General features: G+C 41.0%; 2 protein-coding genes across 3 annotated transcripts; one reads left to right on the top strand and one right to left on the bottom strand.

Moving 5' to 3' along the window:
- Positions 1–1,097: 1,097 nt before the first annotated feature.
- dap1b (death associated protein 1b) lies at positions 1,098–9,412 on the bottom strand. 2 transcript variants are annotated; one of them, XM_060930339.1, is made up of 4 exons: positions 9,246–9,412; positions 3,769–3,856; positions 3,379–3,478; positions 1,098–1,549 (listed from the first exon to the last, which is right to left on the bottom strand). In XM_060930339.1, the coding sequence occupies exons 1-4, from the start codon at positions 9,310–9,312 to the stop codon at positions 1,433–1,435; spliced, it is 372 nt and encodes a 123-aa protein (XP_060786322.1). In that variant the 5' UTR covers positions 9,313–9,412; the 3' UTR covers positions 1,098–1,432. The 2 variants fall into 2 exon arrangements, with proteins under 2 accessions (XP_060786322.1, XP_060786323.1); XM_060930340.1 differs by having other exon boundaries at positions 3,379–3,442; positions 9,246–9,406.
- A 26,293-nt stretch (positions 9,413–35,705) lies between these two features.
- Positions 35,706–62,555, top strand: nme9 (NME/NM23 family member 9). The gene is given in 17 exon segments (XM_060930338.1): positions 35,706–35,735; positions 35,816–35,873; positions 38,573–38,676; positions 38,827–38,898; positions 39,593–39,709; positions 43,712–43,784; positions 43,787–43,872; positions 45,532–45,583; positions 45,586–45,623; positions 46,055–46,224; positions 51,590–51,771; positions 53,836–53,980; positions 55,071–55,178; positions 61,376–61,432; positions 61,434–61,461; positions 61,463–61,519; positions 62,283–62,555. Coding segments are annotated over 17 exon segments (1,629 nt in total). The 3' UTR covers positions 62,535–62,555.
- Positions 62,556–72,089: the final 9,534 nt, after the last annotated feature.

Below are 72,089 nucleotides of genomic sequence, written 5' to 3'. Positions count from 1 at the left end.
CAACAAAAACTTGCCGTCCAACCTGCAGAAGAATACCGAGGTATGTAAATGTTTTATTCCAAGAGAAAGCTTGCAATGAAGTTGTCTGTGCATTTAGAGCTAGCGGTAACGTTGCATTAGATATGCAGTCTGGTGAGTCAAATGACTTTCTATGGATTTTCCCGCCAAGTTGCCATAGTCTTGTCCATGGCTAACGTTTACACATAGCTAGTTAACTTGGACACTGTTAGTTAGAATGTAAAAATGGAGTTATGCTAACGTGAATAACGTTAACTTATCTAAAGTCCCTTCAGAAATATGTTTTAGCATAATCTTGCCAAACAAGCAATGTAGAAATCTCTCTTTTCTAGTAACGTTAGCTACCCAATATGGTTTTGAAAAGAGTTTGCTAGCATGTCGGGTGGAGCTTCACTGACTAGCTAGCTTAATGTAAAACCACCATGATGGCACAGCATGAGTTCATTTTGTGAATTCACAAAATAATCCAGTAAGCTGTTTCAGAGGCATGAGGTATTATAAGCATTGTGGCAATAATACAACAACGTGTTGACAGAAAATGTAATTTTAATACTTAAGTATTGTTAAAAGCAAGTACTTCAGTACTTTAACTTAAGTAAAAATTTGACTATACAACGTTCACTTGCATCGGAGTAACATTTGACCAGTGGGATTTGTACTTTGACTTAAGTAATGAAGTTGGGTACTTTGTCCACCTCTGCCTGTTTCAAATCACATTATTAGCTCTGAATTGCCCCATCTAAACTTTTGGGCTGTGTTGCAGGCCTGAGACGCAGGAATGGATGTGTACTAACCAAATGAAGTTAATCAGACAAGACATGAACTATCTTGGGTTCATACTGTCTGAAATGAAATACAAGTCAAAGTAAATTTAAAAATAATTGCCTTATTTTTTCAATACCATCCCAACTGTTTCTCATTTGGGGTTGTACATGCACACACAGGTACAAATGTGCCTTTTGTGTGCCCCCCCCCCTTTTTTTTCTTTGGAGATTAACACCACAGCTTCACCATTAGAAATGAAGCAGTCAGATTTCTGGTCAAATGGAGGGAAAGAAAGAAAAAAAAAATCCCCTCACTTTTTACTAATGCAATACACATTTTATTCAAAAGGAGTAAACATGAGCTCATGCATTCTTTTCTGCAAGGTAATAAAACTGCCAGCTGGGTTTTGTCTCAGTTAAAACAGCTTACATGCATTAAACAAAAAGAATTTACACAGAGGAGTTTTGCAAAGCCGTAAGAATAGATAATCCTCTGGAAGCTTAGAAGTCATCAAGCAAGGAGTCAAGGATTTCAAACATGAAGTGCGTCAGGTCCTTGATATGCACTGTTCAGCTCAAGCACGTACACTTCCTGTTCATGCTGCACACACACCTACACATCTTGGTTATTCAGCTGTTTGTGTTTTGGCTCAACACTTGCGAGGCTGCTGAATGAAGAAGCAACGCTGCATGTGCAGCTTCTCTGTGCTCGGTCTAACCTTCCCATGCCGTACTGAAACCGGAGTCTCGGGGAAATCACGGCCCAACTGCAGAAGCAAACACATTTGTGGAGGAAGTTACACATCACTCTGTAGTGAGAGTCAACTCCAGCCACAAAACATTTTTTTTAATGCAAAAACAAATCAAAGTTAATTATTCTGAAGAATTTAGTTCACACAATTTGTCATTATTACAAATTAAGATAACAAAAAGGAGGTTAATTGGTAAATAAATACTCAATTGTTTCAAGAGTTCAAAGTTCCATGTGCTCTTTATGGTACTCAAACTTTTTTTTTTTTCATTTAAAAAAAAAAAAAAACCACAACTTTCAATTTAGCTGCAGTCTTGCCTGCATAAAGAGTTCACATGGCATGTTCATGCTATAGAGGCTTTGCACCGTCACGTGATCCCATAGCAACAGTAACTACACTGCCATGACAGGGGGAACGTTTGTAGTGCTTCATTCAGCAGAGTTGGTTGTTATTGATCAGTAAGAGAAGGTTTTGCTGCGTTTTTTGGACGTCCAAATTGTTTTGAATGAAACAAAGACATCAGATTTTTTTTTTTTTTTTTATCTACCAAAAGTAATTTATCATCAGGGGGTCGTCTAACCATAGAAGGGGAAAGAAGAAGAAGAGAGAGGGAGAAAAAAAAACCCATTCAACAGGACTTGGTGTCAAATGATTAGATAAAATTTTATTGATCCCTTTGGGCAGGTTCCCTCAGAATTAAGATTCCAGCAGCATCATTACAGGATAAACAGAGAATAGAAATAGAGAAAAACTTCTAGATAAATTAAAATGAATTAAGTATTTACATATACAAATATAAAAATAAGATATGGGGAAAGAGAGGAAGGGGGGAAAAAAAGGAAGGTGGGGCAGCAGGGGAGATATTGCACTTTATATTGCACATTGGAGAGGTCAGTAACCCTATGGTATGCTCACTTCATTTCCACAAAGGTGATTTTTTTTTTTTTTATTTCACAACTACAGCAAGGTGCTCATTCTTATCCAAAACGTGAACATGAGCAACACAGCAGCTCTGCAGAGCTGCTTTCACCAAGGTGCATTTATATTCAGGGACCCAATCATTATGGGAAACACTGGATACTGATTTGAGCGCAATCAGCGCATGCATATAAGGACACCGAGGCTTTGTGAAGTATTATCACGATCACATTTATTTCTAGCCATGTTTATGACTCCACTTTCAGTTTCACTTGTGTTTTGTTTTTGGAACTAATCACACCTGCTAATAAACGCTCTTACTGCTCTTAGACCCGTCTACCGCCGCATACCTGATAGAATACTTGCAAAGTCTCTGTGAAAACAGCATGACGATTGCGCTCAAATCAGCATCAGGCGTTTCCCATAACGACTGGGTCCCAAGCGCGCACCCGAAGGATCCCTGAATATAAACGCACCTCAGTGAAAGCAGCTCTGCAGAGCCACTGTGTTGTTTATTACTCATGTTCACTTCACTGTATAAGAATGAGCATCTTGCTGTAGTTCTAAAATTATTGTTTTTTATTCTTACCTTCGTGGAAATGAATGAGCATACCATAAGGTTTTTGACCTCTCCTTTCGACACCGAGTCCCACTGAATGCCCCCCATTCTATGTTTAGAAATCCCTTTAGTTTTTACCCTGATGATGAATTACTTTCGGCAAATAAAAAAATAAAGAAAGAAATGTTTCATTCAGAACAATTTGTACATCCAAAAACGCAGCAAAACCTTCCTATACTCATCAATAACAATTAAATCAGCTGAAACAACACTGCAAGCACTCCCCCTGTCATGGCACCCTAGTTACCGTTGCTATGGGGTCACATAACGGTGCAAAGCCTCTATAACAGGGTAAAAACAAACTGACCTTCTCTAGGGGGCCTGCTATTAGAATACCCATTTGCTGCATCCGGGAGGAGGTAGTCATAGACCTGCAACACACCACACCCACCTGGTGAAGAAATGCACTGACAGGAAAATTTTATGCATCACTAATAATGCATGCACGACCAATTTCACACAAGCTATTCCTGTTCCTACCCAGTACAAAACACATCACGTGTAACAGGATTTAAACTGTTGTGCATCAGCAAACACTTCAGCATTTCTTTACAGATTTTCACTGAAATTTCTGAAAATACACTTTGCGCAATGAAGTCTGGTGGATTGTGGGGTTTTTTTTATAAATAAATAAATAAATAAATAAATAAATAAAAGAAAGAAAGAAAGAAAGAAAGAAAGAAAGAAAGCTCTGTACTTGGGTTTATCTGCTCTCTTGCTGTCCTTCTCCAGGGTTCCATTATCCTCACTGTTTTTCTTAACAACTCGTTTTCCTCCTGCTTTTACTACAAAAGAAACATGCTGGTTACTCAAAACAGTCACAAAGTGCAATTTCATGCATCAGATCCATTTTTCCACTTGTAATGGGACAAGATTTATAAAATACTCTCCAACCACGTTTGGCTCAGCATCTGCGTTCGAATAAAATGAAGTGTTCCACTTTGTTAGTCATGCTGCACCAACTATGAAACAAGCCTTGTTGATTATTCTGCTTTAGAAAGTGTTTACTAGCATTTAAAAAAAAAAAAGGAAGATAAGATCATTTTGTGGACCTAGGGTTTGTGGCAGTCGGTAGTGGAAAAATCCACCCTGGGACCAACTCAAGGGCAGAGTTTTTCTAATTAAAAAAAGCTAGCTTGTATTGTAGAATAAACTTAACAAAAAACACCCACAAAAAAAAAAATCTTTAAAATGCACACATGATTAATTTCTCAGTTCCTGGAAAAGAGGCATGCAGGTTTTAAAACTCAGGTTTTATACCTTGAACAACTAAAACATACCTAGCACATGTACTAAATAAATAAATCCGTACAGTCATACAGTGTCGTCAACAGTTGTCCAAAAAAATGCTTAAATGCCCATGATATTCTCAAATCTAAGCAAAGACATTCATGGGTTAATTTAATAAAAAGTCATTTCTCGTAGGTCCATCCCAATAAGTTAGTGTACACAATAAAGCCAGTCTCTGAACCAGATGGGTGACTCCCTAAACACCCTGGGGCACTAGGATTGGCACAATAATCCCAGCTAAATATCTCCCTCCAGTTAACTCTTTCACAGCCAGCTACAGAACCAATAGAGCAAAAAAGGCCGACCATGTTACACACCCAAGAGTTCAATAGACGCCAAACCACAGCCAGTCAAAGGAGACACCTGTGCCATGTGCTAAAGCTGAGGATTCAACAGAATACAGGAAAGGAATCTCAGCATTGGTTTGGCTTTGTTTTTATCATGTTACATGGAGAGTCCTGCTAAGCTTTGTGAATCCATCCATCCACCCATCCATTATCCGTAACCGCTTATCCTGTGCAGGGTCGCAGACAAGCTGGAGCCTATCCCAGCTGACTATGGGCGAGATGCGGGGTACACCCTGGAAAAGTCGCCAGATCATTGCAAGGCTGAGACACAGAAAAACAACCATTCACACTCCCATTCACACCTACGGTCAATTTAGAGCCACCAATTATCCTAACCTGCATGTCTTTGGACTGTGGGGGAAACCGGAGCACCCAGAGGAAACCCATGCTGACACGGGGAGAACATGCAAACTCCACACAGAAAGGCCCCCGTCAGCCACTGGGCTCGAACCCGGAACCTTCTTGCTGTGAGGCGACAGTGCTAACCACCCAGTCTTTTGAGTTTCTGTTGATATTCAAAATCACTAAATACTGGGTGATACTGTGTCCCTTGATAATTGAAATATTAATTTGCTTTCTGAAATATTTTGATCCAACTGATTTTTAATGAAGTTCTCAGGGGTATAAAAGTTACATGCAAAAATTTAGGCAGTCGCCTTATCACGAATTTCTCCTTCCGAGTCACTATTGCAGTGCATTGACCAAGTTAAAGGATCACGAATGGAAACGATGATTTCTTTATCTGTTTTGGAAATGAAGGTTACTGGTGTATCGTTTATGTCCACCGACTTGCTATGTTTTCTCAATCTTCACCATTCAGTTCATTCATTCATGTGTGACAAATCACCGATGAGGTCATACTGCAGGGCTGGGGGTATAAAAACACCACCGTATGCTTTAATTAGTTGTTAAATTCAGCAGTCATTTCGTCCTTTTCTCATTCCTTTGATTACTGTTCTCAATAATCATTAGTAACCGACAACTAAGCAAGGTTCGTTAAGCCTTTGTTTTGTGTTGTTAACACGCATCATTAACTTGACTGCAGACTTTATTACTTATTGTTTGTCTCTGGTGGGAAGAGGAACGCATGGCTCAGTGCATCATGTAAGCAGGTGAATGACGGATGTAATTGCAGGAGGAGTGTTTATTTGCAAACAAGCAGGCAAACAGTTCAAAAACGCAAGACAAAGGCAGGGTTGTGAAACAGGCAATAGTCACACGAGGCACAAATAGAATGGCGGAGGCAAAAACGAAAGGCAGAATCCAAATACATAAAAATTCAAAACCAGAACAGCGATACATAGATATAAGGCTTGACAATGTGAGACACTAGGCACCAAGTCTGTGTGTTTAGAGTGTCCTGATAAGCACACGCTGCGATTGTGCTCTAATCCGGAACAGGTGCATAGTACTGTAAATAGTCCTAATGGCACTGCACACGTGCACGCCGCACACGCTGAACAGGAATGCATGTGGATTCGTTATAGCAGTGTGTGCATTATATATAATCTTGGTGCATATACAAGTATTATTTTCATTTTCAATGTATCCTGCTCTAATTTTACCCTCTTCAGAGGGTCTTCAGTAGGCCAAATCTACTTCTTGACGTAACGCATTCTGATATACACAACATCATAAGGCACTCAAGCAAGTTTTAACGTCAGCTCTTATCCAATTTAATTTTGGCTATGCCAGGTCCACTTGGTATTCTGGCCTTACCAAGAATTATAAGACTCGTCTTCAGGTTACGCAAAATAAAATTATTCACTTCATACTTGGTGCCTCCCCCAGGACTCCTATAGGGTATACGGAGTTCAAACAGGTCAACATGTTGCCAGTTCATCTCTGAGTCAAACAGCTAAAACTATAATCACATCCACAACATGTTATATGGTAATGCTCTGAGATATCTTACATCTTCTGTAAGTGTTCAGAATGCCCACCATAATACCCGTTCAGGTCCCATGTCCCATTTTGTTCCCTCTGTAAAGTCATTTGGCCATTCTTCATTTAGGTATGGACCCTTTTCACGCGACGTCACGATAAACGCGGCCGCCATTTTGGACATGTACTACCAGTAGTTTACCACAGCCAGCATTGAGGAACGGCAGCAAAGAAAGTGTTTATTTTCAGCAAGACTTCCATCATGCCACTATGTTGTTGTGCACCTGGATGTAGTAACCATCAACAAACAAGGCAAGGGTTATCATTTTCTCGGATCCCGGTAGATGCTGACCGACGGAGAAGATGGATAGCGGCATACCAACGCTTGTGTAGTGACCACTTTGTTGGCGGTAAGACGAATAAAATTAGCCAGAAAAGGCATTACATTGCTGTTAACATTCCATTCTAGTTTACTGTAATTATGATCTGGCAGCTATTTACACCGGATCCAGTGTAAATAGCCGCCGGAGCCAACGTCCGAGGTTCCGGAGCGCGCTCGCTCACGGCCCGGCCGGAGCCGGCGGCCGTGGAGCCAGCACGCGCTCGCTCGCGGCCCGGCCGGACATTGGCTCCAGCAGCTATTTACACTGGATCCGGTGTAAATAGCTGCCAGATCATAATTACAGTAAACTAGTAAATACAGTTTTCTGCATCTCGCTCCTTTTTCTTTTATGTTTGTCGCCTTCCTCGCATTCAAACCGATTTGAGCCAAAGTCCACTACATGTCCAAAATGGCGGTCGCGTTTACGAAGGTCACGTGACTAAAAAGGGTCCATACTGTGATCACTGCCTAGAAAGAACTACCAACCCTGTGTCTGAAATCGCTCACTACTCCCTACATAGGGAATTACTATATAGAGGCCTATATAGTGAGCTCATTGGTAAAATGAAGAAACCGCTTTCGGACACTAGTCCGTCGCGCTGGTATTTACGTCATTACTGTCGCACAATTAAAACGTGCCAGATCAGTTAGCTGGTGGGTTTTCAAAAGAATAAAATACATGCATATATTTTTGTGATAAATCCATATTATGGGCGGCACGGTGGTGTAGTGGTTAGCGCTGCCGCCTCACAGCAAGAAGGTCCGGGTTCGAGCCCCGTGGCCGACGAGGGCCTTTCTGTGTAGAGTTTGCATGTTCTCCCTGTGGGTTTCCTCCGGGTGCTCCGGTTTCCCCCACAGTCCAAAGACATGCAGGTTAGGTTAACTGGTGACTAAAAATTGACCGTAGGTGTGAATGTGAATGGTTGTCTGTGTCTATGTGTCAGCCCTGTGATGACCTGGCGACTTGTCCAGGGTGTACCCCGCCTCTCGCCCGTAGTCAGCTGGGATAGGCTCCAGCTTGCCTGCGACCCTGTAGAACAGGATAAAGCGGCTACAGATAATGAGATGAGAGCCATATTATACTGAGCACATTTCCAACATTAATCAAAGTACCTGCATCTTTCAGGTTTTTTTTTTAAATCAAGGCTGAATACCTTCTTCTTTGCCGCTGCCTTTTATTAAATCAAATTTGATACTTTTAATTTGATTTCTTTCAGCGTGACCACAATGCATGATGGGATATATTGCTTTGGTTAGTGACCATCGTTGTACACTACTTTTCACGATGCATTGTGGGATACTTTGAGTGCACTCTATAGGGTGTAAATAATCCTCACTAAGGTTTCGGAGAGCACTACAAAACGGCGTCCTCACTATATAGTGAGTAGGGAGCAATTTCGGACACAGGGCAAGTCAGTTGCAGTCCGTAAATGTTTTACATTTTATCAGCAATCGCAAAATCCTTTTATGTCGTTCTGGTCTATTTCATGCCATATTTTATTTTGTATGCCTCCTGAATTTGTTGTGTATGTGTTTTTATACCCCCTTTTTTGCCACTTGATGTACTTGGACCACAATGGAAGCAAGTGTTTGGACTTTGTGCTATCCATGTATTTTAACGTGCACTATATTTGTATTTTGTACATTATTTATTAAATAAACTCATCACAAAAACTCGATTAATATGCAAATGAATCTTATCACATCATCTAGCAGCTTGTTGACCTTTTCAGCATACATTAGCTACTTCCCCCTGAAAACAGCTGGCAACTGTGAGGGTCTGCTTATGAGGGTCTCACTCTTGTCTCCTAAAAGTGGCACCAAGTAAACTCCAGATGCACAGCTAAGGGGCAATACTGAAAGGCTGTGGTCATGAATACACAAATTCTCCAGTTATTCACTTTTCTGATGTGAGTCAGGGTACAATTAACCAGCTCTGTCTGAACATCCTGCACATGACAAATACACATCAATAACAGGTAAAGATAAATTAGGAATTTTATTATCATCATCATCACCATTATTTATTTATTTATTTATTTATTTATTTTTAAAACAGTGTATAAACTTAATTTAGTCAACCAGCCCTTAGAATAAGTTTTGGACTTTTATGGTCTACATGCAATTAATTAGACTTTAAATACAATTAACAGGACTTTAAATGCAAGACAAGCACTTTAACTGAAATGAAAGTTCCACACCTAAGCAGAACTGTCAAAGCAAACACACAGCTTTCACTCACTTCCTACACTTTAAAACATGAGATCATACCTGCAGGAGGATGGCCAGCCTTCAGTGATAAACTGCTCCTTGTCCCAGTTTTAGAAAGTTGCACCATGTTCAAGTTTTCCTACTTATACTGTACTTTAAAGAAAGACACATACACCCTCTGTCCTGCCTGCTCTGCTTTAACCTCCTGTAATGAACATAGGGGAGGGAGTGTTCATCAATGTGGAAAGCCAACAGTGTCAGAACACCCTCAAACCAGTTACTTCCTCTTCTTCTTCACCAACTGTTATGAGGTGTGGACCTCATCTCATCTCATCTCATCTCATTATCTCTAGCCACTTTATCCTGTTCTACAGGGTCGCAGGCAAGCTGGAGCCTATCCCAGCTGACTATGGGCGAAAGGCGGGGTACACCCTGGACAAGTCGCCAGGTCATCACAGGGCTGACACATAGACACAGACAACCATTCACATTCACACCTACAGTCAATTTAGAGTCACCAGTTAACCTAACCTGCATGTCTTTGGACTGTGGGGGAAACCGGAGCACCCGGAGGAAACCCATGCGGACACAGGGAGAACATGCAAACTCCACACAGAAAGGCCCTCGCCAGCCACGGGGCTCGAACCCAGACCTTCTTGCTGTGAGGCAACAGCGCTAACCACTACACCACCGTGCCGCCAGGTGTGGACCTATGGAATCAATTTTGTGCCAAAATGTTCATACAATACTTTTGAAATATCAAACAAAAACGACAAATCAAAATACAAAAAAAGAAAAAAAGTCAATTTTTTTAGACTGGCAATTCAATTCAATATCATAGTCACCACTGAAGTCCACTCGATCCTTGTTTACCGTCAATGGATCGGTCACTCATCAAACAGTCCGCTAGAATCCGAGTAGGGAATGGCTGAGCGTAGCTGTCAGTCAAACACAAGTTAGCCAATGGGAATGCATTCCTGGACAGCCCACCCACACGTGAAGTTTGTGCCAAAACTGCAAGCAAAAAGTCAGGGAGCGCAAACGAGAAAGCTGGAATCGCAACCAAAATAAATTACGTCAAACAAAACTGAGAAAAACGTGGAACAAAAATAAAAGGTTTCTGAAGAGTAATAGACTGATATTTTGCATGATTACACGAATAATTTGTTTGCCAGTCTAAAAAAATTGACTTTCTTTTTTTGTATTTTGATTTGTCGTTTTTGTTTGATATTTCAAAAGTATTGTATGAACATTTTGGCACAAAATTGATTCCATATGGACCAGGATACTAACTATATCTTGTCTTTAAAAAATGTAATTAAAACCAAACAAATTAAATTATCCATTGCTAAAAATCTTCTATAGGAATCCCATACAACAAGTTCTAAAGGAATTCTACAGAAAATTTAAAGGAGAACTGAAGTCATTTTTAAACTTGCTTAATTAACGTGTTATTCAATTACATTTTCGGTTTTAGTAACCTTATATCGTGACTCGTATTGGCAACTAATTGCAATTAAATATTATACTCATCGGCCTATTTGGTTTTTGGCCATGTTGAATTTAGTTCGTTTGGTCCACGGCAGGCGTCGCTTATCCACGCGATCTTCACGAAACTTGTGCAAGACTTCAAAACGTGAAGTGTCAGCCAGGTGTCAGTGCCGCCATTTTGAAAACTGTTTTCCAAACGCAATATTGTACAAAAATCAGTTTAAATGACGAGTATGGCCTACTTTTTTCAAACTTTCCTGATTGCTATCAAAACAAACAAAACTATTCTGGCTTGATTACATCAGCATTCGAAAGAGGGCGCGTGCGTCTTTTGACAACGTTGGCAGATGTTGGTCACTTTGATTTCCGCTGTACGTTTTACTTCCGTCCTACGATGTCTCGCACAGGTCTCACCAAATCTCGTTTACGGCCATCGCTTTGACACATGGACTGATATATTACAGAGCATATTTCAAACACTCATAACTTGCTATAGCAGCGACAAAATAGCGATCAAAAATGCATTCTGATATTTAATAAAATGAGAAATAGAATTTTGATAATAAAAAAAATTGCCTTCAGTTCCCCTTTAATAAATCCATATTGTATTTAAAAATAATTCCTACTTCCTCTTCCAAATAATTCTGGTGATCAGGTGAGTTAAGTTGAAACCAATTGGCTGAGGCACTGAAATTTCATGACATGGTCATGACATTTTAGCCATACTTACAACCTAAAGTTCAAAAAGACAAATCATATTGCATGTCAGCAAGCTGTATATGGTCTGGGGTCCTCTGGGCTCTCTCCAGTTTCTTTAGTATGGTTTACCCAACAGTGGTGCCACCACTGTCATATAAAGGAAATATTCTTGAGTAGACACAAAAATACCAAGCCAATAAATAATGTTCAAATATAGATTTTCTCTAGAACTTGAGTTTTGATAGAAATGTTCTGTCCCACACTTGGCAAGTTCTCTAGAATGCTGAGAAAAGTCTACAGAAACTTCTTGTTCTATAGGACACAATTCACAGTCTCCTATAGAACCATGCTGAAATCCTATACAACACCAGAGTTCTATAGAAGGTTCTATAGAGTCCCATTGAGTCCTATAGAACTTCTGTTGGACATTTTTTGCAGGAATTTCACTCTTCTGAGATACTGAAACAAAAATAAACAAGTGCTACCAGGCAAAACAAACCTCGCCCAGTAGCACTTATGATGAATATGAAGGAAGATATCACGAAAAAATAGATACCCTATGGGTACATGTGGCTACTGCTTATAAATAAAATTGTTTTCTGATTCCGTGTCCATACAGTAAATATAGCATATATATATTTACTCTATGAGTCAGTAGCCACAAAAATGAAGCATAATCCAAAAAATGAACAATTTAAAAAGCACAGAAGTAAAATATACCAAGTGTCTGTACTTTATATTATTCTACTCTTACCTCTTACAGTTTTCGAAACTGAAACCTCCGAACTGAGGCTGACATGCACATGCTGTCGCCATGACCCAAACTCTTATTTCCTGGAAATGGCCCAGTGTTAGAGCTCAGTGGAACACATTTTCCCTCTGTAATAAACAAAAACATGTCTGAAAGCGATTTGTTTAGTCTAATCCATTTATTTTGAATGGTGAACTGAATTGTATACACTCACCGGCCATTTTAATCAGAACACGTGTACATGTGCATGCGCAGTGCGCAATTGTTGCACTCTTATGGGTGTATGAGGCAGTAGCCACAAAAACCTTGGCCTTGACCTGATGACCCCCAAAATGTTGGAGGTTCTATTTGAGACCAATGCCCATCTATCCTGAAAGTTTCATGAAGATTGGTCCAGCCATTTTCCCATAATATCGTTAACAAAAAAACAAACAAAGAAACCCCACTGAAAACAATACCTCGCCCCCTAGTGGACTCCGTCCCAGATGAGGTAATAACATTTCTCTCCAGAGCTTCTTTGTAAAAGATCCTCATCTCATTATCTCTAGCCACTTTATCCTGTTCTACAGGGTTGCAGGCAAGCTGGAGCCTATCCCAGCTGACTACGGGCGAAAGGCGGGGTACACCCTGGACAAGTCGCCAGGTCATCACAGGGCTGACACATAGACACAGACAACCATTCACACCTACGGTCAATTTTGAGTCACCAGTTAGCCTAACCTGCATGTCTTTGGACTGTGGGGGAAACCGGAGCACCCGGAGGAAACCCACGCGGACACGGGGAGAACATGCAAACTCCACACAGAAAGGCCCTCGCCGGCCACGGGGCTCGAACCCAGACTTTCTTGCTGTGAGGTGACAGCACTAACCACTACACCACCGTGCCGCCAGAAGCTAGATTACTACCCAGAAAAGATAGAAATAACACCAGATATCACCACCTTACTGGTGTAGTGGTTAGCGCTGTCGCCTCACAGCAAGAAGATCCTGGGTTCGAGCCCCAGGGCCGGCGAGGGCCTTTCTTTGTGGAGTTTGCATGTTCTCCCCGTGTCCGCGTGGGTTTCCTCCGGGTGCTCCGGTTTCCCCCACAGTCCAAAGACATGCAGGTTAGGTTAACTGGTGACTCTAAATTGACCGTAGGTGTGAATGTGAGTGTGAATGGTTGTCTGTGTCTATGTGTCAGCCCTGTGATGACCTGGCGACTTGTCCAGGGTGTACCCCGCCTTTCGCCCATAGTCAGCTGGGATAGGCTCCAGCTTGCCTGCGACCCTGTAGAAGGATAAAGCGGCTAGAGATAATGAGATGAGATGAGATCACCACCTTACAAAAGAGTGCTCTTCTAGGATCATCATCAGAAAGGTGCTGTCTGTTTGAGGTTGTGAAGTCTTGATGGACACGCATAAGAATGACTTCCAGTTTATTAAGACCTTAACTGTGGAAAAATAAGTTTTATAATAATGACTAAAGATGGTTTCTGCTTGATCAGTCTTCTTATCAAGCAAAGAACAAAACTTGCCAAATCTGCTGCAAGACATGATAAATCTAGACACATGCTATAGGAAATAACAGACAGCTACCAACAGTCTATACAAAAACCACGAGTACATGAACAGCAAAAAAGCATGCTGCTGCTTTCATGTGGTTTTTTAATGCTCGTGTTTTGCTTTCATATCAACATGAAAACAGTTTCAGTTATCGCGGCATTGTCTTTTAAAGTGCTCTGCTATATGAATTTCTGAGAGCATTTACTCTTCAAGATGATCTAAAGATTTACGATATAAAAATGTTTATGTATTATACATGTTGATTTACTGTGTGTGTGTGTGTGTGTTTAATTAAGCCGGTACCAGTGTTGTAGTCGAGTCACTAAACCTCAAGTCCAAGTCCAGTCTCGAGTCCTCAGTGTTCAAGTCCGAGTCAAGTCCAAGTCATTAAAGAAAATTTCAAGTCGAGTCCAAGTCAAGTCCACTATTGATCCAAGTTGAGTCCAAGAACAAGACTCCAACTGCACCATTTGACGGTGGCTGTTGCTGCATTTATGTGAAAGCGTCTCTGCTACTGTGTTGGACTAACATTACTGCTCGACTGCCCCATTTTAGTTAATGGGCTACAGATAAAAAGCTTGTTCATCGCTCAGCAAGCCCCGCTCACTATCAACAGGGCAAATAACATGAGAGAGGGTTAACACTAGCTAGGTCATCGCTCAGCAAGCCCCACTATCAACAGAGCAATGAACATAGCGTGTCACTTCCTTCTCTGGGTGGAGTTTTGCCAAATGACGATTGAAGTTCGAGGTGGTCCCCATCGTCTCCTCGATAGTTCTTCTACATATGGAACACATAGCAGTGCATTTTTTTTCTACTGCACGAGAAGTCTGTATAAGCAAAGCGAACAATCCTAGGGGCGTTCTCTCCAGGCATTTTAGCGCCATTAATGTTAGTTTGTTCCTGAACATGACGTATTAACAGATGAATGTGCATTCTCTTGCACAAAATTAGTATAAAAATTAATGTGGATATAAATATCTTATGACAAATTATTATGGCATGTTACAAAAAATAAAGAAAAAATCAGAGTCCTCGTCTCCAGTTTATGAGTCCGAATGCAGTTAATGCATGAGTCCGAGTCATCAGTGCTCAAGACCAAGTCGAGTCACTAGTCCTTAAAATTAAGGCACGAGTCGGACTCGAGTACTACAAGCCTGGCTAGTACCAACTCAAAAGTACATTTATAAAGAGTTCACTGAAGCATATGTCTAAATGACATTTCTTTAGGAAGAAATTTTCAAAAATCAAAGTACTTTAAGCATTAAAATTTTATTAGTGCATTTTTTTTCTGCAGATTCACACGGACATACAAACTTGTGTAAAAAAAAATCATGTATAAAATGACAGACATTTTTATCATTACATTACAGGCATTTGGCAGATGCTGTTATCCAGAGTGATGTACAACAGCAGTAGGCAACCTGGGGAGCAGTTGGGGGTAAGGTGTCTTGCTCAAGGGCACATCAGCCATTCCTGCTGGTTCAGGGAATCAAACTGGCAACCTTTTGTTCCCAGTGCTGCTTCTCTAACCTTTAGGCCATGGCTTTCCCCAAAGGCCTACTTGTATATAAAATAAATTCATTTATTCAACTTCAGCAGCTACTGTGAGGTGGTAATATACCCCAGATCCCAGACACACACCTAAGTGCAGTTAAGAGTAGCCAGTCCACCATGTTTTGGGATGTTCAGCAAGCACATCTGTTTATGATGGGCAAGTGTCCACATACTTTTGGCCAAAGTTCTTAAATTTGGTGGTACCATCCATCCATTATCCGTAACCACTTATCCTGTGCAGGACTGCAGGCAAGCTGGAGCCTATCCCAGGTGACTATGGGTGAGAGGCAGGTACACCCTGGAGAAGTTGCCAGGTCATCACAAGGCTGACACATAGAGGCAAACAACCATTCACACTCCCATTCACACCTAGCCTGGGCCCGCCCATCCTAAGCGTAACGCAACACGAGGGCCTGTTCCGAGCTTAGTCTGGCCAAGCAGGCTATCTACAGCATTTCCAAGCTCCCGAAAAATCGGGAACCGATCAACTTTGAGCATCTCCAACGGCCCTGGGTAGAGGCATGTTCAAGGCAGTGACGTAGTAGAACTGCGACCGGAAGCCATAGATTGTTTACAGAATCTATGCCGGAAGCGCTTCATTCACATCACGAACATGGAGCAGCGGCAAGCCTTTAACACAGCGGTAGATGCTGTATTGAAAGCATTCAACGGGAAGTTCTCATTGAAAACGGAGCAAAGAGCAGCCCTGGAGGTATTTATTGAAAGGAAGGACGTTTTCGCCTTGCTCCCGACCAGCTTCGGTAAGAGTTTAATCTACCAGTTAGCCCCGTCGTGTTGCATACGTCAGAGGAAAGAGTGATGTGATTGGTTTAAGCTTCGTCACAGCCTTTTCTGGCTTCGACCAGTAGCAAACTGAGACATTTCAGGGAGGCGGGTCAACCATGGGCTCTGGGAAACGGTTTGGCTTAATAGCTTGGCCAGACCAAATGCTCGGAGAGCTTTGAAGTTGCGTTAGCCAGGCTAATTCACACCTACAGTCAATGTAGAGCCACCCATCAGCCAAGTCTTTGGACTGTGGGGGAAACCAGAGCACCCAGAGGAAACCCATGCAGACACAGGGAGAACATGCAAACTCCACACAGAAAGACTCCTGTCGGCCACTGGGTTCGAACCCAGAACCTTCTTGCTGTGAGGCGACAGTGCTAACCATTACACCACTGTACCACCTTAGTAGTACCAGGAAAAGCTTTTTCTGAAACACTCATGTACTAGATCAATAAAACTGCTAATATTAATCAAATTAAGGGGTGGTACAGTGGTGCAGTGGTTAGTACTGTCACCTCACAGCAAGAAGGGTTCTGGGTTCAAGCCTTGCAGCCAACTGGGGCCTTTCTGTGCGGAGTCTGAATGTTCTCCTCATGCCTACATGGGTTTCCTCCAGGTGCTCTGGCTACTCTAAATTGCCCAAAGGTGTGAATGTGAGGTGAGAATGGTTGTTTGTCTCTGTGTTAACCCTGTGATAGATTGGTGATCTGCCCAGGGTGTAACCTGCCTCTTATCCAAAGTAAGCTGGGATTGGCTCCAGCTTCACCCGCAACCCTGACTGATAAGCGGTATGGCTAATGGATGGATAATAAAATTAACAGTGAAATGAACGCTAACAGTTTGTGATAAGCGTGCACAGATCTTAATTTTTGAAGCTGTGGGACTGTACTTTTACTGCTGGGGTAAAAGCTTAAACAGACAGACCTCATTCCTGTTATTTGTGTCTGTGGGCTACTTTTCTCATTGACAGAAATGGCATGTAGAATGTCTCATAGGGAAGTTAAGAGTATTTACTGGCTTATGTTATTCGATGATACTTTCTCCCACCCTCCAATCCTCACCACATACTCCGCCTACTGTCTTGTCATTGCTGCACTGTCTTGCAATGTTTGCACTTTTGCACATGTGCACTTTATGTCATCCTGTGTTGTCTTATGTATAGTTCCTGTGTTGTTTTATGCAGCACCATGGTCCTGGAGGAATGTTGTTTTGTTTCACTGTGTACTGTACTAACTGTATATGGCTGAAATGACAATAAAAATCCATTTGACTTGGCTTGACAGAAAAATTTATCTCCTTGTGTCTCCTACCCCCTAGCCCTTACAGCTTGTATTTAAGCAGTTTTGTTTAAATTACAATTTTAAATACTCAAATTTTAATTTATACAAGCAAGGAATATGTATACTGTACATGAATAGAGAATTTTTTTCTAATTAAATTTTTAGTGAATTGAGATATGTTAGACTTTATTTTAGTGGAACCAATTACCTTGTTCCTTGACACGAGGTGTGTACCTTTATCTTTGGAGTCTTAGCAGGTTTACCATCCACGTTCCTCTGACTTTAATGAAACGCTTTTGTGTCCCATTAGTATCTGAGAATGAGCAGATTTAGGTTTCTTTATTTCACTGCAATTCTGTAAGATTGTGTTTGGTTTGTTACAATAATGGTGATTAAATTATAAGAAAACATCATGTATACAAAAAAAAACATACACTGGGAGTATACATCAGTATATCAGATTGTGTTGATGTTGATGCTCCTGGGAGATTTCAACCTCCACCTAGAAGCCTCCCACTCAAAGAAAGAAAGCAATAAGCAATTGTCTAGGGCCCAACCGTCGTAAGGGCCCCCACTGGTGGTGACTTTTTAATAGTTTTTGGTTGATACAAATAATTCCCCCCCCCACAAATAATGACCACATTCTATGTAACCATCAGGTTAAGCGTTCTTCTGTTTAACCCTTCTGTGTAGGACATAAACGAATTTTTTGCATGATGATAAAAAAAAGATACACAGATCAGTCGTAACATTAAAACCGCCTGCTTAATATTGTGTAGGTCCGCCTTGTGACACCAAAACAGCTCCGACCTGTCGAAGCATGGACACCACATGACTTCAGAAGATGTGCTGTGGTATATGGTACCAAGACATTAGCAGAAGATCCTTTAAGTCCTCTAAGTTGCGAGGAGGGGCCTCCATGACTCAGACTTGTTTGTCCAGCACAATCCCACAGATGCTCAATCATATTGAGATCTGGAGAATTTGGAGTCCAAGTCAATACCTGTAGCTCTTTGTCATGTTCTTTAAACCAGTGTTTCTCAACCACTGGGCTGCGGCCCATTAGTGGGCCGCAAAGTGCCATCTAGTGGGCCGTAATTTTTTTTTCAAGTTGAAGCTAATTTTTACTCTTTGTAGTGTACAGTTGCTGGGTTGCATCTGATGTAACATCCACCTCATTGGTCACACTACAGCTCGCGATGCTTTGTGATGGGTTGTCGATGAAAATGAGGCATTTGGGTGGCGATGCTTGGCGATATACACGTGAGCTAAAAGTTGTGGTCACACAGAACGTGAACATTTGACTGTCATGCCTTTGCGTACATGAATCTGGCACAGCTCGAGCGACTGTGCGCACTCACGGAATGCATTGTGCATGCTCTTGGGACCCAGTCATTATGGGAAACACCTGATACTGATTTGAACACTTTGTGAAGTATTATTACTGTCACATTTGTTTCTGGCCATGTTTATAATGCTGTTTAAATACTCTGCTTGATGATTCTGCTTTGCTTTCGTTTGAGTTTTGTTCTTATAAATATCACGCCTGCTAATAAACACTCTTCCTGCACTTAGATCAGTCTACCGCCGTCTATCTTGTAGTGTCTTGATCACCAGATCTTTAACCCAGACACATACAGTATAAAAAGTTATACGCCTCCATGCTCTTCCAGGTTTTAATCTGTGTGTCCATGTAAAACGATGTCTGCAGCACCAGGTAGTTTGAGATGTCGAGGAACTCAACAGATGGATACATTTTCCAACTCATAGGAAAAATCCTCCTTTGTTAGCGTGTAAGGATCTAATCCCACTGAGTGGGTTCTATATCCACTTCTTTTGAGTGTACTTCTTGGTTTTAATAACTTGCTTGTTTCCTGTACACAAACATGTCAATAAGTTCTTGTGTTAATGGACCAGACTCCACTTTTGGGTCATTAATCCCTTTTGACTGAGAATAACCTGCATGCATGGTTTTATGTTGACTTCTGGTACATCCATACAGTTTTAAATACAATACCTACAATTAAAAAGTTTGTTTTTATTGCATTTATTTAATTCCTGGGCTCCCGTCTGTAACAAGGAGTGGTGTTGTATCCAACTAATACACGTCACAATAGATTATTAGAATCTAATAGAATAGATGAGCCAAAATAATTGGGGATCTTTTTTTAATGGGACCCAACTCATTACAAGTATGAATAGGTGGGCCTTAAAGTAGAAAAGGTTGAGAACCCCTGATTTAAACCATTCCTGAACAGTTTTTGCATTGTGGCATGGCACACTGGTTCTTTCTTTGTGGAATGGTTTAAAGAACATGAAAAAGAGCTCCAGGTATTGACTTGGACTCCAAATTCTCCAGATCTCAATTTGATTGAGCATCTGTAGGATTGTGCTGGACAAACAAGTCTGATCCATAGAGGCCCCTCCTCACAACTTACGGGACTTAAAGGATCTCCTGCTAACGTCTTGGTACCATATACCACAGCACATCTTCTGAGGTCATGTAGAGTCCATGCCTTGACAGGTCAGAGCTGTTTTGGTGTCACAAGGCAGTCCTACACAATATTAAGCAGGTGGTTTTAATGTTATGACTCATCTCATCTCATCTCATTATCTGTAGCCGCTTTATCCTTATATAGGGTCGCAGGCAAGCTGGAGCCTATCCCAGCTGACTATGGGCAAAAGGCGGGGTACACCCTGGACAAGTCGCCAGGTCATCACAGGGCTGACACATAGACACAGACAACCATTCACACTCACAGTCAATTTAGAGTCACCAGTTAACCTAACCTGCATGTCTTTGGACTGTGGGGGAAACCGGAGCACCCGGAGGAAACCCACACGGACACAGGGAGAACATGCAAACTCTGCACAGAAAGGCCCTCGCCGGCCACGGGGCTCAAACCCGGACTTTCTTGCTGTGAGGCGACAGCGCTAACCACTACACCACCGTGCCGCCCCTTTTTTTAATCATCATGCAAAAAATTAATTCATGTCTTACAGATATATGACTGGCAGAAGGGTTAAACAGAAAAATGCTCAACCTGATGGTTACATAGAATGTGGGCATGATTTGTAGGGGAAAAATCCTTATCAACCAAAAACTATCAAGAAAGCACCACAAGGTGGCGCCCTTACTACGTTTGGGCCCTTTGCTTATATTACAGTACCGTAAATACTTTGAATCTAGGGTTTACTAATTTTTTACATTTTTAATGTTTGGTGATTGAATAAGCCAATGTGATAATCATCTGAAAACAAGTTACTGGTCTGAGTCATACTTGATAATCCATCAGGATTCATGACACCATCAGATGTTTAAAACAGAGCCAGATTTTAATCAAGATTCACTGGCCTGTAAAAGAAATGGGCAGATATTTTCAAAGAAAGAAAGAAAGAAAAAGAAAGAAAGTGTGAGTGTGATTGAGTGGTCTCTTCAAAACAGTACTTTGTGACAGGAGCACTTTCTCTATACCTGTAATCAATTTCAAGACAGAAAAGCACCCTGTCAATGCTACACAAAGTTAAAGTGCCAAATGTACCTCATCTCACAGATGCTGAGAATCAGGAGATGCTGAGAATACAGATCGTTTCAGGACTGGGACACACTGAAGCCACTGCTAAATGCGTCCCAACACTGTGTGTGGTTACTCTCTGCCTGAGAGACAGAGAGTAACCACACACAGTGGACCATATGCTTTGATATAGGCACTAGGGAGGAACTTCAACCATCAGCATTGTGTAGCACCCATTTGTGATTCAGTGACAACATTGTGCAAGACTGTTTGCTTTAAATGCCTTATATTTGAATAGTTGAATTATATTCAGAAAATAACAACAGCATGGTTCAGGACAAGTCCCACCCATCACATGCGCTGTTCTCTGGCAGAAGGTACGGTACCATAGCATCCGAACTGTCAATACCAGACACTGCAACAGTTCCTTCCCCCAGGCAGCCAGAGTCCTCAGCTCACTGTTACCCCTGAAGAACTGACAGTTCAAACTGAAACTACAGTTTCTCATCCAAATACACAATGCTTTTTCCTCCTTATCCAGCACTGTTGATCCACATGTCATAGTTTTTTATACCCTTCCTGCCACAACCCATTTCTGGGCTTGGGAAACAACCATTCACACCTATGGGCAATTTAAAGTAACCAATTAGCCTAACCACTAGTCTTTGGGAGAAACCAGAACACCTGGCGGAAACCCATGTAGACATAGGGAGAACATACAAACTTCACACAGAAAGGCCCCCGTCAGCCACTGGGCTCGAACCCTTGCTGTAAGGAGACAGTGCTAACCACGACATCAATGTGCTGCCCACACATGCGCAGTGCTTACTTTGCACTTCCATCCATCCATTATCCATAACCGCTTATCCTATGCAGGGTCACAGGCAAGCTGGAGCCTATCCCAGCTGACTATGGGCGAGAGGTGGGGAACATTCTGGATAAGTCGCCAGATCATCGCAGGGCTGACACATAGAGACAAACAACCATTCATCCTCACAGTCAATTTAGAGCCACCAATTAACCTAACCTGCATGTCTTTGGACTGTAGGGGAAACCGGAGCACCCGGAGGAAACCCACACAGACACGGGGAGAACATGCAAACTCCACACAGAAGGGGCCCATCGGCTACTGGGCTCAAACCCAGAACCTTCTTGCTGTAAGGAGACAGTGCTAACCACAACACCACTGTGCCGCCCACACATGCACAATGCTTACTTTGCACTTCCATCCATCCATTATCCGTAACCGCTTATCCTATGCAGGGTCACAGGCAAGCTGGAGCCTATCCCAGCTGACTATGGGCGAGAGGTGGGGAACATTCTGGGTAAGTCGCCAGATCATCGCAGGGCTGACACATAGAGACAAACAACCATTCATCCTCACAGTCAATTTAGAGCCACCAATTAACCTAATCTGCATGTCTTTGGACTGTGGGGGAAACCAGAGCACCCGGAGGAAACCCACACAGACACGGGGAGAACATGCAAACTCCACACAGAAAGGCCCTCGCCGGCCATGGGGCTCAAATCCGGACCTTCTTACTGTGAGGCGACAGAGCTAACCACTTAGCCGCACATTATTTATATACCTTATTTTGTACAACCCCAATTCCAAAAAAGTTGGGACAAAGTACAAATTGTAAATAAAAACAGAATGCAATGATGTGGAAGTTTCAAAATTCCATATTTTATTCAGAATAGAACATAGATGACATATCAAATGTTTAAACTGAGAAAATGTATCATTTAAAGAGAAAAATTAGGTGATTTTAAATTTCATGACAACAACACATCTCAAAAAAGTTGGGACAAGGCCATGTTTACCACTGTGAGACATCCCCTTTTCTCTTTACAACAGTCTGTAAACGTCTGGGGACTGAGGAGACAAGTTGCTCAAGTTTAGGGATAGGAATGTTAACCCATTCTTGTCTAATGTAGGATTCTAGTTGCTCAACTGTCTTAGGTCTTTTTTGTCGTATCTTCCGTTTTATGATGCACCAAATGTTTTCTATGGGTGAAAGATCTGGACTGCAGGCTGGCCAGTTCAGTACCCGGACCCTTCTTCTACGCAGCCATGATGCTGTAATTGATGCAGTATGTGGTTTGGCATTGTCATGTTGGAAAATGCAAGGTCTTCCCTGAAAGAGACGTCGTCTGGATGGGAGCATATGTTGCTCTAGAACCTGGATATACCTTTCAGCATTGATGGTGTCTTTCCAGATGTGTAAGTTGCCCATGCCACACACACTAATGCAACCCCATACCATCAGAGATGCAGGCTTCTGAACTGAGCGCTGATAACAACTTGGGTCGTCCTTCTCCTCTTTAGTCCGAATGACACGGCGTCCCTGATTTCCATAAAGAACTTCAAATTTTGATGCGTCTGACCACAGAACAGTTTTCCACTTTGCCACAGTCCATTTTAAATGAGCCTTGGCCCAGAGAAGACGTCTGTGCTTCTGGATCATGTTTAGATACGGCTTCTTCTTTGAACTATAGAGTTTTAGCTGGCAACGGCGGATGGCACGGTGAATTGTGTTCACAGATAATGTTCTCTGGAAATATTTCTGAGCCCATTTTGTGATTTCTAATACAGAAGCATGCCTGTATGTGATACAGTGCCGTCTAAGGGCCCGAAGATCACGGGCACCCAGTATGGTTTTCCGGCCTTGACCCTTACGCACAGAGATTCTTCCAGGTTCTCTGAATCTTTTGATGATATTATGCACTGTAGGCAAGGCAAGTTTATTTATATAGCACATTTCATACACAGTGGCAGTTCAATGTGCTTTACAGAAGTAAAAGCAGAACAGTAAACAATAGAAAATAAAATTACATAAAATAATTGGGGAAGAAAAATAATAAGAATTAAACAATAGTAGAAATAAAATAATAAAATGAAATAAAGTTAATCAGCCTCGAGATTAATTATTATTATGGGTTTAACTCATAAAGCGCACTCTTCCCGTGGCTCTTCCACGAGGATCACCAAAAATCGTCCCGCAGACACAATCTACGAGGATCACCAAATAAAATCGTCCCGCAGACAAAATCTACGAGGATCACCAAAAATCATCCCGCAGACAAAATCTATGAGGATCACAGTAACAACGAATTAAAGTAAAAGTAAAATCATTAAAATCCAAGATTAAAAAGAAATTAAAATAAAGAAAGTAAAATCATTAAAATCAAAATTAAAAGAAATTATGTTAAAGGAAATTAATTACTTAGGTAAAAATTAATCAAGTGAAAGCATCTGAAAACAGCTTTGTCTTGAGCCTGGATTTGAAACTAACAACAGTAGGAGCATTTTTGATATCATCTGGAAGTTGGTTCCAAAGCTTAGCAGCATAGCAACTAAAGGCTGCTTCACCACACTTCGTTTTTACAGCTGGTATTACTAGCAAGTTTTTCTCTTGTGATCTTAGAGACCTAGTTGGTGCATATAATTGAAACATATCCAATAGGTAGCTGGGTCCCATCCCATTTAATGTTTTAAATAGAAGAAGTAGTGCTTTAAAGTCAATTCTATAGCTCACTGGGAGCCAGTGCAGAGACCTTAGGATTGGAGTGATATGGACTACCCTTTTTGTTCTTGTAAGAACCCTTGCTGCTGCATTTTGGATTAGTTGAAGCTCTTTGATGGTCTTTTTTAGAAGACCTGTGAAAAGGCTATTGCAGTAATCAACCCTACTGGAGATGAAAGCATGAATAAGTTTTTCTAGATCATGTTTTGACATGAGACCCCTGAGTTTAGAAATGTTTTTTAGGTGATGGAATGCAGACTTTTTTACCACTTTCATATGACTGTTGAAGTTAAGTTCGCTGTCAATAAGGACACCAAGGTTTTTGACAGTATCCTTTGCTTTAAGCCCCTTAGTTTCAAGAACAGTGGCAATCCTAAGCCTTTCCTCCTTTTTGCCAAATATAATTGCTTCAGTTTTATCTGCGTTCAGCTGAAGAAAATTGTGAGACATCCATTTGTTAATTTGGTCAATGCATCTATGAAGAGACTCAAGAGGGGCATAGTCATTAGGTGACATAGCTAAGTAAAGCTGAGTGTCATCTGCATAGCTATGGAAGTTTATTGAGTTATTCTTAATAATTTGTCCAAGTGGGAGCATATAAAGGTTGAATAGTAATGGTCCCAGGATTGAGCCCTGGGGAACCCCACAGTTCAAGGACACTGGTGATGAACTATGGCCTCCAATGGCCACATAAAAAAATCTTTGTTGTAGGTAAGATTTTAACCAGTTGATTACTATACCAGTAAATCCAACCCAATGCTCCAGTCGATGTAACAGTATGGAATGATCTACCGTGTCAAATGCAGCACTTAAGTCTAAAAGCACCAAGACTGATGTTTTACCAGCATCAGAATTAAGAGGTAGGTCATTCATGACTTTAGTAAGAGCTGTTTCAGTGCTATGATTGGCACGAAAACCTGACTGAAACTTATCAAAACATCCGTTTAATGTCAGGAAGGCAGTTAATTGATTAAAAACTATTTTTTCAATTATTTTACCAACGAATGGCAAATTGGATATGGGCCTGTAGTTGTTGAGTACTGAGACATCCAGGTTATTCTTTTTCAGTAGGGGTTTTACAACCGCTTTTTTCAGAGATGAGGGAAACATGCCAGTTCGTAAGGAGGTGTTGATAATCTGAAGTACCTCGTCTGATATTAGGTGAAGAACAGATTTGAAAAAGACTGTAGGTAAAATGTCCAGTTCAGATGTGGAGGAGCTGAGACTTTGTACTGTTTTTCTCAGAGTCTCAACATCAATTAAACTAAATGTTGACATTGTATTATGACCCCCTCTCTCGTTATCCAATGGTTCCAGATTTTGAAGTGTTTGCACCTGTGTGGCTATATTCATACATATTTTATCAATCTTTCCTTTGAAAAAAGATGCAAAGTCGTTGCATGTATTAACTGAGAGAAATTCAGAAGGCATTTGTTTTGATGGGTTTGTTAGCTTTTCAACTGTAGAAAATAGCACACGGGCATTGTTGATATTCCTATTAATAATGTCAGCAAAAAAAGACTGTCTTGCTTTAGAAATTTCTAAGTTGTATTTACATAACATCCCTTTGTAGATTTGATAATGAATCTGGAGTTTAGATTTACGCCATTTTCTTTCAGACTTTCTACATTCCCTCTTTAACATTTTAACTGCTGGATTTAGTTTCCAGGGTGCTTTTCCTTTGTCTATGACTCTTTTGGTTTTAAAAGGAGCAATAGCATCCATAATATGATTCATTCTTGAATTAAAAATTTCCATTAGATCATCTGCACAATCTGAAGATTGACATGGGAGTTCTGAGAGTGCCTGCTCAAAAAGAGCTGCTGTGCCATTGGTAATTACCCTCTTTTTTACAGTCACAGACTTGTTTTGAAAGTGAGGGGAAATGGAAACATCAAAGAAAACACAGAAATGATCAGATATACCCAGGTCCATGACACTAGTAGATACATTAAGACCCTTAGTGATGACAAGGTCGAGAGTGTGGCCATGGGAGTGTGTTGGCCCTTGTACATGTTGTGTTAGGTTGAAGGCATCAATCAGTGTAAGAAATTAATTTGCATATGTGTTATCTGGATTATCAACATGGAAATTAAAATCCCCAGAAATAATAAGATTGTCAAACTCTAAACAAATATTTGACAACAGTTCTCCAAACTCCTCTAGGAACAGTGGTGCAGAAAGTCTTGGTGGTCTGTAAATAGTCAACACTAATATGTTAGAAGAACATTTTAGGATTGCACTTAGGTATTCAAAAGATGTAAAATCACCAAGAGTTGTCTGTTTGTACTGAAAACATGCCTTGTATATATTTGCTATTCCTCCTCCCCGTTTATTGGCTCTTCCAACACTCATGAAATCAAAGAGTGGGGGAGTTGCTTCAATAAGAGTAATAGAGCTACTTGATTGTTCAAGCCAAGTTTCAATAAGAAGCATAAAATCCAGTTTGTGTGTACCGATGAAGTCATTAATTAAAAAAGGCTTATTAAGTGATCTTACATTCTGAAGAGCTAGTTTTACAGTGAATGTGGGGATAATTTCCACAGAAGCGTTCTGTGGTTTTGGAACTGGAAGGAGATTTGATGAGTTTACCCCATTGATAGGATGAATAAGAACACCTCTCCTTCTTGTTAGCACAGGAATAGAAAAGTACGTCGTGGGTCCCAGCTTATTTTCAAAACTACCATCTGGACCCAGATTATATCAGTTCGTTCCAACATGAAGGTCTTCACTGCTGCTGGTGAACTGTAGCTGTGCACATGGTCCTTGAGTCTTATCTGTAATCACAGGGGGAGGTGGTGCCCTCTGTTTCTTGGGTGCTGTGGCAGTTGGATATATCATTAGAGATTTTGGGGTACACAAGGCCTGACCATGAGACAGCTCTGTGTACGTTACTTGATTTGAGTGTCCTCTTGGGCTTGCCAAAGACACTCGGCTTAAAGACAATAGTCTCTCTATTTTCTCAGGAAAACGCAGTCTGGGGGGTGAAGGAGATACAGAGGGGCTTGGGGTTACATCCACTGCTGTTGTTGGTGATTGCCTATTGCTAGTCTCAGGAGGTTGTGGTGATGCTTGTTTATCTGATTGTCTTTCTGATAGTTCTGCCAGCTTACCCGTTAGCTCAGATATCATGTTGCTAGCCTTGGAAAGTAGTGACAGGGATGTGTGTGGTGATAGATCCACTCTCTGATCATTTTCCTGAACTGTATTGGGGGCAGATGAGTCAGCATGATCCTCTGTAGTTGCTGGGGGCTTAGTTGCCTTCGTTGGTGACAAGGAGTTTTGCTTGAATCCATCAGAGTGAGCGTTAGTCCTGCTTCTTTCTGCCTGCAGATTCACTGCTTGAGTTTGAACCTCAACAGTGTGTTTCCGTACTGTTTTTGAGCCTTTGTTGATGTTCCTGGGAGGTTCAGTTTGTACCCAAACAGAGTTCGTATCAGTGTTGTTAGCTCCTTTCAGTGCAGCTACAGAGCGCTTATCAGAGAGTGTACCCAAGGTCGGCATGGAATGGTGGACAGAGTGTTGATAATGGTCTGCCAAGACTTTGGCACCAGTCCAGCTGAGTTCTGTGCTATTTGGGCTGAAAAAGGCTTTGCGTTTCCAGAAAAGGTTAAAGTTGTCAATAAAATTAATGCCAGAGGAAAAACATGTCTTTGCAAGCCAGGTGTTGAGACTGAGCAGTCGGGAAAACCCGTAATTGCCGATCACAGATCCTGGTAATGGACCACTGATAAAAAAAAGGCATTCCAAGTCCGTTTAGGGCAGAAAAAAGGTCTTTGAAAGATTTCCTCACAGTGAGCTGTTCCCTGAAAACATCATTTGCTCCAACATGCACAATAATGCGTTTAATTGATTTGTAGTTTGACAGCATTTTTGAAATGTTGTCTGTAGTCTCTGAGATGGAAGCGTAAGGAAAACAGCACACAACCATGGACTCTCCTCCAATATTTTCCACAGTGAAATCACCCACAACAAGGGTTGTAGGATTAACAAGTGTTGGTGGCTGCTTTCTACCTCTACTGCGAGCTTTATTTTTGTTATTCAAATTCTGCCACTTTCTAGGAACTACTGGTTCCATGTCTGTAAGGCACTGAAATCTGTTCTGGATTGTAATGGGCTGTGTATATCTGTAGTTTTCAGCCCGGTGGTATTCATAGACTGTAGGTTTGATGGCATCAGACCGCAATGGAGTTGAAGTTAATGCCCTTTTGTTTTTGGGTCTAGCACCTTGTCTTTTCCAGCAATCAGTACTCACATTTTGCTTTGTGAAGTCAACCGATTCATCCAAGTTCCCATCATTCAGATGCTGAACATTCCCCACATTCCCTTTAGCGGTATCGGCTGCTGGACTCCCTTCAATCCTTAATAGACGGGCATTAATCATAGATTCCAGGCTAGAAATTCTTTTTTCAAGCTCAGTCCATTTGTTACTAGAGTTCCTTGGTTTCCCCATTTTGCTATAATCCAGTCTTCTGTGTCAGTTGCTTTGTCTAACTTCTAGGTTATCTTGTTGAATGTAAGTAAAAAGAAAGCAAATAAGAAAAAATAGAAATAGTGAAAAAAGCAGAAAAGAGAAGTTCAAGCAGGAGCAAAGCAAAAAGCGTCCTACTCGCTTGAGTAGCACTCCTACTCCTACTGTAGATGATATGTTCAAACTCTTTGCAATTTTACACTGTCGAACTCCTTTCTGATATTGCTCCACTATTTGTCGGCGCAGAATTAGGGGGATTGGTGATCCTCTTCCCAGCTTTACTTCTGAGAGCCGCTGCCACTCCAAGATGCTCTTTTTATACCCAGTCATGTTAATGACCTATTGCCAGTTGACCTAATGAGTTGCAATTTGGTCCTCCAGCTGTTCCTTTTTTGTACCTTTAACTTTTCCAGCCTCTTATTGCTCCATCCCAACTTTTTTGAGATGTGTTGCTGTCATGAAATTTCAAATGAGCCAATATTTGGCATGAAATTTCAAAATGTCTCACTTTCGACATTTGATATGTTGTCTATGTTCTGTTGTGAATACAATATCAGTTTTTGAGATTTGTAAATTATTGCATTCCGTTTTTATTTACAATTTGTACTTTGTCCCAACTTTTTTGGAATCGGGGTTGTAGACTATTTTCTCTATAAATGCTCCATGGGGTGCTTGAGGGAACCAGTATTTCAGTGCCCTGCCTACTTGTGCATGGACAATGAAGCTCTTTTGAAGGGCACTTTCACACCAAAGGTTGCCTTAAAAGTCCCAAAAACAGTTGACAATGAACTTCAATGTAATGCAAAAATCCATCCTGAATTCCATAGAATACATATTGGGTAACATGTACCTCAAGTATCAAGGCTACAAGTCATTTCAAATTCCAAAATTTATTAGTTTTAACATAGCAGGAAGGTAAAATTCACAAATTTGGATTTTTTTACATTATCATTCAGATTTAAGCCTAATTGGTGGATTGGGTCCCTTACATTCCACCTAATTATTGCAGAGATGTTAATGGAACAAAGAGACACCAAAATATCCATCAATGGTGGACATATTTTGGAAAATCTAGTTTTTGGTGAATTTTTTCAGTCTATTTTAGGAGTCACTTCACATATCAATAGAGCTAGAAATGAGAAATAGGTCCAGGAAATCAGCTAAAATGCCTTTTTAGAAAGATACACCAATCTGGTAGGTGACTAGAAAATTTCAACTTCATACTGTATCTACTTTCCGGTCACCGCGCAAATCAAATCAGGTCACAAAATCCATATTTCTGTTCAGGAGAGGACAGAATGTTTAACATCACTTTTCAAATGAAAAATTACTCAGGAAAACTATGGCAACAATTTTGAATATGTTTTCTGATTGAAAAAAGAACCTTTTGCACAGTTTCTTGGACCATTATATTATTTCTTGGACCTTTACAATAATGAAGGTTTATTTATCCTTATTATCCTAAAAGTACTTAACATATAAGTTAGCAATTTACATCCAAAACACCTGGAGCCACAAATTTCATATGTTAAACCAGCGGTTCCCAAAGTGGGGGTCGCGACCCCTTTGGGGGTCGCGGAGGGACTCCAGGGGGGTCGTGGAGAGACGGGACTGTTTGCATAACACAGAAAAAAAAATGGCCATTGGAATGTTTTGAATGGCGTCGGAATGTTGGTAATGCGTCAGCCAGCAGAGAGTCATTAAATCAGTCTATAGAACCCAATCACCCCCTTTCACTCCATAATCGCTCCCCGCCCTCCAATCTGTTGGATTGCTCTGATATTGTTGTTGTTATTAGCAAACCCTCCTCCTGTGAATACAAACTGTATAAAACAGGTCCCTATTTTGAGATTCAGAACAAAACATTGGACGGCGACTTTATGACAACATGGACAAGTTTCTACGCGTGCTTCCTACAAAACGCAAGGCTGCTGCACAGGACGAGTTCCCATGCACTTCGGCAGCGAAAAAGCTCGCCTCCTACAAAGTGGCCTACCTCCTTGCGCAGAGCAAGAAGCCACACACAGAAGCTGAGGAGGTGATCCTGCCCTGTGCCATTGAAATGGTGAGGACCATGGTCGATGAGGCAACAGTAAACAAGTTACGGGCGATCCCCCTCTCAAATAATACGATTGGAAGACGCATACATGACATCGCTGGTGACATTGAGGAGCAGCTCACCGACCGAGTACGTGCAAGCACCCGGTTTGCTCTGCAGGTCGACGAAGCCACTGACAGCAACCGAGACTGTTTATTAATCACGTACATCCGTTTCGTTGATACAGAGGACATGAGAGAGGATCTGCTATTCTGCAAGGAGGTGAAAACACGAGCCACTGCTGATGAACTGTTCCGAGTGATTGACACTTATTTGCAAGAGGCAAAATTGAAGTGGGAGTGCTGTGTTGGAGTGTGTACGGACGGGGCTCAGGCTATGGCTGGGAAGCGCAGTGGGCTACAAGCGCTCATAAAGCGTGTGTCCCCCAATGTGCAGTGGACCCACTGTATGATTCACCGAGAAGCATTGGCATCGAAGCAGCTGAGTCCCGAACTGAACAAGGTGATGACGGACGTAATCGCCACTGTCAATTATATCAAAACGCGCCCTGTTAAAGCTCGACTCTTTGCTGCTCTCTGTGAAGAAATGGGCTCCAAACACACGGCAGTTCTGTTTCACAGCGAAGCGCGATGGCTGTCACGTGGGAAGGTATTGAACAGGGTGTTTGAGCTGCGAGAGGAGATACGGATTTTTCTCGAGGAGGAGAATCATGCACTGGCACTCTGTTACAACGACAAACGGTTCCTGATGACAGTTGCCTACCTCAGTGACATTTTCCAAAAACTGAACGAACTGAATCTGCAAATGCAAGGACCCAACACCCATCTCCCTCAGCTTGTCGCTAAAATGCAGTCATTTACAAGGAAATTGGAACTGTGGGGAAAGATGATTGAGGAGGGAACAACAGATTGCTTTCAGAACTTGCATTCATTTCTCCATAACACCAACAGTCACAACACAATCATGCCATGCATTCGTTCACACATTTTTGCCCTCCAACAACATTTTCAGAGGTACTTTCCTGTTATGGATTTGGCACACTATGAATGGATCACAGACCCCTTCAATACAAGGCCACCTGCTCATCTCAGTGTTACTGAACAGGAACAGTTCATTGATGTGACCTCAGACATAGGATACAAACAGAAGTTTAGGGCCAAGTCACTGTCTGCCTTTTGGATTGGGGTGGAAAAAGACTACCCACTGTTGGGTGGAAAGGCTGTGGCCATACTCCTCCCTTTTGCCACATCCTACCTCTGTGAGGTGGGCTTTTCTGCAGTGGCCTCCATCAAGACCAAATACAGGGCAAAGTTGAACATTGAAAATGAACTAAGGGTGGCGATCTCACAGTTATCACCAAGATTTGAAAAACTCTGTACTGAAAAGCAAGCACACACAAGTCACTGAAAAAATATTCTGATGTTCTGTGTAATGTTCTGTTTTATTATGATGTGCAATGCTCTTTTGTGGATAATGTGCTTCTGTGAATAAAAAATAGCAACTTTAATATCCGTCTGATTATTATTATTATTATTATTATTATTATTATTATTATTATTATGGTTATTATTACTACACTACACACTGCATAATGGGGGGGGGGTGTCAATGTCAGGGGGTCCCAAAAATATTCTGAAGTCCAAAAGGGGGTCCCCAGCCAAAAAGTTTGGGAACCACTGTGTTAAACTATGCATTTGATGAGAGCAAACATTTAACATCTAGTCAGTGAGAGAGAATTAATAGTGTTGGGAGTCTTGGGCATTTGTTCAGGAGAGGACATTTTTCTTTAACGCTTAATTTTCTCAGAAAATTAACCAATATTGTAACCTGGGCACATTTACATCCAAATTATTTGACTTGTCTGACCGACAGGTCTTTGTTTGTACTAGTACTAGTCCCCAGATGGTAACTTTGAGGTGAAAGTTCTTTCTCAAATTGCCACCTAGTTCAATCTCAGAAGTTCCTCATCTGTCTATTCTCGCTTTCCTACACATCAGTAGAAAAACCTGTCAAGAAGGCCTAATGCTACAAAAACTTAACTTTTTATCAAATAACAATGAACAACACATAACAGTGAAACACAACAACACCAAAACTATGCCTACTTATTTTCCAATGGCCATAATTGAACATGAAATTCCCATGAACACAGAATGTCTGATCTGAAAGTCCTGGTCGTCTACAAAATCTATTCATTTCATACACGCTATGCCTCTTTAGCCTTGGACCGACATTATCAACATCAACTTTCACTTAACATGGCTAAACAAGAACCAAAATGCTAACAGTAAAACTATGAAACAACAACAATACATTGGTCCTACCAATGACTACATTCAAACAGATCATTTACACATGAATGTACTAGTAGTACTAGTAGGCATGTGGAAACAAATGCATGATAAAACTATTCCAAGTTGACATTTTCTGGTAACTTGAAGTAGTATTGATCCCGCTTATTAACTGAAGGCTGTTTGGTTACAAGTTTGGTTACAATACATTCTATGCCAACTGTATCTGTGTCCTTTTCATCCACAATGAAGTATGGTTTGCCCCTAGATTTCAGATAAACTACATCATACTGTCTATTTATCCCTACACTCTGGATGATTGCTACGTAATTCTTGACTTTTCCTGTTGTTGTGACAAGCCTCAGTATTATGTAGTCGCCAACGTTGAAGCCTGAAATTATACAAATGCGAATAATTCTAAACCAATAATAATTCTAAACCAATATAATTCTAAACCAATCAAATCATTCAGAACAACAAAATGATACAATGTATCAATTTTGGTCTTCTACCTGTTTACTGTTTACACTTAAACTGTACCAATGCACCCAATGACCTTAGAATGAACCCATAAAGCACTTTTTTGCAGAGCCAGGTTTGCTGCCTGAGTTGTTTGGTGCATGAAGTGCATTGTGTAACGCAGTACAAAATATGCCTATTATGATATTAAATATCCTGTTCTGGAGAGGACATCCCCTTTAACAACATTTTTATGTAAATGTATCTCAACCATGCATTTGAATGCGATAGTTTCTCATTGGTTTTATATTGCTGGGCCCTAATTAATCCAGTAAGAATATTTCTCCATAAAACTGAGGTAAGTTTTACAGATTATCCTAAGTTCTGGAGAGGACAGATTTTTAATGCAGATTCTACATCAGGATTTCGAATAGCTGAAAAACTCACTACCTGCTTAATAACAGTTCAAATTGAAAATGAGGTGAAAACAGTGATGAAAAACAATTTCTTAAATGTTATTCTAGACTGATAATGCACAACACATTATCAGTTACTCATGTTGTTCAGGAAAGGACAATCACTTTATTTGTTTTAACACGGAATGCCATGATTCAGTTAAATCACCATAGCGGCCAAACGAATTTACCGATTTTCATGAAATTTGGAATGGACATTTCTTGACTCACCCCCTATATAAGGAAGCAGCATGCTCAGCCATGCATGGGACAGAAATTATTTAATACTCATCTCATCTCATTATCTCTAGCCGCTTTATCCTTCTACAGGGTCGCAGGCAAGCTGGAGCCTATCCCAGCTGACTACGGGCGAAAGGCGGGGTACACCCTGGACAAGTCGCCAGGTCATCACAGGGCTGACACATAGACACAGACAACCATTCACACTCACATTCACACCTACGGTCAATTTAGAGTCACCAGTTAACCTAACCTGCATGTCTTTGGACTGTGGGGGAAACCGGAGCACCCGGAGGAAACCCACGCGGACACGGGGAGAACATGCAAACTCCACACAGAAAGGCCCTCGCCGGCCCTGGGGCTCGAGCCCAGGACCTTCTTGCTGTGAGGCGACAGCGCTAACCACTACACCACCGTGCCGCCCTATTTAATACTCAATGCAATATTTTAAAATTTAATTTGGGACTGCAGATTCTGTCAAAAACATGTTAAAAATGGCTAATATTTCCACAATAATGATAGGATGGAAGAACCACTGACTGTGTAGCTTCTTTCCGACCCTCAGACAAAAACAGTGAACAAAAGTGATACATTATGTCACATTTAGTTTACTTTTATGACCCTAGAAGCTAAACTTGAAAAAGGCAACCTTTGGTGTGAAAGTGCCCTGAATCTTGGATCTTGAATCTAAAGAGGTTTACAGTAAAGTGCAATAAAACAAGCATGAATCACAACTCAGTACAAGTATCAATAGTGTCACGTTAAATTTAACTTCAATTTAAATAATAATAATTAAAGTGTTGATTTGATAGACTATACATTTGAATGAAATTAATTTGAACATTTGCATTTGAATATCAACGTGGAGGCAGTTCCTTTAATGAATCCAGGAAATCAATATGAAGGTATTTTTACCTTTTGCTTGGCCTTTTACGCATAATATGTAAATTTTTATGAGTACGAGAGAGGATATGCAAATGCAAGGGTAATATGTGAATGTGGCTGCAAACAACAACAACAACAACAACAACAACCTGATCTACAAGCAGTGTTGCCAGATACTGCTGACGTTTTCCAGCCCAAAATATGTTCAGATCTACCAAAATACACTTAAAACCGCCCAATCTGGCAACACTGTCTACAAGTGAGAGTAGAATTCAACCTGGAAATTTATTCCATTCACAGATGTGAAACATAATACATGCCAAATAATATCGGAATAAAACCGACCAATAGGAGTGCGACTTTCAAGTGAGACACGCCCACTCAGGAGATCCGCCCCGCCCACTTTTGAAATGCTAGGCAACCAGGACGCCAAACAATAGGAGCCAAAGTTTTGTAAACATAGTAGCTACAATTATTGATCACTGATTTCACCACATCAGTGAAATTTTTATGGCTGGAAGAAAGGAAATTAGCTTACAGGTAACATAACGGAACACTGAGGCTCTGTATTTATATTTTTACTCCTTTTCATAGCTTTGAAATTTACTTTCTAATCTCAGGTGTCCATCACTACAGACGAGCAATGGGCCGAGATGATGGGCACGCAAGGGTTAACAGGTGAGAGGACCCCGGGGAGGGGACAAGATGTTGCAGAACCAAGATGTCTTAAACAAAATGGTTTTCCAAAGCACTGTGCCAAAGGGAAAGCTCATGGTTATAATCAAGGAGCACAAAGTGCTTTACCACAGAGAGAGAGAATCAGATTCTGACTCAGATCTTTACCAGACATGTCAGAGAGAGATTCTGATTCTGATTCTGTCTCTCTCTCTGATATGTCTGGTGAAGCACTTTGTGCTCCTTGATTGGAGTGAATTATAAATTGTATACAGTGTCTTGTCCTGTTTTGTCGCATTACAAGCTGGAATTAAAATGGGTTTCTGGAGGCTTAGCACCATTTGATTTACACCACATGCCTACCACTTTAAAGTTGCAAATTGTTTTATTGTGACACGAACAATAATTAAGATGAAAAAAAAACCAAATCTGGACTGTGCATAGGTATCCCCCCCCCCCAAGTCAATCTTCTGTAGAGCCACCTTTTGCTGCAATTACAACTGTAAGTCTCTTCGGGGTATGTCTCTGTTTGCTTAGCACATCTAAACACTGGGATTTTTGCCCATTCCTCAAGGCAAAACTGCTCCGACTCCTTCAAGTTAGATGGGTTGCGTTGGTGTGCAGCAATCTTCAAGTTATGCCACAGATTCTCAATTGGATTGAAGTCTGGGCTTTGATTAGGCCATTCCAAGACATTTAAATGTTTCCCTTTAAACCACTCCAGTGTAGCTTTAGCAGTATGTTTAGGGTTATTGTCCTGCTGGAACGTGAATCTTCGTCACAGTCTCAAACCTCTGGCCGACTCAAACAGGTTTTCCTCCAGAATTGCCCTGTATCCATCTTTCCTTCAGTCCTGACCAGCTTTCCTGTCCTTGCAGATGAAAAATATCCCCACAGCATGATGCTGCTACCACCATGCTTCACTGTAAGAATGGTGTTCTCAGGGTGTTGGGTTTGTGCCACACATGGCATTTCCCATGATGGCCAAAAAGATCAATTTTAGTCTCATTTGACCATTCTTCCGTGTGTTTGGGGAGTCTGCCACACGCTGTTGGGCAAACTCCAAACATGTTTTCTGAAGCAGTGGCTTTTTTCTGGCCACTCTTCCATAAAGCCCTGCTCTGTGGAGTGTATGGCTTAAAGTGGTCCTATGGACAGATACTCCCATCTCTGCTGTGGATCTTTGCAGCTCCTTCAGTGTTATCTTTGGTGTCTTTGTTGCATCTCTGATTAATGCCCTCCTTGCCCGGTCTGTGAGTTTTGGTGGGCGGCCTTCTCTTGTCAGGTTTGTAGTAGTGCGATATTCTTTCCATTTTGCTATAATGGATTTAATGGTGCTCCGTGGGATATTCAAAGTTTGGGATATTTTTTATAACCCAACCCTGATCCATACTTCTCCACAACTTTGTCTCTGACCTGTTTGGAGGCTCCTTGGTCTTCATGTTGCTTGCTTAGTAGTGTTGCAGAGTCAGGGTCCTTCCAGAACAGGTTGATTTATACAGACATCATATGACAGATCATGTGACACTTTAATTGCACACAAGTGGATCTTAATCAACTAATTATGTGAGTTATGAAGTGAATTGGTTGGACCAGCTCTTATTTAGGGATTTCATATGAAAGGGGGTGAATACCTATGCACACTCCAGATTTCTGTTTTTTCATCTTAATTATTGTTTGTGTCACAATAAAACAACAATTTGCACATTTAAAGTTCTAAGCATGTTGTGTAAATCAAATGGCGCTAACCCTCCAAAAATCCATTTTAATTCCAGCTTGTAATGCGACAAAACAGGACAAACACCAAGGGGGATGAATACTTTTGCAAGACACTGTAGATCAGGAGTACTCAAACACTGTGCCAGGGAGCCCTGTAACTCAGACCCCCCTTTCTTTTCTTTCTTTTTTTCTTAAATACATAATTCAATCATTTAACTAGAAGGGCACTCAGTAGAGTGCATACCGCTGCCAAGTCATATCTTAGAATATCCAAATATTCACTATCCATCCATCATCCTGTGCAGGGTCACAGGCAAGCTGGAGCCTATCCCAGCTGACTATGGGTGAGAGGCGGGGTACACCCTGGACCAGTTGCCAGATCATCGTAGGACTGACACATAGAGACAAACAACCATTCACACTCACATTCACACCTACGGTCAATTTAGAGTCACCAGTTAACCTAACCTGCATGTCTTTGGACTGTGGGGGAAAACGGAGCACCCGGAAGAAACCCACGCAGACACGGGGAGAACATGCAAACTCCACACAGAAAGGCCCTCGCCGGCCACGGGGCTCGAACCCAGAACCTTCTTGCTGTGAGGTGACAGTGCTAACCACCGTGCCACCCCCAGTTCTTTATAGACTAACTTATTTTTGAGTTATTGATGTTTGGATTAAAGCAATTCAATTGAAGTGACCAGTCAAACAGGCTAATAACTATAAGAATTCAATAATACATACAATATAATAATTGATAATGGTAGACTGTGATCTCCTGTAACAAATGAAAAAAAAGAAAAGTAAAGAAACAAATGAAACAAAAAAAAACACTTTGAGGACCCCAGGTATAAGTTATTATATTTTCAGAATATTATTAAATTTTATTTTAGCCCTTCTGGGACATGCTGTAAAGCCGGATCGCATAATTCCTTCTGTTCATTATGTTGTATTGTATTCTCTATGTCTCTCTGGTCTATCAGTGGTAGACGTGTTCCAGGAGTGGAGTGGACCATGTTGTGCCATCCTCTTCCTGTTCAGAAGAATGAAAAATGAGTTGGGAGGTGACCTGCTGCATTTTGCCACGGTAAGCTAGCCTTTAGGCATGAATCTGAGAATGTGAGAACAAGAGTGCTGGTCTAGGATCAGATGAAAATCACATCCCTCACTATTTCTGCTATGAGTTGGCCATTATTGTGTGCAAAATTTAGATTTATGTGCCTTTTTAACTCCCAAGGCAGAAGCTGACAGCATTGAAGCACTAGAGAAGTACAGAGGAAATTGTGAACCCACGTTCTTGTTCTTTGCTGTAAGTCAATGAAGAAAGATTTTCAGTCCTTCATTATTCACTAGTTCTGTGGATAAATGTTGGAAAGTTTTTCATATTTCACAGTCCAGTCTCTGTGACTTACTCCTACATGACACTGTAAGAAGAGACCTGCATTAGTCTTTGCTTATACTTTATACACACACGAAAAAAAACACTGATAGTCCTTAGCCAAGGGGAGTATAAATTATCTCATCTCATCTCATTATCTCTAGCCGCTTTATCCTGTTCTACAGGGTCACAGGCAAGCTGGAACCTATCCCAGCTGACTACGGGCGAAAGGCGGGGTACACCCTGGACAAGTCGCCAGGTCATCACAGGGCTGACACATAGACACAGACAACCATTCACACTCACATTCACACCTACGGTCAATTTAGAGTCACCAGTTAACCTAACCTGCATGTCTTTGGACTGTGGGGGAAACCCACACGGACATGGGGAGAACATGCAAACTCCGCACAGAAAGGCCCTCGCCGGCCACGGGGCTCGAACCCGGACCTTCTTGCTGTGAGGCGACAGCGCTAACCAGTACACCACCATGCCGCCCAGTATAAATCATGTTAAACAATTTAAATATCATCACACACTTCATTCATTTAAATAAACAAGGCTGATGGTTTTTGTACTACATGTGACCAGTGGAAGCTGCTTTTTTCTGTTCGTGTGTGTGCAGGGTGGGGAGCTTGTGGCTGTAGTGCGAGGGACGAATCCTCCTCTCATGCAGAAGATGATATTGGAGGAACTGGAGAAAGAGAAAAAGGTGCTTGAGCAGGGTGTTAAGCGAATTACGGTGAGCTCCACAATACTTCAATCATCCATACATTATCCATAACCGCTTATCCTGTACAGGGTCATGGGCAAGCTGGAGCCTATCCCAGCTGACTATGTGCAAGAGGCGGGGTACACCCTGGGCAAGTCGCCAGGTCATCGCAGGGCTGATACATAGAGACAAACAACCATTCACACACCTTCACATTCACACCTACGGTCAATTTAGAGCCACCAATTATCCTAACCTGCATGTCTTTGGGAGAAACCAGAGCACCCGGAGGAAACCCACACAGACACGGGGAGAACATGCAAACTCCACACAGAAAGGCCCCTGTCGGTTGCTGGGTTCAAACCCAGAACCGTCTTGCTGTGAGGCGAAAGTGCTCACCACTACACCACCGTGCTGCCCCTTGGTGAAGTCAAATTGTAAAAATAAATAAATAAATCATCGACAGTAGAACTCACGGCTATGTTTAAAAGTGAAATTCAGAGCATTTCCACACTCACAATGTGACATGAACTCACAGGATTGGGACTAAACAGCTGTGTGGCCATAAGAAAACCACCTGTTAGTGAGACTAATCAGGAGAAAAGGTTTCGATTTGCGAGAAAGTGCACAGAAAACCTTTTGACTTCTAATGTTCTAGGCTATTGATCAAAAAGCTGTTAGTTCAAAATCTCAACCCTGTTAAGCTGCCACTGTTGGACCCCTGAGCAAGTCCTTTAAACCTCTTTCGTTCAAAAGTATTGTCTTATAATATATCATGGTTGACCACGGGCTCAGATAGAGGGGGGGACGGGGGGGATTCATCCCACCCAGATTTAAATTCACCTCGTTCGGTCCCCCCCACTTATAGGGAGGAAAAAACGTCTATGCTGTCTTATTTCTTTGCATAAGGCAAACCTCACGGAAAAATCAAAAGACTAATTACCATTCGGTTTATTGAGGTGCACAGCAGTACAGACATAGTTGCAACTGCGCAGACTGCACAGGTTGCGAGCTCGAGCTTGGTTGCTATGGTTACAAGTTTGACAGGCATATCGGGGACAGCGCCTCCTAGTTCAGGACCCCAACATGGCATGATGAAGGGTGCCAAAAGGCAGAAAACGATTGCATCGTTTAAAAAAAAAAAAAAAAGACTGTAAGTAAACTGTGCCTTACTTTATCATATCACCTTGCAATTTTTTGATAGTCTGTTCAAAGTAATGTCGTAGTGAAAGTAAAATCGTACGGAGTAGAGATGCCTTTCTGGTAGCCTCCTTCTTTCGGTGGCAGCCTGTAGATACAGTGCTCAGAAGGCAGTTTTAATGTTTAATCTGGCGTTCCCTGCCATAATTTCAGCGAGCATATTGTTTCATAAGGAAACTTTGCGAAGAGTTGTTGACTGACTGACGCTCACGCAACACACAGGCATAGTTAGAAAGTCAGGATGCACTGGTTTACACTTTATACACACACACGCGTAGCCCAGCCTCTCGCTATGGTTAACAGTTGGAACTTAGCGGTTTTAAAACTAGTTTTGCAATTTCTGTGCGTGATGATAATGTGTAAACTTTGGATTTCCATAGGCTATGTTAAAATGTTATCATTGTCCTGGCCTGCAGGTAGTTCCTGGCGATGGCAGTGAGGGAGGTGAAATAACATGTATACACACTACCGTTCAAAAGTTTGGGGTCACCCAGACAATTTTGTGTTTTCCATGAAAAGTCACACTTTTATTTACCACCATGAGTTGTAAAATGAATAGAAAATATAGTCAAGACATTTTTCTGGCCATTTTGAGCATTTAATCGACCCCACAAATGTGATGCTCCAGAAACTCAATCTGCTCAAAGGAAGGTCAGTTTTATAGCTTCTCTAAAGAGCTCAACTGTTTTCAGCTGTGCTAACATGATTGTACAAGGGTTTTCTAATCATCCATTAGCCTTCTGAGGCAATGAGCAAACACATTGTACCATTAGAACACTGGAGTGAGAGTTGCTGGAAATGGGCCTCTATACACCTATGGAGATATTGCACCAAAAACCAGACATTTGCAGCTAGAATAGTCATTTACCACATTAGCAATGTATAGAGTGGATTTCTGATTAGTTTAAAGTGATCTTCATTGAAAAGAACAGTGCTTTTCTTTCAAAAATAAGGACATTTCAAAGTGACCCCAAACTTTTGAACGGTAGTGTGTGTGTATATATATATATATATATATATACACAAAATGGAATCATTTGCTGACAGCTCAGTCCCCCCCCAGTTCAAAAATCCTATCTGCGCCCCTGTGGTTGACCCTAGCTTTCTAAAAACTTGGTATATACAGTATGAAGTAAAATAATCCCAATGTATCGTGCATGTACAGGGTGGGCCATAAGTTTCCAAACATAGGAGGAACCTGTTTATTTTACTTTTTCAGATAAACTTGAAGGATGCATTTGTTAAGAGAAGAACAAACTGAAATCAGATGTCACCCCCTTGATTTTTACCTTTGGGGGCACTTGAAATCCATGGTGTAGCAGGAAAAGACTTGAGATATAAATCTTCTACAGACACATGTTCAAAATGCCATTTCAAGCATAACGCCCAGAAGGGAACCATCACGGCCTTCTCAGCCTTCAGAGAAGGCCCAAACATCTCAGCATTTCAAATGTTATATTTAATTGCTTTCATTCTTTCATAATTTCATTATAAGTATTCTTTTCTAATTTGGCCTCATTTTCTATCAAATTTGCTTCAGAAATGAAAGGGTCACTGTCCTGAAAACATTAAAATCGAGTTATCCAATGAGATTGTTGTCTCTTGGCTGAGAAGAGTTTAGAGCTGGCTCACTCATTGGTTAGGACTTCATCGTTGGGACAGAAGGCCATGGCAGTGTATGTTTATGTAGGAAGTGACAAATGAGTTAACCAATCAGATTTTGATTTATAGTGGGAGGGACCAAACATTTATCGCCCTCAGCCTTTTCGAACGCGAGCTTAACCACAAGTCGGTGCCATCAGTGCAGTAGTGAAGTCACCTTCCAGCCGGTGTAGTGTTCATCAGTAGTGTTAGCGAAAGTTAATAAAGCGGTCAAGCCAGTGCTATCGAGAGCAAGTAGCATGGGCTAACGACCGAGCAACTAAGATTTCTGTCTCCAGACTCTTCTTCCATACCGCACGCTCGCCACAGTATTTTTCACTCAGACTGAAGTATTCATTTCCCTGTGTAATTTACTTAGTTTCTTTTAAAATCAACATCGACAACCACACACAACGGAGTGACCTGGCAGCCTGCTGCTAATCCCTTGCAAAATCCTTTGCCCTGTTGCTGTTTTGGTGTCTGGCTAAGTTTTGGCTGAGCTGAAGTCCCAGCTCTAATAGTAACAGTTCACCACTGATAACGCCAGATGCATAATGCATGTGCACCAAGAGTGGCATTCTGAATGAGTAAAATCAGTTTTTCATAAAAGTGTTAATTTCCACTGTGTATGGAAACTTATGGCCCACCCTGTATTTGTGACCGAAAAAAAAAAGTAAGTTATTTGCAGGTATGTAGTGTAAAACGCACATTTGTAGCCCTAAATCTTTCGAATTGGTTCTTTCAGAGGGAAGAATTTGCAATTAATCTTTGCTAGTTTGGGATTAAAATTTGCTTTGTTACATGGATCTGATTGTACATTTGAAGTAGTTTGTACTGTAGTGCATATGCACTACAGTAGTGAAGTGTATTTCATGTCAATAAATTGCTGCAGTGTCTTGTGACAGTGAGACCAATAATGACACACACATCGCAGTTACGAATACATATTTATTTATTTAACACCGCATGCCATGTGCCAGAAACACCACCATGACATTTATTATGGTGCGACTCTGCTGGGTGCCTGGTGGACAGCAGGGAACCAGCACTTTCACTTTACAGCATTACTATATAGTTACAATCAAATATAATATAAAACTTGAAATGTCAAACAGTTTACATCTTTCACGTCCAATTAGGTTGAAAACATTTACAATTTGTTTAATTATTATTTTTTATATATTGTCTCAGGTGAAGGATCCTGGATTGATTGATGAAGAAAATGTGGAAGAGGAGGCAGAAGTTGATGAAGATTCTGAAGACGTTTAGTGCATGCTAACAGGTCTTACACCATGGGAATCATAAAGCCAGATGTTGTTGCACATGGGAAGACAGATGAGATCATTATGAAGGTACATGCTCAGTATAATACAGCATTTTATACTCCATTTTGTACAACTGGATTCTTCAATCTGCTGGTGGGAAAGTGTTGATTAATTTTCTATCACAGCAGCTCTGATGTTAGTGCTAGCTGCCAGGTAAAACACAAGTTTATACAGTATATTATTGCAGCACTTGTTCTAATGTTCTAAAAAATGTAATTGTTGATGTGGTGATTATTTATTTATTTATCTATCCATCCATTATCTGTAGCCGCATATCCTGTGCAGGGTCGTGGGCAAGCTGGAGCCTATCCCAGCTGACTATGGGCGAGAGGCGGGGTACACCCTGGACAAGTCGCCAGGTTATTGCAGGGCGGACACAAAGAGACAAACAACCATTCACACTCACATTCACACCTACGGTCAATTTAGAGTCACCAATTAGCCTAACCTGCATGTCTTTGGACTGTGGGGGAAACCGGAGCACCCGGAGGAAATCCACGCGGACACGGGGAGAACATGCAAACTCCACACAGAAAGGCCCCCATCGGCTGCTGAGCTTGAACCCAGAACCTTCTTGCTGTGAGGTGACAGTGTTAACCACTACACCACCAAGCCACCCCTATTTATCTATTTATTTATTTATGTGAGGAGATCTTGATTGAAGATTTTTGGAAGGAGTCTCCAGTATTGGTGCTTTGTAACAGTCAGAGTTGATGTCTATCTGTTCTCACCCAGATGAGGATGGGTTCCCTTTTGAGTCTGGTTCCTCTTAAGGTTTCTTCCTCATGTCATCTCAGGGAGTTTTTCCTTGCCACCATCACCACAGGCTTGCTCATTAGGGATAAATACATTTCTTAGGGATAAAATTATGAGTTCATACGTTTAAAGTCTTTATTTTTCTGTAAAGCTGCTTTGTCTATTGCAATGTCTATTTTTAAAAGTGCTGTACAAATAAACTGACTTAACTTGATTAATGCTGTTCCTTTCAATTTTCCAACAACAGACAGGTGGCTTTGCCATTTCTCAAATGCTGGTGAAGGAACTGTTTATATCAGCTTTAACGAGATTAATAACAGGAACTAACTTACTTGTGGACGTTCCACGTCATCGAATGCAACTATGAAAGGATAAAATATCTCATCTCATGATCTCTAGCCGCTTTATCCTGTTCTACAGGGTCGCAGGCAAGCTGGAGCCTATCCCAGCTGACTACGGGCGAAAGGCGGGGTACACCCTGGACAAGTCGCCAGGTCATCACAGGGCTGACACATAGACACAGACAACCATTCACACTCACATTCACACCTACGGTCAATTTAGAGTCACCAGTTAACCTAACCTGCATGTCTTTGGACTGTGGGGGAAACCGGAGCACCCGGAGGAAACCCACGCGGACACGGGGAGAACATGCAAACTCCGCACAGAAAGGCCCTCACCGGCCACGGGGCTCGAACCCGGACCTTCTTGCTGTGAGGCGATAGTGCTAACCACTACACCACCATGCCACCCAAGATAAAATGTGTGTGTCATAATTTAAGAAATGAAAATGCTTAACATTGAAAACTTGCCATGGATTAAGAGAAATAAAACCCTTGAAGGCCCCTGAGTATTTGAGTCTGCATAATGATCACAATTCCTGCAATATTATTAATAATAATAATCATCTTTTTTTTTTTTTTAGCTCAGATTCAGGATGCAGGCTTTGAGATCCTGGCTCATGAGGCACGCACACTGAGTGAGTCAAGGCTCAGAAATTTTATCAGCACAAAGCAGCAGAGGTGGTGTAATCTATTATGCATATTACACAAGGGTGCAGTTATCTGGCTGTCTTATCACCCTCTCATATGCCCATTCAGCTTTTCTGGATGAGTGCTTTGATATCATATGAATATTTTTTTTTTCCCCCACAGTTACTGAAGGTCCCACAGAGCTCATACAGGCTCATTTGGATAGTTGTGTTTGTTATACAGAATAAATGACATATATTCTTTGTACTGCGAAATGGCGACATTCACTATATCCCTGCGATTATTGTTCTTTCTGGAGGTATACTATGTAGAAGACTAAGAATAGAGCTGCTGACAATGTACATGTTCCTACTTTTGCTTACTCTGCAGAACCACCAAACAGCATGGAATTGAGCCTCGGGTTGTCTTTGACGTAGATTAGTAATGTGCATGCTTCATGTTTTGTATGTGTGTGTTCCCAGCCGTACTTTCAGGAGCTGATCCACTTCATGTCCAGTGGCCCCACCCATGTTCTGGTCATTTCTAATCCTGAGGATACTGATGATGTCATCTCAGCCTGGCAGGCATTCCTGGGAGCAGCAGGTGTAGAAGAGGCCAAGAGAGAGCATCCAGAGAGTTAGACTTCAAATCAGTCTCATCATATACACTACCGTTCAAAAGCCTGGGGTCACTTTGAAATGTCCTTATTTTTGAAAGAAAAGCACTGTTCTTTTCAATGAAGATCACTTTAAACTAATCAGAAATCCACTCTATACATCGCTAATGTGGTAAATGACTATTCTAGCTGCAAATGTCTGGTTTTTGGTGCAATATCTCCATAGGTGTATAGAGGCCCATTTCCAGCAACTCTCACTCCAGTGTTCTAATGGTACAATGTGTTTGCTCATTGCCTCAGAAGGCTAATGGATGATTAGAAAACCCTTGTACAATCATGTTAGCACAGCTGAAAACAGTTGAGCTCTTTAGAGAAGCTATAAAACTGACCTTCCTTTGAGCAGATTGAGTTTCTGGAGCATCACATTTGTGGGGTCGATTAAATGCTCAAAATGGCCAGAAAAATGTCTTGACTATATTTTCTATTCATTTTACAACTTATGGTGGGAAATAAAAGTGTGACTTTTCATGGAAAACACAAAATTGTCTGGGTGACCCCAAACTTTTGAACGGTAGTGTAGATTATGAAAAAGTTATCATGAAATACTTAAGTCTTTCTCAACTAGCAGTCCATTCTGGTGTAAAATCTTAATTGTATAAATAATAATCAAATAATAATAATAAAATACAATGCTTGGTTGTATTATGATACACTGTTGTTGTTTTTACTTATTAAATAATGCAGATTGTACAAAGACACATTTTGTCAGGCAGAGTATTATTCCATTTATTTTATCCTGTTTTATTTATTTCATTTCATTTTGTATTTGTGTAGTTTCTCATCTCCTTACGCTTAGTGTTGTGCATATATTTTCATCTTTTATTTTATCCTTGTACATTCTATGACATTACTTTTTATCATTAATTTTAATGACTTAATTATACAGCACTTTTTTATATAAAAAAAGCATTCTATAAATGCTTATTGTTATACGAGTATGAATATTGAGGGATCTTAGGGTTGTGGGGTCCTAAGTGGAGACAAAAAAACAAAAAACCTGATGTTAGAAGAGGAGGGTCACTATCCATCCATTAACCGCTTTATCCTGTGCAGGGTCGCAGGCAAGCTGGAGCCTATCCCAGCTGACTACGGGCGAAAGGCGGGGTACACCCTGGACAAGTCGCCAGGTCATCACAGGGCTGACACATAGACACAGACAACCATTCACACTCACATTCACACCTACGGTCAATTTAGAGTCACTAGTTAACCTAACCTGCATATCTTTGGACTGTGGGGGAAACCGTATATATATATATATATATATATATATATATATATATATATATATATATATCAGGGATGAGAGTGGGTGGTCACCAAAAAATCAGAAAACAAGATGGCGCCCGAAGCCAGGGGTCTGGGAGGGATACCCCCCCCCCCAGGAAAATTTTGAAAAATAAGGCCTTACAAACCACTTTTCCTGCAATCTGAGCTCATCTCATCTCATCTCATTATCTCTAGCCGCTTTATCCTTCTACAGGGTCGCAGGCAAGCTGGAGCCTATCCCAGCTGACTACGGGCGAAAGGCGGGGTACACCCTGGACAAGTCGCCAGGTCATCACAGGGCTGACACATAGACACAGACAATCATTCACACTCACATTCACACCTATGGTCAATTTAGAGTCACCAGTTAACCTAACCTGCATGTCTTTGGACTGTGGGGGAAACCGGAGCACCCGGAGGAAACCCACGCGGACACGGGGAGAACATGCAAACTCCACACAGAAAGGCCCTCGCCGGACCCGGGGCTCGAACCCAGGACCTTCTTGCTGTGAGGCGACAGCGCTAACCACTACACCACCGTGCCGCCCGCAATCTGAGCTGTAGTAGATAAAAAAATCTGTTGTCTTTTTTATATATTTACATGAAAATATGTTTCAAATCAATAGGAGTATTGTTTGAATTCAAAATAAAATCACATTCTACATTCAAGGGTATGGTTATAATTTATGATCAACAAAAATGACAAACTAAATTCACATTAAACGCAAGTTTTATTAATTATCAAAATGTTCATATATTAAATAAAATTTCTTAGGGAGAAAAGGTCAGTCGCCCTATGTCCTCATTAATTGCATATGATTTCAAAAAGTCTTTTGAAATATTTAAGTTTTCAAAACTGTCAGCATTAATTCAGATTTACTGACCATCATATACATGTTCAATGTATTAAATCAAACGAATGCTAAGTTTATGGGATAATGTCTATGTACACTTTATACAATTATTTATAGTTCACAGTCACTTCTCATTTTCATTTAATCTTTTCGACTTCTTCAGCTTTTTAGCCAAAGACAAAAGCTTGTCAGCTTGTCTCTCTGTTTTCTATACCAGCATCGATTTCACGTACCTTCGCTTCGTCTCGCTTGTCAATTGTATTCGCCGTTTTGAGTAAAAAAGCCGATACGAAAGAGAAACGTATTTTTGAAGCGCAGCGACGATGAACATGTGCAAGTTTCGATAAAATAGAACGATGCGGGTACTTTTGTAAGAACTGTTATGATTGGCTTTTGTTCTCTCCCACACTCTTGTAAGAACTGTTATGATTGGCTATCATGCTCTCGCCAGCGATGTTTTGGCCAATTACATTGTAGAAAACACGTATTCTACCGCGAGACTTAGCTAGACTAAAGATGGCGAAACTGTAAACATGTAACATCATCGTACGCTTGAGTATCACGAAGGAACATACCCCAACCCCCCTCAATGAAAAAAAAAATCTCAACGGATTTGGCATAATATCGATTTTTGCTCAGAAAAAGTGGAAATCCGCCAAAAAGCGGAAAACTCTCATCCCTGATATATATATATATATATATATATATATATATATATATATATATATATTAGTGCTGTCGCCTCACAGCAAGAAGGTCCGGGTTCGAGCCCCGTGGCCAGCGAGGGCCCTTCTGTGCAGAGTTTGCATGTTCTCCCCGTGTCCGCGTGGGTTTCCTCCGGGTGCTCCGGTTTCCCCCACAGTCCAAAGACATGCAGGTTAGGTTAACTGGTGACACTAAATTGACCGTAGGTGTGAATGTGAGTGTGAATGGTTGTCTGGGTCTATGTGTCAGCCCTGTGATGACCTGGCGACTTGTCCAGGGTGTACCCCGCCTTTCGCCCGTAGTCAGCTGGGATAGGCTCCAGCTTGCCTGCGACCCTGTAGAACAGGATAAAGCGGCTAGAGATAATGAGATGAGATGAGAGCTGTCAAAGTTAGCGCGATAATAATGCATTAACGCAATCTCAATTTAACGCGATTTTAAAAAATAGTGCCGTTAACGCAAATTCTAATTTGGCCCTGCGAGTCACCCGTAGTTCCTGTTGAGGCTTGTCGCGCGCTGCTTCAATAAGAGTACATGTGAGTGATGGAGAAAGGCATAGACATATAAACATCCTTGCCGCCATATTGGATGGGGCAAAGTGGAGATTCTTCAACCGTCTCTGGTATAGTGTCTAGACAGTAGCCGAGAATAAAGATGCCTCATTCATGTGCTGCGTTTAACTGTACCAACAGGTTTACCGTCCACACGAGATCACATGGGATTACCTTTCACAGGTGAGACTGGAAAAATACTTTTCAATACTGTTCCTTCAGTCTTCAGTTTCCCAGCTCATCTCCACCGGGTAGGTGTAGAGTTATAAGCAGTGAGAATTAGAGAATACAGTGCCACACTATGATGAACGTTTTTGAACGTATGATGAATGTTTTTATTTTTGTTATCTGTTTTTTTCTTCTTTTATGGCAAATACTTCTCTTCAAAAGAAACTAATGAAGAGTAAAATAAAACATTTTTTGATTTTCACAGTGATATGCACTTTATTTTTCATCCCTTGGTTTTCTCATCTAATATGGAAGTTATGGATGTCAGTGGCTGTGACAAGACGTGTTATGCTCTGCAATAAAAATAAAAAAAAATTGGTACAAAGCAAGCCCATTCACTTTATGCTGATAAGAGAATTACAATGGTTTTTCATGTGACAAAAATGTGCGATTAAATTGCGATTAATTGTGAGTTAACTATGACAGTCGCGACATTAATCGCGATTAAATATTTTAATCGCTTGACAGCACTAATATATATATATATATATATATATATATATACACACACACACACACACACACACAGGGTGTCCCAGAAAATGTACTCACATTTTGACTCCTCATAACTCATTGGATTTTTCATTTCTTTTCAAATCAAATTAACCCTAATAATGGCAGATGTATGGCTAAGCTTTGAAGAAAGAAAATTTATCATAAAGTGCTACTGGAAGCATGAACACATCATGGAAGTGCAAAGACAATTTAGAAGACATTTTCACAACGATCCACCAATGCAACGCACCATTGCTCGCATCCGAGATAAGTTTGAATCAGATGGAACTGTGCATGACGTCCATAAGGAGCGTTCAGGAAGACCATGGTCATCAATCTTGTTTCCAAGTCAATAAACAATGCATTTATTGTCATTTACAGAGCACATTTTTGCATCAGTATAGTGCAATGCCAAATAAACTTTTATGCATTATTCCATCATGTGAAATATTATTAGTCATCTCCATGCTTAGGTTCCTGTGGCCACAATAGTCCAATTCAATCAATTTCTCTGCGTCTCACTCAGTTTAAAAGAAAACACTTGCCACAAGTTAAGTATTTAGTAGCCACAAAAAAGATTTTGAGAAACCTACTGTGAGCTCAAAATATTAATTCATGGCACCTTATTTAAAATAAGCACCTCAGTGGTTTTATACATTTCTATATAAAATGAAGGACGAACTGAGGATAGCAGGGCCAGAGGCTACACAAGAGACTACGCACAATTTAAAACCTAATGTGAGGAGGTGAGGACCATATTACTGCAGTCTCATCCATTCACATGTCATATAAATAATATAAAAGCGCTCCAAATATCTTATGGAACAAAATATGAGCGAGATCAGGAAGAGCAGATGTGTGCTTTTAGTGAGACGATCCCATATTGTTTTCACAGATATGAGTGTTAACAGATATAACAGTATGCATCCTGTGCTTATCGTCAGCTTCCCCTTCTCTCTGCGCTCGCTGGGAACCAGCAGTCACACCATCTGTTCTTCTTATTTCTCTCTCTTCCTCATGCTTTCTCTTTTTCTCTGTTCGATGTGTGTGGGTTTTTTTTTTTGTCTAACTATACCTCTCAAAATTGTATTTCTCAAAACTTTCTCACTACCTCCCTGCATTTCTGTCTTTCTCTCTTGGTTCCCTTTCCTTTCTCCCTCTCTCCATGTATCTTTTTCTTCTCCCTCGATTTCACATATTGTTCCCCTCATTGATCATCTTTCTCTTTTTCTCCCCCAGTCTGCGAGCACAGTATGGAGCTGAGGATCTCTTCAATGCTCTTCATAGCAGTCGTGATAGTGAGAAGGCTGGTAGGGAGCTGGCCTTCTTCTTCCCCAACTTTGGACCTCCAGAACCGGAACCGACGCCTGTGGAGAGGACGTTGGCACTCATTCGGCCTGACGCAGCCAGAGAAAACAGAGGCATCTGCCAGAAACACGTCTGCTTGCATGGATATACAACCTACAGGCACAAATATGTAGAGAGAGTGAAAGGGAGACATATAGGGAGATATATGTATACCATACTGGTAGTACATTTGGGTCGGTGGATGATATGGAAAAATATCATAGAGTATATAGCTTTGCTAAAAAGTGCTAGGAAAAGAGAATTAAAACCTGTGAAATAACTTAGATATTTACAATCTACCGAAGAGAAACAATTATTTCACATGGGACAAAGGAGAAAATTAAACATGTTAACATCTAAGCAGCAGTAGGGTCTAGGTCAATACTATAAGCAACAGTACTAGCTATACCTGTGATACTCTGAGAGCATATTGTGGCGTAATGCACCAGTAGAGTGCCTTGCAAAAGTATTCATCCCCCTTGGTGTTTGTCCTGTTTTGTTGCATTACAAGCTGGAATTAAAATGGATTTTTGGAGGGTTAGCGCCATTTGATTTACACAACATGTCTACAGCTTTAAAGGTGAAAATTGTTGTTTTATTAGGACACAAACAATAATTAAGATGAAAAAACAGAAATCTGGAGTGTGCATAGGTATTCACTCCCTTTCATATGAAACCCCTAAATAAGAGCTGGTCCAACCAATTCACTTCATAAGTCACATAATTAGTTGATTAAGATCCACCTGTGTGCAATCAAAGTGTCACATGATCTGTCATATGATGTCTGTATAAATCAACCTGTTCTGGAAGGACCCTGACTCTGCAACACTACTAAGCAAGCAACATGAAAACCAACGAGCCTCCAAACAGGTCAGAGACAAAGCTGTGGAGAAGTATAGATCAGGGTTGGGTTATAAAAAAAAATCCCAAACTTTGAATATCCCTCGGAGCACCATTAAATCCATTATAGCAAAATGGAAAGAATATGGGACCACTACAAACCTGACAAGAGAAGGCCGCCCACCAAAACTCACAGACCGGGCAAGGAGGGCATTAATCAGACATGCAACAAAGACAACAAAGATAACACTGAAGGAGCTGCAAAGATCCACAGTGGAGATGGGAGTATCTGTCCATAGGACCATTATAATACACTCCACAGAGTGGGGCTTTATGGAAGAGTGGCCAGAAAAAAGTAATTGCTTAAGAAAACACGTTTGGAGTTTGCCCAATAGCATGTGGCAGACTTCCCAAACACATAGAAGAAGATTCTCTGGTCAAATGAGACTAAAATTGATCTTTTTGGCCATCATGGGAAATGTTGTGTGTGTGGTGCAAACCCAACACCCTGAGAACACCATTCCTACAGTGAAGCATGGTGGTGACAGCATCATGCTGTGGGGACATTTTTCATTTGCAGAGACAGGAAAGCTGGTCAGGACTGAAGGAAAGATGGATGGCACTAAATACAGGGCAATTCTGGAGGAAAACCTGTTTGAGTCAGACAGAGGTTTGAGACTGGGACGAAGGTTCATATTCCAGCAGGACAATGACCCTGAACATACTGCTAAAGCTACACTGGAGTGGTTTAAAAGGAAACATTTAAATGTCTTGGAATGGCCTAATCAAAGCCAAGACCTCAATCCAATTGAGAATCTGTGGCATAACCTGAAGATTGCTGGACACCAACGCAACCCATCTAACTTGGAGTTGGAACAGTTTTGCCTTGAGGAATGGGTAAAAACCCCAGTGCTTAGACGTGCTAAGCTAATAGACATACCCCAAGAAACTTGCAGCTGTAAATGCAGCAAAAGGTGGCTCTACAAAGTATTGACTAACCCTCCAAAAATTTATTTTAATTCCAGCTTGTAACGCGACAAAACGGGAATAACACAAAGGGGGATGAATACTTTTCCAACACACTGTATTATATATCATCATATCACCTTGTTCTAATGTAAAGAAACTTTGATTTCTAAATTACACAGTCATACAGTCAAACCTGTTTGGTCTCAGCAATCAAAAATCAGAAAACGACAGGATCTTACCTTGGTGTCATAGTATGATGATGATGATCACATTTTAATTTTTTTTTTTAATTAAATTTGTGGAATAACAATCCGAATTTGTGTTTGCAGATGAGATCCTAGCAAGGATCCATGACGCAGGATTTACAGTGGCCATGCAGAAGGAGGTGACGCTAACAGAGGATCAGGTCTGCCAATTCGATGGTCAACACCAAGATGATGAAAACTTCCAAGCCCTTCTCACCAACATGACCAGGTAATCACTTTACAGTTGTGTAGCATACGTCTTTGGAGGATTTACAAAGACACACTCTTGTGATAGTATAACCTATTGCTCTTCTACTACTCTAAGCTCTTTTATCAAACTTGTATTTCATGCAAAATATCAGAACTTTTGTAACATGAATCAGCTTTAACATTGTCTCTAGACCAAGCAGATAAGTAATAATAGAGTTAATATTACCGCAGTAACAGCTATTTAACAGCTATTCCACAAAATCGAGCTGAGTCAGGTATAAGCCATGTACAACGAGATTGAGTGGAATAACTGTTTTATTCTATCCACATTCACTGGATTTTGAGAAACAGAGCATTTTTTATTTTTATTTTTTGCAAATTCGATAAATAAAAACTTTATACAAAACGTCCGACAAAATCATTTCCACTTACAATGTAAACAAACTGGCGAAATGACAGTAGCAATTTGTGAAAAATGCTATAATAATTATTGAAAAATTAAAAAAATATATGTTCTCACCATCAAATACTTTTATTTCATATTTTGTTGCTTTTTTTGGTTTTGTTTTCAAGTAGAGTTTTTATTTCAGCCTCGGTTGGTTCAGCAACACGCTCCGCCATTTTGTTTTTCTCTACTCACGGTATATGAGCTGATATCCTAGTAGTAGAGTAGCCAATCAGAGCGTGCGATTGCTCATATCCAGTGAATGTGGATAGAATAAAAACAGATATTCCCTTACCAACCGATATTTTTTCATATCTTCAAATTAATAAGAGAAAAAAATTCCAAAGAAACTGCAAAGCCCACTGTCTGGAAGACTTATGCACACCAGAAAACATAAAGGAACAGTTTTATCTCTGACTGTTATAAAGCACCGACACTGGAGACTCCTTCCAAAAATACTACATAAATGTATTCTGACAGAAAACTTCACCATATCAACAATTACACACTTTCTAACCTGTTTATGTGAAACAAAAATTAATCAACACCTGTTGTCCAATCAAAACTAAAAATTGAACAGTGCTGTATTGTAAAATATAACAATTTTCTGTGAATTTGTATGCATGTGTAATATAAAGTGGGTGATGAATTGTGTTGTGTGTAGTGACCCTGTGCTGGCTCTGGTCCTGGCTAAACAGGGAGCTGTGGAGCACCGGAGAAACCTGTTGGGACCCAAAGACCCAACACAGGCAAAGCAGGAACAACCAAACTGGTACATAGCACCTGAGTTTATTGGCTTTAATTCAATGAATGAAACTGTAATTTCTGTGGATAAATGTGGAGTTTGGAAAAATCTGGAATTGCTGGGTTTCACGTGATGTCACATCCGCCTCATTAGTTATTCAAAACTTTAGCTGGTGGTCTACCAAAGCTCAAAGCGTTTGTACGGAGAAGGTGCATTGCTCGCGTGAAAAACGCCTTACGCTTGTGTTGTTTTAGGTTGTTCGAATCGATCAAACCGTGAAACTGATAAAAGTTTATTAAGGGCTCCACGTGAACTAATAAAAAAGGGTGAACAAACGGGATTGCACAAAAAAGACGTCGAGAAAGGTAGCTTTTGAACCTCTCGCTGAAATCAAAGGGAGCTGAGTCGTAGCCTGCTCGAGTTTGCAGTGATCACTTGGTGAAAGGTTTGTATATCCCTAATCAGCTGCGTCCTTAGTGTTTTTCCAAGTACTTTTGCTATGCGTCATATTTTACGGTACTTTTTTTTTCGGCACGAAGCGCTAAAGCCCCCAGCTGTTTCTTTGTTTACTCTTCACAAAGTCCATATGCATGAAGGTCACGACAAAATTCTTCCCCAGCCGTACAGTTACAGTGCACCATGATCACTTCTCCGTCTTGTTTAACTAAGATCCAGGTCTTTAAAGGGGTTTCTGATGATCTTTGTGAATGATTTACCTGAGAGATAAGAGCCAACACAAGTGAGAATCAAGCCAACTGTTTGTTTACACTTCAACTTGCAGTGCTTTGTTGTAAAGATACGAAAACCTTTTGTAAAAAAAAAAAAAACACATACTTGCATGGGCAAAAACAATACAGGATTCATTCGGCAGAGACTTGATCCCGAGGTCCTTTACCCAGCCACATACAAAAAAGTCATAAGCCTCCATACTCTTCCACGCTTTCATCTGTTTTGCAGTGTAGAAGGAAGTCTGCAACACCAGATAGTCGAGTTCCCCGACATCTCGAACTGAAGGGTAGTTTTCGAAATCGTATGACAAATCCTTCTTTCCCAGACTGTAGGGGTCGATTCCATTGCGCATAGCAATCTTCTGAATATATCTAAAGCCAGCAGTGGCTTCTAGATTACGAGCGTTCTCTGATAAGTTATCGCGAGTTGTTTGCACTACGGCAGCTGTTTAGACCACCAGCTATTTCACTTCCGGTAAAACCGCTAAGAAAAGTCACGTGACTGAAACCCAGCAATAGTGCATAAAGTTCTCTGTATGCTTTAGTCAGCGTACACATGTTCAGAAGGCCATTCAAATAAAGTTCAACTATCACTATACTAAAAGCAAAATTAATTCAATTCAGAGGAAGCAGATTTTCTTCTTCTTCATTTCTTTGCTACAACCTTGTTTCTAGCCTTTCTGCCAGGTTTACAGTGATGTCATATGTGGACTCAATAGACCTATGTTTCTGATGCATCGTTTTACTGCTCGCAGAGTGTTTTCCTAAAGCATAGCCTCTCACGTTAGCTTATGTATGCTATCTAGTTTTAAAAAATATGATTAATAATCCACTCAGACATTGTCAGTTTGCGTTAGCTAGTTGGCTAGTGTTAGCAGTCATGGCATTAATCATCTATGAATCAGACTTCCTAGAAATCATGTCAGGTTAACTCATGTTAACGAGCAGGCTATGTGCTAGCAGTAATGACTAATATGACTTCTCAGGAATTTTGTCAAGTTAACACATTTTAGCTAGCTGGCTGATGTTAGCAGTGAAGATTACGAAGATTGATGAATACAATATTAAATAAAAAGTCCCGTCTGAAATTTAATTGAATCGGCTTATTTTATCTAGCTGGCTCGTGTTAGCTGTGAAGAAGTTAAACATCTATGAATACGACTTCTCAGTAATCCTGACAGATAGAAACCAAAATCTGTGGAAAATACATGAAAGCAAGTGACTTGCTTGTTCAGACTTGAAGTCGTCTCTCTCTCTCTCTCTCTCTCTCTCTCTTTAAAGAATTTATATATAGAAATACTGTGTGAGATGTGAAGAGTTATTCGACAGAATGGAGCTATTGAAAGAAGACTTTAACTGACATTTTAAAAAAGTAAAATCCAGATCTATAACATGTGGAGATAGAATAAATAGTGTAGCTGTGAGAAACATCATCAAAGTATCTGAGAAACAGTGTGGGTGCATGTCCATTTTATTCTTATCAAATCCAACTGAACATTTAGTGCCATTAGACATCATCTCTCATTTAATTAAAGCAGTTCTGATAGCCAGGGCTTCAGTGAGGGGTTTCTTTTCAAGCTGCTCACAAGAAAACGTGTGAAGACTTTTAATCCGTCTCTATGAGAATTTATTTAGACATGTTTGATGCCCTCAGGGGGAAAAAAAAACCCAGAAGGTTGTACTTTACAACTTGTTGAAAAAAAAAACCCTTCTAACTGACGTTATTTCTGCAGAGCAGAAACAAGCAGATACATGGCACAGATTTGTGTTCTTTGAGGAAAAGAGAGATTTTCCTTAAAGATTTTATTTCGTCTTTTCTTACTGTCATGCTTTAACATCTTGAAATTCTAAATTATAAACAGATTTCAACTTGCTTCAGTTTCAGAGTAGCTTGAAAATAACTTTAGGTACTACTCCAGAATTTTGTAAATGTCGACATTTATTACTGATATGCACTTCAGGTTGTTTCCCAAGATGCACTGCATGTACAGTATATAAGGGTAAAGCCTTAAGATCCATTATAGATACATTTATACAGTTGATATACTGTAGTTATTGGTTAAACATACTACACTGCCCAACCAAAAAAAAAGTTGCCATTTGGATTGAAATAAGCAAATACATAAGAGCCTTTGATTTGATTGGATAAGTACTGCAGTGATTAATGTGTTTCATCTGGCAACAATTCTTTTAACCCTAACTGATGCAGTGAGTAGCTTCTCTTTTCTTAAACAGACATGTTGGAAGACGTATCCCATGCTTATGGAAAAGATGTGACTGTGTTTCAGAAGGGTCACATTATTGGCCTGCATCAAGCAACGAAAACGAAGATTACTGAAATTATTGGAATTGGGTTAAGAACTGTCCAACACATTATTAAAACCTGGAAGGATAGTGGTGAAATGTCAACTTTGTGGAAAAAAATGTGGTTGGAAAAAGATCCTGACTGACCATGATCAGAGATCACTGAAATGCTTGGTGAAGTCCATCCATCCATTATCCGTAACTGCTTATCCTGTGCAGGGTCACGGGCAAGCTGGAGCCTGTCCCAGCTGACTATGGGTGAGAGGCGGGGTACACCCTGGACCAGTCGGCAGGTCATCACAGGGCTGACACATGGAGACAAACAACCATTCACACTCGCATTCACACCAATTAACCTAACCTGCATGTCTTTGGACTGTGGGGGAAACCGGAACACCCGGAGGAAACCCATGCGGACACGGGGAGAACATGCAAACTCCACACAGAAAGGCCCCGTCGGTCACTGGGTTCAAACCCAGAACCGTCTTGCTGTGAGGTGACAGTGCTCACCACTACACCACCGTGCTGCCCCTTGGTGAAGTCAAATTGTAAAAAAAAATAAAAATCAATCAATCATCGACAGTAGAACTCATGGCTATGTTTAAAAGTGAAATTCAGAGCATTTCCACACTCACAATGTGACATGAACTCACAGGATTGGGACTAAACAGCTGTGTGGCCATAAGAAAACCAACTGTTAGTGAGACTAATCAGGAGAAAAGGTTTCGATTTGCGAGAAAGTATAAAGATTGGACTCTGGACCAATGGAAAAAAGTAATGTGCTCTGATGAGTCCAGATTTATCCACTTCCTGAGTGATGGGCGTGTCAGGGTCAGAAAGGAAGCGCATGAAGCGATGCACCCATCACACAGTGTCCACTGTACAAGCCTCTGGAGGCAGTGTTATGATCTGTGGTTGCTTCAGTTGGTCAAGTCGAGGCTCAGCAATGTTACGGGGCAATAAAATGAAGTCAGCTGATGACCTGAATTTACTGAATCATCAGGTTATCATCACATCAATTGATTTTTTTTTCCTTCCCTGATGGCACAGGCATAACATTAGGGCTCAGATTGTGAAAGAGTGGTTCAGGAAGCATGAGGAATCATTTTCACACATGAATTGGCCACCACAGAGTTCCGACCTTAATCCCATTGAGAATCTTTGGGATGTGCTGGAGAAGGCTTTACGCCGTGGTTTGACTCTCCCATCCTCAACACAAGATCTTGGTGAAAAATCAATATGACTGTGGACTAAAATAAATGTTGTGACATTGCATCAGTTTATCAAAACAATGCCATGGCGAATGCAAGCTGTAATCAAAGCTAAAGGCGGTTCAACCAAATTAGTGTGCAATTTTTGTTTTTGGCAGGTCTCTCTCTCTCTCTCTCTCTCTCTCTCACACACATATATATATTCTATCCACATTTACTGTTCACTGGATATGAGCAATCGCGCACTCTGATTGGCTACTCTACTATTAGGATATCAGCTCATATACCATGAGTAGAGAAAAATAAAATGGCGGCACATATAGCTGAACCAACCGAGTACAAAATAAAAACTCTACTCGAAAACAAAACCCCAAAAATTATCAAGTATTTAAAAGAAACAGAAATAGCTAAAAGAATATAGGTTTTTTTTGTTTTGTTTTCCCAATATCTCCTGTTCCACACTCCAGCCCAGTCGGTGGTGGTAATGCACCTTTAAATTGGCTTGCCAACCACCAAAAAAAACCCTAAAGAAGAAGAAGAACCACCAAATCGCAAAAACTCCAAAAAAAAAAAAAAAAAACACAACAAAATATGGAATAAAAGTATTTGATGGTAAGAAGGTATCTTTATTATAGCATTTTTCACAAATTGGTCCTGTCATTTCGCCGGTTTGTTTACATTGTAAGCGGAAATTATTTTGTCGGATGTTTTGTATAAAGTTTTTATCTATCGAATTTGCAAAAAATAAAAATGTTCTGTTTCTCAAAATCCAGTGAATGTGGATAGAATAAAACAGTTATTCCACTCAATCTAGTCATACATGGCTTATAGCCGACTTGGTGCTACGCGCCTCATCAGCTATCAGCTCATGTACAGTACGACTCGATTTTGTGGAATAACTGTTAAATTTTATTTTTATATATCTCATCTCATCTCATTATCTCTAGCCACTTTATCCTGTTCTACAGGGTCGTAGGCAAGCTGGAGCCTATCCCAGCTGACTACGGGCGAAAGGCGGGGTACACCCTGGGCAAGTCGCCAGGTCATCACAGGGCTGACACATAGACACAGACAACCATTCACACTCACATTCACACCTACGGTCAATTTAGAGTCACCAGTTAACCTAACCTGCATGTCTTTGGACTGTGGGGGAAACCGGAGCACCCGGAGGAAACCCACGCAGACACGGGGAGAACATGCAAACTCCACACAGAAAGGCCCTCGCCGGCCCCGGGGCTCGAACCCAGGACCTTCTTGCTGTGAGGCGACAGCGCTAACCACTACACCACCGTGCCGCCCCATTTATACGCACTATATACTGTGTGTGTGTGTGTGTATAGATACAGTACAACCCTTTTTCATCTTTACCAGTAATCCCAGAGTGCATTGCAGATTCAATTCCAATTATCAACATGGATTTTTATCATCTCATCTCATCTCATTATCTCTAGCCGCTTTATCCTTCTACAGGGTTGCAGGCAAGCTGGAGCCTATCCCAGCTGACTACGGGCGAAAGGCGGGGTACACCCTGGACAAGTCGCCAGGTCATCACAGGGCTGACACATAGACACAGACAACCATTCACACTCACATTCACACCTACGGTCAATTTAGAGTCACCAGTTAACCTAACCTGCATGTCTTTGGACTGTGGGGGAAACCGGAGCACCCGGAGGAAACCCACGCGGACACGGGGAGAACATGCAAACTCCGCACAGAAAGGCCCTCGCCGGCCCCGGGGCTCGAACCCAGGACCTTCTTGCTGTGAGGCGACAGCGCTAACCACTACACCACCGTGCCGCCCCATTTATACACACTATATACTGTGTGTGTGTGTGTGTGTGTGTATAGATACAGTACAACCCTTTTTCATCTTTACCAGTAATCCCAGAGTGCATTGCAGATTCAATTCCAATTATCAACATGGATTTTTATCAATACTGTTTAAAATAAGAGACGTGTGTGTGTGTTTCTCTAGCCTGCGAGCTCAGTTCACAGGGGAGAGCGAGTGTGTGAACCAGCTGCGTGGAAGCGGCTGAGTGGGAGATCAGCTTGTTTTTCCCTACAGAGTTCCACACTGGCTGTAATCAAACGCAACACTTCAGAGGAGCTCAGAGTTACTGTCCTAATCAGAGTTATTTATTGCAACTGCTCATTCTGTTTGGTGTTAGTATCAGCAGTCCATAGTTTCTGTTTGCACATACAGTAGTTTATTCTTTTATCTTTTAAACCACACAATTACTGAAATGGCAAAATTTGATGGTTTATTGATTAGGCAATTAATTCAACTATGCAATTTGTTCCTACTATAACAAATTGTATTGCGCTTTTCGTACATAAACTGCAGCTCAAACTGCTTCACAGGGAATTTAAACAGATAATAAAGAGATAGGAAAAATGAAATGGGAACATAATATGAGCAGCAATAATATTAATATGTACATATAAGTCATTCAGAATATCAGCAAGAATGAGACAGAATACAAAGGGAAGAAATCGTATAAATCAGAGCTCGTGAAAGAAAAGTATGAGAGTCTGGTTTTAAGTGCATAAAATCAGAGTACTACTTCACACCACAATTATTTTTGTCGTTGTTGTAGATGTTGGGTACATTGGGAAATGAACTGTAGCTAATGCAAAGTAAAAATTAGAAGCTTCTGATTAGTGTGACATTGTTTTAATAGTAATTACAGGCTTCGACTTGACAGGAAATTACTGGGGAACTGAAGTTCTAGAAACAATATGCAGGCCTCTCATATTTCAGTGTAAAAGAACAATCAGGACTGTAGCTTACCTCATTTTTGTACTTCTGACCATCCTCCAGATAAATCTTGAATCTGTGTTGTTGTTGTTTTTTTTCCTTGCATGTCTTTTCCACAGATGAGATCTTGGGGGAGATCCAAGTTTCAGGGTTCACCATCTCTCAGCAGAAGGAGATGGTTTTGTCCAGGGAAATGGCTGAGGAATTCTCCAGACAGCACAGGAACAAGCCATTCTTCAACCAGTTACTGGACTACATGTGTCGGTTAGATCATACAGTGTCTTGCAAAAGTATTCATCCCCCCTGGTGTTTGTCCTGTTTTGTCACATTACAAGCTGGAATTAAAATGGATTTTTGGAGGGTTAGCACCATTTGATTTACACAACATGCCTACCGCTTTAAAGGTGAAAATTGTTTTATTGTGACACAAACAATATAATTAAGATGAAAAAAAAAACAAACAGAAATCTGGACTGTGCATAGGTATTCACCCCCCCCCCCCCCCAAAAGTCAATACTTTGTAAAGCCACATTTTGCTGCAATTACAGCTGCAAGTCTCTTGGGGTATGTCTCTATTAGCTTAGTACATCTAGCCACTGGGATTTTTGTCCATTCCTCAAGGCAAAACTGCTCCAACTCCTTCAAGTTAGATGGGTTGCAGTGGTGTACAGCAATCTTCAAGTTATGCCACAGATTCTCAATTGGACTGAGGTCTGGGCTTTGATTAGACCATTCCAAGACATTTAAATGTTTCCCTTTAAACCACTCCAGTGTAGCTTTAGCAGTATGTTTAGGGTTATTGTCCTGCTGGAACGTGAACCTTCGTCCCAGTCTCAAACCTCTGGCTGAGTCAAACAGGTTTTCCTTCAGAATTGCCCTGTATTTAGTGCCATCCATCTTTCCTTCAGTCCTGACCAGCTTTCCTGTCCCTGCAGATGAAAAATGTCCCCACAGCATGATGCTGCCACCACCACGTTTCACTGTAAGTATGGTGTTGGGTTTGTACCACACATGGCGTTTCCCATGACGGCCAAAAAGATAAATTTTAGTCTCATTTGACCAGAGAATCTTCTTCCATGTGTTTGGGGAGTCTGCCACATGCTGTTGGACAAACTCTGAATGTGTTTTCTTAAGCAATGACTTTTTTTCTTCTGGCCACTCTTCCATAAAGCCCTGATCTGTAGAGTGTATGGCTTAAAGTGGTCCTATAGACAGATACTCCCATCTCCGCTACTTTTCTCTGATGACAGAAAAGCAAGGTAAACGTGTTCATCACGGACTTTAATTTTCAGAGACTCTAAAAGTAGCTTTGGTGGTGTACTCCTCTACTAAACATACTGTATGCATGTGTCTGTTAGCTTTGACACCCAGAGATGCTGGATTTGTTGAGTCTCTGTGCAGTATGATCACGTGTTTCAAATTCCTCTGAAGCTGGTTTGAAAATTATTAGATCAGAGGGGAACATTTTTATTTTCATGTACAGCTTTCTACTTCAGTGAGGACCTCACATGGTCAATCAACTCTTCTGCTCTGGTCAAAAAAGTTCAACAAAGGCTCTACTTTTTATGGTCACTGAAGAACAAACTGCCTGCAGAGCTTCTCAGTACCTTTTACCACTGTTCCATTGAGAGTGTCCTCACATACTGTCTTACGGCTTGGTACAGGAACTGCACAGAGGTGGACCGTGAGAGTCTTCAGAGAGTCATTAAAACTGCAGGAAAGATAATTGGTCTCACCTTGCCCTCTCTTGAGGACGTCTTCAGGACCCGCTGTCTCCGCAGAGCTCACACCATCATGGAAGATGTGACGCACCCCTGCCATTACTACTTCTCTCCGTTACCTTCCGGAAGGCACTACAGAGCACTCAAAGCTCACACCTCCAGACTCAGGAAGAGTTTTTTTCCAAGAGCCATAACAGAACTGAACAAGATAAAACACTGCCCAAATTGAACTGGAACATTCTGTTTTATCCTCAAGTGCAATAATGGCCTGTGCAATATTTCATCTATACTTCATACTGCTTTTAACCTTACATATTTAATGAAGAGGACATCTGTAGAGGTGAATGTTTTCTTATGTACATATCTTTTATATTATTTACAATTTATTTTTAAGTTTATTTATTTTATTCACGGACATGGGAGCAGCAATTTCATTGTACAATTGTGCAGTGACAGTCTATTCAATTCTATTCTATTCTGCTTCCTGAAGAATGTTTATTTGCAATATGAGTTGATATGAATGGATGTGTACAGACTATAATGTTTATTAGGCATGGACAGTAAACGAGTGTAATAAATAGATGATATCTTGACAGTTTATGGCCTACAATTTGGGAACTCAATTGCATATTAGATGTGTCAATAAAACAATTTTATTTTCAATCCATTGGTGATTCTGAGGACCAATTTTGTCTCCTTCACTGACAGAACATGGCTATCAAAGCGACACACATGACCAGGGTTGTCATCTTCAGAAACGTACAATTTTATTACACATGGATGAGATGAATTTGATCAGTTTATTAATCCTGTATATTAATCCTGGTGTTGTATGCAAATCTGATGATCAACACTTAAAGGTAATGCTTCAGAAAAGGCTGAATTGTGATCATGGACCAGAATGAAATGTATAGTTTCTAAAATTTAGGTCAGTTTTGTGTTATTACAGCTATAACATTCACCAACGTCTCTTGTGAAAGACTGAATTTACCAGCGTGACTCTTGTGAATTTAATAAGGCAAAAAAAAAGGCGCTCTGCAGTTTCTCAGTAACATTTTGATGTTGGTCAGGAATTGCAAAGCCCTGCTAAGTCTTAGAGATAAAGCTATAACTGTTACACTACATTCTACTTCCAAAAATGTTGAACATAATTACAAACAATCTTAAAATCCATTTCTATGGGTGCCTGTCATACAAGTACCTGTGTATATTCTTACTATACAGAACATACTGCATATATCTAACAATTATTCCACGAAATCAAGTTGCACGAGCTGATAGCCAACGAGGCACGTAGCACTGAGTCGGCTATAAGCCATGTATGATGGGATTGAGTGGAATACCTGGTTTTGTTTTTCGTGGTCCGGTTTCCATCAAATCCTGCACTCTGATTGGCTGGCGAGCGGGTCCGTATCCTACGATACGGACCCCAGTTACAGACCCCGGTTACGGACCTCTGGCAACTCACTTGTTCACAACAAAAACAAACATCGTAGCAATTTTTGTCAACATTTATTTTCACATTCCTCAGGAGAATAGCATTAATTTTACAGCATGGATAGCGATAACGACAGTGTTCACAGCGAAAGCGAGTTTTACTACCCTGAGGAAGAAGAAATAAAAGAAAACATTTCAGGAGAAAGCTAAAAACCTGTAATTGTTGCTAACGCCGAGCAAAAACATGGCTGAATCCTGAATGACTCAATTTTGTATAAATAGGGGACTACATAGGCGGCAAAATGCAGTTTTTTTTCCTGCCATGGAAGTGCACTTGTATACCGAGGAGGAAGCCATTTGCATTACAGCCGTGAATGAGGATTCAAAATGGCGGCTCGGCTCGGTTTTCCCTTTCGGGCGCTCTCGTTTTCTGTTAGAATTTGGTAAAGAAAAAAAAAAAATATTTACCAGCTTAAGGTCGGTCCGTATGGTGAAATACCGTGGCCTCAGCCTTGAATACTGACCTCAGCCCAGAGGGCCTTGCTCAGTACTTTCAAGACCTCGGTCACAATATTTCACGATACGGACCTCCCAGCTGGTAAATAGCATATTTTATATATATATATATTTTTTTTTTCTATCCACATTCACTGGGTTTTGAGAAACGGAGCATTTTCATTTTTTGCAAATTCAAATTACAAAACGTCCGACAAAATAATTTCTGCTTAACAAACCAGCGAAATGACAGTAGCAATCTTGAAAAAAAAAGATACGTTCCTACCATCATATATTTTCATTCCATATTTTTTTGCTTTTTTTGTGTATTTTTTGGGGTTTTGTTTTCGAGTCGAGTTTTTATTTCATCTTCAATTGGTTCAGCAACACGCTCCGCCATTTTGTTTTTCTCTACTCACGGTATATGAGCTGATATCTGAGTAGTAGAGTAGCCAAGCCAACCAGAGCATGCGATTGTTCATATTCAGGGAATGTCTCATCTCATTCTCATTTTCTTCCGCTTATCCAGGGCCGGGTTGCGGAGGCAGCAGTCTGAGCATGGAAGCCCAAACTTCCCTCTCCCCAGACACCTCGGGAAGAACACCGAGGCGTTCCCAGGCCAGCCGAGAGACTGTGAATGTGGATATAATAAAATATATTAGAACGACAAACCTTGCAGCCAACATTTTTCTCAGGCCTTTCCTCTTGTAGAAAATTCATCAACACCTTCTGACCAATCAGATTCAAGAATTTAACAGCACTGTGGTATAATTGTAACTCACTGCAGATGTACATATATCAGTTTAGAACAGCATTGTCATGTCTTTACTTTCAGGACAAAATGATCTGAACACAATCTGTATAATCTATCCATTATGCATAATCGCCTATCCTGTGCAGGGTCGCGGACAAGCTGGAGCCTATCCCAGCTGACTATGGGCGAGAGGCAGGGTACACCCTGGACAAGTCACCAGGTCATCGCAGGGCTGACACAGAGACAAATAACTATTCACACTCACGGTCAATTTAGAGCCACCAGTTAACCTAACCTGCATGTCTTTGGACTGTGGGGGAAACCAGAGCACCCGGAGGAAACCCACACGGACATGGGGAGAACATGCAAACTCCATACAAAAAGGCCCTCATCAGCCGCTGGGCTCGAACCCAGGACCTTCTTGCTGCAAGTTTGCATGTTCTTGCCGTGTCTGGTGTAGGAAACCACTACACCACTGTGCCGCCTGTACTTGAAGATCTACTTTCATATTTATTGAGAAACAAATGCTTTCTGTTTGATCAGTGTTTCCAAATCCAGTCCTTAGAAACCCCAGTGGTTTTGGCTCTTTCCCAGCTTCTAATCCACCTGATACTTGGTCCAGTTATGCTGGAAGCAGACATCAAGCATAAACATACTGACCAAAAGCCCCCGAAGCCTAAGGAATGGATTAGGAAGGACTTGTGTTAATAGTTGAACTAAGAAACCCTTTTAAAATTGTGCAGAAGCAGTGAGAAGTGTACCTTTAAACCCAAAAGCTACAGAGAGCCATTCAGCATCTTCAGAGAAAACCTTGGAAGTATCTGAGCAGAAGGAAGATACCGTAGTAATACAGGTTTGTGTACCTTGTAACCACTGATGGTTTGTCCTTAAATACAGATCTGCACTTGAATTCCCAAAAGCGCTGAGGCATTCTAATCGTCGCATGGTAGAACAAGCATGAGCATGGAGAAAAGAAAAACATTCAAGTCTGCCCCTTGACTAAAGACAAGGTGCTGATATTGACTCTGTTGCAGTTTGAGCAGATACATTTTAGGGGAACCATTGCTTTAATCCAGGATTATTCTGAAGAAATGGTAAAACACAATACATCACAGGCATTCAGCAGACACTATTGTCCAGAGCAACCTGGGGAGCAGGTGGGGGTTAGGTGCCTTGCTCAAGGGCACTTCAGCCATTCCTGCTTGTCCAGGGAATCAAACCAGCAACCTTTTGGCCTCAAAGCTGCGTTCTTAGGCCATGGCCTCCCCATGACACCATTCACTTACAGTCGTAGTGGTGTTGCTGGGTAAAAGTGCAGCTTTGCTGTTGTTTTGAGATGCTATTGTAGGAAAATGTGTCATTTATAGTTGCAAAGTTGCATTTAACGGTGTTCCAGCTAGTTTATTTTAGCCAGGCGCCGTGCCCTGCCCTCAAATACCAGCACCATGCCCAAATTTATATGCACCCTACTCATAATTTTCCAGAACTTTCCAAGCGCCCAGCACATACATTCCACCACAGAAAGTAAGTATGCCCCAACATAATGAAGGAAACACATGTTGGCCAATCACAACACACTATTAGCGCAGGGTCACAGACATGCTCTGTCAACCATTTTGTCTTCTTACAATAATGAGTCAGTGCAACAAGATATTTTTGAAAAGCAGTGATGCGTTCAAATGCATGAAAGAAAAAAGAATTGGTAAAAGCAGCAAGGAGCTTACAGAACCAAGCATCTCTGTTTGCCAGAACGCAAGTAGATCTAGAAGTTGTAGGACTAAACACATTCAAAAGTTAGGACTAATAAATCTAGGTGCCTTACTCAAGGGCACTTCAGCCATTCATGCTGGTCCAGGGAATCAAACTGGCAACCTTCTGGTCCCAAAGCTGCTTGTTTAACCATTAGGCCACAGCTTTCCCCATTAGTATTACTATTATTAGTAACTAATGTTAGACTGTCATGTTAATGGACAACAGATGAATGTAACTGCTGAAAGAGTTGATTGAAAAGCATGCTGGCAAACAGTTCCAAAATGTAAGACAAAGGCAGAATCAAAAAACAGGCAATGGTCACCCGAGGCACAAACAGGATATGATACATTAGGCAATGCGTGGTCAGGAAAATGGAAAAGAAAGTCAAAAACCAGAAGAGCAAACCAGCAGTCAGGGCTTGGTAACATCAGACAAAAGGTACATTGTGAGAGTCCTTATACAGTGTCTTGCAAAAGTATTCATCCCCTTGGTGTTTGTCCTGTTTTGTTGCATTACAAGCTGGAATTAAAATGGATTTTTAGAGGGTTCACGCCATTTGATTTACACAACATGCCTACCACTTTAAAGGTGAAAATTGTTGTTTTATTGTGACAAACAATAATTAAGATGAAAAAACAGAAATCTGGAGTGTGCATAAGTATTAGCCCCCTTTCATATGAAACCCCTAAATAAGAGCTGGTCCAACCAACTCACTTCATAAGTCACATAATTAGTTGATTAAGATCCACCTGTGTGCAATCAAAGTGTCACATGATCTGTCACATGATGTCTGTATAAATTAACCTGTTCTGGAAGGACCCTGACTCTGCAACACTACTAAACAAGCAACATGAAAACCAACGAGCCTCCAAACAGGTTAAAGACAAAGTTGTGGAGAAGTATAGATCAGGGTTGGGTTATAAAAAAATATCCCAAACTTTGAATATCCCACGGAGCACCATTAAATCCATTATAGCAAAATGGAAAGAATATGGCACCATACAAACCTGACAAGAGAAGGCCACCCACCAAAACTCACAGACCGGGCAAGGAGGGCATTAATCAGAGATGCAACAAAGACACTAAAGATAACACTGAAGGAGCTGCAAAGATCCACAACGGAGATGGGAGTATCTGTCCATAGGACCACTTTAAGCCGTACATTCCACAGAGTGGGACTTTATGGAAGAGTGGCCAGAAAAAGTCATTGCTTAAGAAAACATGTTTGGAATTTGCCCAATAGCATGTGGCAGATTCCCCAAACACATGGAAGAAGATTCGCTGGTCAAATGAGACTAAAATTGAACTTTTTGGCCATCATGGGAAATGCCATGTGTGGCGTAAACCCAACACCATTCCTACTGTGAAGCATGGTGGTGGCAGCATCATGCTGTGGGGATGTTTTTCATCTGCAGGGACAGGAAAGCTGGTCAGGACTGAAGGAAAGATGGAGGGCACTAAATACAGGGCAATTCTGGAGGAAAACCTGTTTGAGTCGGCCAGAGGTTTGAGACTGGGACAAAGGTTCACGTTCCAGCAGGACAATGACCCTAAACATACTGCTAAAACTACACTGGAGTGGTTTAAAGGAAACATTTAAATGTCTTGGAATGGCCTAATCAAAGCCCAGACCTCAGTTCAATTGAGAATCTGTGGCATAACTTGAAGATTGCTGTACACCAACGCAACCCATGTAACTTGAAGGAGTTGGAGCAGTTTTGCCTTGAGGAATGGGCAAAAATCCCAGTGGTTAGATGTGCTAAGCTAATAGAGACATATACCGCAAGAGACTTGCAGCTGTAATTGCAGCAAAAGGTGGCTCTACAAAGTATTGACTTTTTTTCTTTTTTTGTGTGTGTGGGGGGGGATACCTATGCACAGTCCAGATTTCTGTTTTTTTCATCTTATTGTTTGTGTCACAATAAAACAACAATTTTCACCTTTAAAGTTGTAGGTATGTTGTGTAAATCAAATGGTGCCAACCCCCAAAAAATCAATTTTAATTCCAGCTTGTAATGCAACAAAACAGGACAAACACCAAGGGGGAGAAATAGTTTTGCATGCCATGATTGCACTATCAGGAACAAGTGTATTGTATTTAGTCCTTGCAGCACACACTGCTCCGTAGAGCAAAAACGCACATGGATGCGAGTGGCGTTCGAGACACACCAAGCGTGAACACGCATGGATGTGACATTATAAAGCATTGTATTAAACTGGTTAACTAAATTTCAGATTTATTTTATTTTACAAAAGTAACCTACCTTGCATAATTGCCCAGTCTAACTAATTTTTGATGATAGCTTCTTTGTCTATAATAATATGTGCAAAATTGGCCACGATAATCATTGGCACCGGCGGCACGGTGGTGTAGTGGTTAGCGCTGTTGCCTCACAGCAAGAAGGTCCTGGGTTCGAGCCCCGGGGTCGGCGAGGGCCTTTCTGTGCGGAGTTTGCATGTTCTCCCCGTGTCCGCGTGGGTTTCCTCCGGGTGCTCCGGTTTCCCCCACAGTCCAAAGACATGCAGGTTAGGTTAACTGGTGACTCTAAATTGACCATAGGTGTGAATGAGAGTGTGAATGGTTGTCTGTGTCTATGTGTCAGCCCTGTGATGACCTGGCGACTTGTCCAGGGTGTACCCCACCTTTCGCCCGTAGGCAGCTGGGATAGGCTCCAGCTTGCCTGCGACCCTGTAGAAGGATAAAGCGGCTAGAGATAATGAGAATGAGAATCACTGGCACCCTGCTTTCTTGGAAAGCTACCTGGGACACTGTTTAATGTTGCTGAATGTCCACAAAACAAGTTAATTCATTATCACTTGCATTATAGCAGCTTATAAATGGCCATTCCATCACAAGCATTTTTTCCCTCTCACTTGAAGTTAATCAGGCAAAAAATGCAACTTGTCATGTCGGCAAGAAACCAAAACACACAAACTCCTTCCTGAAGCCTTGGATAGACAAGCTTATGACTATACAAGTCCCTGTGCAAGCTGTTATTACAAAAGTGCTAAAGTATTAGAACAAGTGCATTAATTTAAACCTTGCGACTAGATCTAACATCAGTCTAGACCAATCAGAATTTGAGCGTTCATCAACTGTGTTAATCCAAATGCAGTTCATCACAAGTATCATTTTAAGCCTTTTGAATTGGTATATCATCTTGACACCTAATGATTGTTAATGTACATTTTAATGTACAACCCCGATTCCAAAAAAGTTGGGACAAAGTATAAATTGTAAATAAAAACGGAATGCAATGATGTGGAAGTTTCAAAATTCCATATTTTATTCAGAATAGAACATAGATGACATATCAAATGTTTAAACTGAGAAAATGTATCATTTAAAGAGAAAAATTAGGTGATTTTAAATTTCATGACAACACATCTCAAAAAAGTTGGGACAAGGCCATGTTTACCACTGTGAGACATCCCCTTTTCTCTTTACAACAGTCTGTAAACGTCTGGGGACTGAGGAGACAAGTTGCTCAAGTTTAGGGATAGGAATGTTAACCCATTCTTGTCTAATGTAGGATTCTAGTTGCTCAACTGTCTTAGGTCTTTTTTGTCGTATCTTCCATTTTATGATGCGCCAAATGTTTTCTATGGGTGAAAGATCTGGACTGCAGGCTGGCCAGTTCAGTACCCGGACCCTTCTTCTACGCAGCCATGATGCTGTAATTGATGCAGTATGTGGTTTGGCATTGTCATGGTGGAAAATGCAAGGTCTTCCCTGAAAGAGACGTCGTCTGGATGGGAGCATATGTTGCTC

Source organism: Neoarius graeffei, chromosome 9 (assembly GCF_027579695.1).
Source record: "Neoarius graeffei isolate fNeoGra1 chromosome 9, fNeoGra1.pri, whole genome shotgun sequence".
Lineage (NCBI taxonomy): Eukaryota > Metazoa > Chordata > Actinopteri > Siluriformes > Ariidae > Neoarius > Neoarius graeffei.
The sequence above is the reverse complement of the archived record's forward strand: the minus strand, read 5'-3'. Positions and strand labels throughout refer to the sequence as shown.

What these genes read in the sequence shown, in the direction of transcription:
- dap1b (XM_060930339.1), bottom strand. Translation starts at nt 9,312, where the DNA reads ATGGTGCAACTTTCTAAAACTGGGACAAGGAGCAGTTTATCACTGAAG. An exon ending in AAGAGAGCAGATAAACCCAA is followed by an intron (nt 3,479 to 3,768) that starts GTACAGAGCTTT and finishes TTTTCCTGTCAG; the next exon opens with TGCATTTCTTCACCAGGTGG. An exon ending in TAGCAGGCCCCCTAGAGAAG is followed by an intron (nt 1,550 to 3,378) that starts GTCAGTTTGTTT and finishes TTGCTTCTGCAG; the next exon opens with TTGGGCCGTGATTTCCCCGA.